Here is a 72089-nt window from a genome sequence, read left to right on the forward strand (position 1 = left end):
GAGAGAAGTGAAAATTCTATAAGGATTGTCTCCTAAGCCCGTCAAAAGGAGTGAAACTGTAAAATGGTGGTTGGCCTTCGCCTATTGAAGGAAGGCCTCTAGTGGATGTCAGTGACCTCATCGAAGAAGGAAGCCAAAAGTGGATGTAGGTCAAGATTGACTGAACCACTCTAAATCTCGGTTTGCATTTACATTCTGTTCTCTATCTTAACTTCAAACTGCCTCCATAGCTTTACTTTAACTGCACTTCACCTAATCTTAAGTTAAAGTAATTTTCGAATCGGCTTTCTTACCGAAATCATTTTTATCGTTTGAATGTAATTTTAATCATCGAAAGTTTTCTGCTACACTAATTGAACACCCCCCCCCCCTCCCTTTAGTGCTCTTGATCATAACAATTGGTATCAGAGCCTCGTTATTTCTCACTTGGATTAACACCCAAGAGAAATGGCTCTTTTTGGCAACCAAGAGGGTCACTCTCTCATTCGTCCTCCCTTCTTCAATGGGACGGACTACACTTATTGGAAAACTTGAATGAGAGTTTTCTTGCTTTCATTGAATCTTGATTAATCGCATATAGTCGAAAATAGATTTGAAATGTCTTCTCTTCCAATGAACCATTGGAATGATTTGGAGAAGAAGATGTTTTCTCTAAATGCAAAGGCTATGAATGCCTTGTTTTGCGCCTTAAATAAAAATGAATTCAATCGGGTTTCTTTGTGCGAAACAGCTTTCGATATATGACACACTCTTGAAATCACACACGAAGCCACTTCTAGAGTTAAAGATTCGAAAATTAACTTTTTACTGCATGATTTCGAGCTTTTTTGAATGAAGCCGAGCGAAACCATTGTTGACATGTACACCTGTTTTACAGATGTCATCAATTGTTTAAAAGCTCTTGGCAAATGTTTCTCGAATTTTGAACTTGTTAGTAAAGTTTTATAATTACTTTCTAAACTTGGGAATCAAAAGTAACGGCAATACAAGAAACAAAAGATTTAAATATTTTTTCACTTGAAGAACTTATCAGTTCATTGATTGTTGAATCTCAGATTTTGATGATGAAACAAATTGATTGTGTTTAGATGTTTAACTACATTTTGAGTGATGCAGGTCTACTCGATCAGGATTAGACAGTTGACGCAGGAGGAATTGACGTTGCGCCGGAGGAGATCACGTCAGGATATTGGACGGTAGAAGGCTTCGGACGTCGGGCATCGGGCCAAGGAGAGCGGAACTGCGCCAAGGATATCGGGGTTGTGGAGGTCAACCACCGATTGGGCAACAAGCCGCAAGAGAGGATGATGCGCTGAAGAATCGGACGAAGTGCCAACCAATGACGTGCCGGGCAACGGAATGTCGATTCGCGTTGTAACAATTGTCTAGATCAGAGTAGAGTTTTGGATTGTGTGTGCAGGATTAACTACGATAACGATGAAGACATAAAGTGAAATAAAGTGCGGAGTCAAGCGCGAAGGATTCGTTGGGAGTTCAAGAGTTTGACGGAAGTCCGAAGGTTCGTCGGGAACGCTGCCAGAACTCGCCAAGAGAGATCGGAGCTTGCCGAAGAAGCTCGTTGGAACTCGCCAAGATCAAATCGTGAAGTCTAGGAACTTGCCGGGAGTCCGTAGAATGGTTTCCGAGAGTTTATCGGAAGACCATCGGAAGTTCGCCGGAAGCTCGCCGGAAGAAGTCTTGACTTACGGACTTTGTAATAGCTTAGAAAATGTCTTTAAATTCGTAGTTAGCATGTTAATTAGGGTTAGGATTAGATGTTAATCCTATAACCCAAGTAGGGGCCAATTGGGCCCAAGTTCGGACTAATTTGGGGCAAGATTGAAGCCCAACTAGTGGGCCGAAAACACTGTAGTTGGGCTGAAAACACTGTAGGCGGTAGCACCGCCTGGGCTGGACGGTGGCACCGCCCAGTGCCCAAGAGCAGGGCGGTGGCACCGCCTAGTGCCCGAGAGCAGGGCGGTGGCACCGCCCAATGCCCGAGAGTTGGGCGGTAGCACCGCTTGGGCTGGGCGGTGGCACTGCCCAGCACTGTCAACGTTTGACAGTTACAGGCGGTGGCACCGCCATTGACAGGCGGTGGCACCGCTAGCATCGGGAACTCCACGATAATTCAAATTTGGAGCCCAAATTTGAATCCTCTTGAGGCCTATAAATACCCCTCAAATCTCAGCTGAGATAACAACTTTTGAGAAGCATTTTGATTGAGAGAAAAGTCTTAGAAAGTCTTAGCAAGTCTTGTTTTCAATTTGCTAGAGAGTTCTCCTCCTTCTTTCTTATTGAAAATTTGTAAGTGGTTGAACTGCTTGTAAAAGGTTGTAAGAGGGGTATTTACCCTTCCATTTCAAGAGATTTGCTAGTGGAAGGTGGGAGCCTCATCGAAGAGGGGCCTCGCAAGTGGATGTAGGTCATTTGACCGAACCACTCTAAAATCAGCGTAATCTCTGGTTTGCTTTTCATTGTCGCTGTTTACATTACTGCAAACCTTCTTACATGCTTTAGTTACTTATTACCTTTGCTGTGCAACTCTAAGAATACGCATTCAAGTTAAGCTTTTCAAGTTCCGTTCTTATCGTACGAAAGATTTTCTAAAACCGAAGTTTTAATCCGCTGCACTAATTCACCCCCCCCCTCTCAGTGCCGCTCCTATCCTAACATTGATAACATATGAAATGGTGCACAATGCATATGATGAACATGATGAACAAAATCACCTTCCAAAGAACATGAAGGATTTGGGATATAGAACATTTGAAGACCACTCGAGCATAAGCTCAAGTGATGGTGAACAAGAAGAACTCACTAAGAAATTTAAAAAATTAATGAAACAAGAATTAAAGAACAAAAATAAACTTAAAACGAATGAACCTACTTACTTTGAATGCAAGAAGAACACAAAGTGGGATGAATCGAGCTCCTCCGAAGATGAGGAGAAAATCAACAAAGGCGAGGTGGCAAGCTACGCCTTAACGGCCTTCGACGTTGAGGTAATAAAAAATCCTTTAGTTTGTTTTGAAATTACATAATGCTTCTCCTGACTTATTTTTAATTTAGTTTAATTTAGTCTAAGAAAATTAAATAATTTGTTATGACCCCTTTTTTGAGCTTTTGAATAATGTTTATTGAGTCTATTTAGTCCAGTTGTTTATTGAGTCTATTTAGTTTAGTTAGAGTCGAATAGAAGTTTATTTAATATTTATTTATTATTAAGAATCCAAGTCTCGGTAGACTCTAGGTGGAACTCTATAAATAGTGATGTAATTCTTTCTTTAAATCGATTAATCAATCAATAAAATGTTATTCCACTCTGTAGACAAACCCTAGAAGGCCGATCCCCTCAAAGTGATCAAGAGCCGATCCCCTTAAAGCGATTAAGGAGGGCTGATCCCCTCGAAGTGATCAAGGAGGGTCGATCCCCTCGAAGCGATCAAAGAGGCTGATCCCCTCGAAGCGATCATTATCATTCCCTTTTCTCCCTTTTCTTCCACGATAAGATCGTAGGGTCTTATCAATTGGTATTAGAGCGACGATAAGACTTTAGGGTCTTATCATATTTTTCTTGATTGCATTTTTTATGATGTAATGAAGATGCAAAAAAAAAATTATATCATGCTTACCTTTCTAGTGATTTTAAAAATAATCATGAAAATTGCATGTCTTATGAAAATACAACAAAACGATAGATTTAAATATAATGATAATCCTATGTATGTTTTTGAAAAATTTCTTCTTGATGATTTCTAATTTTGATTGAAAAATGATTAAAAATACCTTATGAAATCATGCTATATATGGTTAAGAAGTAATAATGTGTATCATTGTTATTTATCGATTTTGATTAAATGAAATCATGTTTGATTTGAAGTAATGCATAATGATGTAATGAAAATATTAAATGTTTTGATACCATGATTGACGATTTTATGTATGAAATTTTAAAAGTTATACATGATGATTTGGTCTTGATGGATTTTATGAGTAAATTAATTTTTCGATCCTAAACGTTGACGTATGTTTTTATTTGGCAAAAAAGAAAAGAACATGCATGTATGAAATAAATCACATGAATTAAAACAACTAAAAAGTGGAAAGGTTTCTTCTTGAAAAAATTATTTTTTCGACTTTACTGAATTTTCAAAAAGGGAAATTAATGAATCTATTTGTATTACTTTTGTGTATCTCTTGAAAATGATTTTGATTTGATGATTTAAATGAGCTTTATCTTGATTTTTTGAAATTTATAAATTGGGATTTCTTATGCTTAAATCAAGATTTTATATGCATGAATTAATATCTTGTTCTCTTACAAGATTGAATGAATTCTATCTTTTTCATGATCTCCTAAGAATTTTTTATGTTATTTATTTAAGAGGAGATTTGTTAAAATGAATCACGGGTTCTCTTGATTTTTTGAAATTATAACTTGAGTACCCATTTTATAAATCAAGGTTGTTTATGTGTTCTCTAATGACATCTTTTAAGGCTTATGACTTGAATTTTGTTATGTAAAATTCTTTGAATATATGAAATACATCTCATCACCTAATAATTCTTCTTGATATTCCTTATGTGATGATATGAATGCATGAAACACTCATGATATGATTTTTATATAATTCCGTATATTCATGAAATATTTATCCGATCATACAATTAATTATTATTGATATTCCTAATGTGATAAAATGAAATTATGCATGAAATACAAATGAGATGTTAATGATCATGCATGATAGGATGTAATGAACTTTGACATTTAGATACCATCATTTAAAAAGCTATGATCATGTTGTCAAAATTATGTATCTTGAATGCTTGAATATCATATATGATATACTCATAATGATGATTGATTTATTTGTATCATGCATGAAAAATGAAATATATGGTTTTGAAATTTGCATGTTTTAATTTGAAAATATAATGATGCACAAATAAGATTGATACTTACCTTTGTCATAATTGATGTAAAGAGTCTTCCCTTCTTTTTGCCAATGACAAAGGGGGAGAAAGAGTTGCTAATGTGCTATCTTGAATTGATGTAAAGGGTCATCTTAAAGAGAAATTAACTAGCTTCCACAAGTCAAGAAAATGCAAAAACTTTTACTTTCTTATAGAAGATGCAAATGTAACACTTGCCAAATTGTTTGCTTGCCTCATGTAAAATATTATCTTTTGCTAGTTTGGCATTTTGCTAGCTTGCACTTTGCAAAAAAAGCAAAAAATGGAACTTCTCGAAAGAGAAGAAAGAGCTTGTTATCTTGAACATCATAAGCTTGCATATCTTAAGAAACAAAAATTGCAAAAGTGCTATCTTGCCTATCTCAAGAAGCAAAACTTGCAAACTATAATAGGAAGCAAGAATCATGAGCTTACACAAGAAAGCTATCTTGCATTTGCTTTCGAAATTTTTGCTAGCTTGTATGTAGTAAAACTTGCATATCGTAAAAATTGCTAGCATGTAGTCTAAAGAGAAGCAAACAGTTGCTATCTCAAGAAAAGCAAACATGCTAAACTTGCACATCTTTAATTGCTAGATTGCATAATGATAAAATTTGATACTATGTTTTTCATGCAATGAGTTGAACTTATATTACAAACACATTAGAGTTGGAACTTCTCCTTTTTGTTGATGACAAAGGGGGAGAAGTATAATGTTATGCACAAGTTTATGCATAAGTTCATAATGACGTGTTGCAAATATTTATGATGAATATTGTAATGACTTGAATTCAGTTTGAATTCAAGGTTCTATCAGTATGGCATATTGATAGTGATATGGCAAAAAATGGCAATGTGACACGTCATCCCCCTGACCAACGCACTGCCCGAGGCTCGCCATACCCTGCAGCAGCTCGGCCTCACACGCAACCAAAGGCACAGTCCTGCCCTGCAGACAGCTACATCAGGTAACATCAAACCCCCTCTATAAATACCCCCGAGCCCTTAGAAAAAGGGGGATCACACACTCAACAGACGGAGGTTTCTCCTCCTCCTAAACCCCCTCCACATCTTTCTCTAACTTGATCGTCGGAGGGGTCGGGTCGAGCACCCCGGCCCGACCTGTGTGCAGGTGCGAGACGGTGTCGCCTCTTCCTGGCGCTGTGGCGGAGCTTCTTCCCGACCGGGACGACCCGACCTCCCGACCCGAACCACCGAGCTCGGCTGCTGGGAGACCCCGAGGAGCGCCCCCAAGGAGATCACCGCCTTCCGGACCCGAACCAAGCCGCGACGGCCCCGAGGCCCCGGCTAAAAAAGTTACTTACACTAACATAATGGCGCTAGAAGGAGGGCCCGAAATGACGGTACGTTAGCTTTCTCCTTGGTTGCTCCGCTGCAGCCGACCTACGCCAGCAGTAGCAGCAACTTCTGGGGCCGGTCTCGGCTCCTCGGCCTCTCGGCCACTCGGCCCCACGCGCGCGGCCGAACCGCCCGCGTCCCACGCGCGCGGCCGAACCGTCCGCGTCCCACGCGCGCGGCCGAACCGCCCGCGTCCCACGCGCGCTGCCGGCCCGACCGCGCCGAGCGTCTCGGCCACTCGGCCCCACGCGCACGGCCAATCCGCGCGTCTCAGCCACTCGGCCCCACACGCGCGGCCAACCCGTCCGCGTCAGCCTCACGCGCGCGACCAGCCCACGCGCCTCGGACCCCTCGGTCCCACGCGCGCGACCAGCCGACCTGCACCACGACTTCTGGGGTCGGCCTCGGCTTCCTGGCCAAACCCCCCTCGGTCCCGCGCGCGCGCGGCCAACCCGCGCGCCTCACGCACCGGCCAAACCGCCCGCGTCCCATGCGCGCGGCCAGCCTGCCCGCGCCGAACACCTCGGCCATAGCGTGCCCGAGACTTCCTCTACGCGGCCTAAGTAGCTCCTCGGCCAAGGTATGCCCGAGAGCTCCACGGCCACGGCTTACCCGAGACTTCCTCTACGCGGCCTAAGTAGCTCCTCGGCCAAGGTATGCCCGAGAGCTCCACGGCCACGGCTTGCCCGAGACTTCCTCTATGCACGCGCAAGTAGCTCCTCGGCCGCGGCATGCATGAGGAGAGATATGGCGTCGCCTGAGAGACTTGGCTCATGCACGGCCAACACGCTACCTCGCTGCCTCGGCCCCTCGGCCTCATGCGCGGCCAACACGCTGCCTCGCTGCCTCGGCCACTCGGCCTCGGGCGCAGCCGGCACGCAGCCTCGCTGCCTCGGCCTCATGCGCAGCCAACATGCTGCCTCGCTACCTCGGCCCCTCGGCCTCGTTCGCAGCCAGCGAGCGGCCTCATGCAAACACGCTGCCTTGCTGCCTCGCTGCCTCGGCCACTCGGCCACATGTGCAGCCGGCAAGCAGCATCGCTGCCTCGGCCCCTCGGCCTCATGCGCGGCCAACACGCTGCCTCGCTGCCTCGGCCACTCGGCCTCGGGCGCAGCCAGCACGCTGCCTCGCTGCCTCGGCCACTCGGCCACATGCGCAGCCGGCAAGCAGCATCGCTGCCTCGGCCGCTCGGCCACATGCGCAGCCAACACGCTGCCTCACTGCCTCGGCCACTCGGCCACATGCGCAGCCAACATGCTGCCACGCTGCCTTGGCCACTCGGCCCCACGCGCAGCCAACACGCTGCCTCGCTGCCTCGGCCACTCGGCCTCGTGCGCAGCCAGCACGCTGCCTCGGCCGCTCGGCCTCATGCGCGGCCGGCAAGCAGCGTCGTTGCCTCGGCCACTCGGCCACATGCGCAGCCAACATGCTGCCACGCTGCCTCGGCCACTCGGCCTCATGCGTAGCCAGCACGCAGCCTCGCTGCCTCGGCCACTCGGCCACATGCGCAGCCAACATGCTGCCACGCTGCCTTGGCCACTCGGCCCCACGCGCAGCCAACACACTGCCTCACTGCCTCGGCCACTCGGCCTCGTGCGCAGCCAGCACGCTGCCTCGGCCGCTCGGCCTCATGCGCGGCCGGCAAGCAGCGTCGCTGCCTCGGCCACTCGGCCACATGCGCAGCCAACATGCTACCACGCTGCCTCGGCCACTCGGCCTCATGCGTAGCCAGCACGCAGCCTCGCTGCCTCGGCCACTCGGCCACATGCGCAGCCAACACGCTGCCTCACTGCCTCGGCCACTCGGCCACATGCGCAGCCAACACGCTGCCTCACTGCCTCGGCCACATGCGCAGCCAACATGCTGCCACGCTGCCTCGGCCACTCGGCCTCATGCGTAGCCAGCACGCAGCCTCGCTGCCTCGGCCACTCGGCCACATGCGCAGCCAACACGCTGCCTCACTGCCCCGGCCACTCGGCCACATGCGCAGCCAACACGCTGCCTCACTGCCTCGGCCACTCGGCCACATGCGCAGCCAACATGCTGCACGCTGCCTCGGCCCCATGCGCGGTCTATCCGCCTACACCGAGCACCTCGGCCAATCACTACCGAGATCCACCTCGGCGCGGCCCGACCGCCTGTCGTGTTCCTCGGCCGCGTGGTGCCCGAGGCCACGTCCTCGCGTCCTGCCCGCCTGATCGTGCTACTCGGTCGCGTAATGCCCGAGACCACACCTGCGCCGCCAGCCGCCTGCGTCGTGCTCCTTGGCTCTATGTTCCCGAGACAGACCAGTGCCGCCAGTACGCCCGCGTCGTGCCCCTCGGCTGCATAAACCCCGAGACACGTCTGCACGGCCAGCCTGCCCGCGCCGACCTCCACGGCCATATCCACCTGGTTCACGCCCCTCGGCCGCGGCTTGCCTGCGCCGAACCCCGCAGCTCCATGCTTGCCAAGCCCGCCTAAGCGGCGTCCCTCGGTCGCAGCCTGCCTGCACCGAGCACCTCGGCCAATCTCTGCCGAGACCCACCTCGGCGCGGCCCGACCGCCTGTCGTGTTCCTCGGCCGCGTGGTGCCCAAGGCCACGTCCTCGCGTCCTACCCGCCTGATCGTGCTACTCGGTCGCATGGCCCTTGCGATCACGCCTGCGCGGTCTGCCCGCCTGCGTCGTGCTCCTCGGTCGCGTAATGCCCGAGACCACACCTGCGCCGCCAGCCGCCTGCGTCGTGCTCCTTGGCTCTATGTTCCCGAGACAGACCAGTGCCGCCAGTACGCCCGCGTCGTGCCCCTCGGCTCCATAAACCCCGAGACACGTCTGCACGGCCAGCCTGCCCGCGCCGAACTCCTCGGCCCTCTAGCTTTACACCACCCGGGCCACGCCTGCGCGGCCTGCCCGCCTGCGTCGTGCTCCTCGGCTCTTCGGCTCTATGCCACCCGAGACCACGCCTGCGCGGCCTGCCCGCCTGCATCGTGCTCCTCGGCTCTTCGGCTCTACGCCACCCGAGACCATGCCTGTGCGGCCTGCCCGCCTGCGTCGTGCTCCTCGGCTCTTCGGCTCTACGCCACCCGAGACCACGCCTGCGCGGCCTGCCCGCCTGCGTCGTGCTCCTCGGCTCTTCGGCTCTACGCCACCCGAGACCACGCCTGCGCGGCCTGCCCGCCTGCGTCGTGCTCCTCGGCTCTTCGGCTCTACGCCACCCGAGACCACGCTTGCGCGGCCTGCCCGCCTGCGCCGTGCCCCTCGGCTCTTCGGCTTTACGCCACCCGAGACCACGCCTGCGCGGCCTGCCCGCCTGCGTCGTGCTCCTCGGCTATTCGGCTCTACGCCACCCGAGACCACGCCTGCGCGGCCTGCCCGCCTGCGTCGTGCTCCTCGGCTCTTCGGCTCTACGCCACCCGAGACCACGCCTGCGCGGCCTGCCCGCCTGCGTCGTGCTCCTCGGCTCTTCGGCTCTACGCCACCCGAGACCACGCCTGCGCGGCCTGCCCGCCTGCGTCGTGCTCCTCGGCTCTTCGGCGTTACGCCACCCGAGACCACGCCTGCGCGGCCTGCCCGCCTGCGCCGTGCTCCTCGGCTCTTCGGCTTTACGCCACCCGAGACCACGCCTGCGCGGCCTGCCCGCCTGCGTCGTGCTCCTCGGCTCTTCGGCTTTGCGCCACCCGAGACCACGCCTGCGCGGCCTGCCCGCCTGTGTCGTGCTCCTCGGCTCTTCGGCTCTACGCCACCCGAGACCACGCCTGCGCGGCCTGCCCGCCTGCGTCGTGCTCCTCGGCTCTTCGGCTCTACGCCACCCGAGACCACGCCTGCGCGGCCTGCCCGCCTGCGTCGTGCTCCTCGGCTCTTCGGCTCTACGCCACCCGAGACCACGCCTGCGCGGCCTGCCCGCCTGCGTCGTGCTCCTCGGCTCTTCGGCGTTACGCCACCCGAGACCACGCCTGCGCGGCCTGCCCGCCTGCGCCGTGCTCCTCGGCTCTTCGGCTTTACGCCACCCGAGACCACGCCTGCGCGGCCTGCCCGCCTGCGTCGTGCTCCTCGGCTCTTCGGCTTTGCGCCACCCGAGACCACGCCTGCGCGGCCTGCCCGCCTGTGTCGTGCTCCTCGGCTCTTCGGCTCTACGCCACCCGAGACCACGCCTGCGCGGCCTGCCCGCCTGCGTCGTGCTCCTCGGCTCTTCGGCTCTACGCCACCCGAGACCACGCTTGCGCGGCCTGCCCGCCTGCGTCGTGCTCCTCGGCTCTTCGGCTTTACGCCACCCGAGACCACGCCTGCGCGGCCTGCCCGCCTGCGCCGTGCTCCTCGGCTCTTCGGCTTTGCGCCACCCGAGACCACGCCTGTGCGGCCTGCCCGCCTGCGTCGTGCTCCTCGGCTCTTCGGCTCTACGCCACCCGAGACCACGCCTGCGCGGCCTGCCCGCCTGCGCCGTGCTCCTCGGCTCTTCGGCTCTACGCCATCCCGAGATCACACCTGCGCGTTCACCCCGCCTGCGTTGTGCTCCTCGGCCCTCGGCTCTACGCCTCCCGAGATCACACCTGCGCGGTCACCCCGCCTGCGTTGTGCTCCTCAGCCCTCATCGGCTCCATCGGCCCCGAATCTAACCCTGCTCGGCTTCCTGACTGAGTTGCGCACTTCGGCCCCATGTTGCACGAGACACGTCCGCGCGGCTAGCCCGCCTACGTCATACGCCTCGGATATGCATGACCAGCCCACCTGAAGTAAAAAGCCATGCATCGGACCCTCTGCATGCAAGAACCGACGCATAGCTCCTTTCGGGGGAGCATATGATATGGCAAAAAATGGCAATGTGACACGTCATCCCCCTGACCAACGCACTGCCCGAGGCTCGCCATACCCTGCAGCAGCTCGGCCTCACACGCAACCAAAGGCACAGTCCTGCCCTGCAGACAGCTACATCAGGTAACATCAAACCCCCTCTATAAATACCCCCGAGCCCTTAGAAAAAGGGGGATCACACACTCAACAGACGGAGGTTTCTCCTCCTCCTAAACCCCCTCCACATCTTTCTCTAACTTGATCGTCGGAGGGGTCGGGTCGAGCACCCCGGCCCGACCTGTGTGCAGGTGCGAGACGGTGTCGCCTCTTCCTGGCGCTGTGGCGGAGCTTCTTCCCGACCGGGACGACCCGACCTCCCGACCCGAACCACCGAGCTCGGCTGCTGGGAGACCCCGAGGAGCGCCCCCAAGGAGATCACCGCCTTCCGGACCCGAACCAAGCCGCGACGGCCCTGAGGCCCCGGCTAAAAAAGTTACTTACACTAACAGATAGGGGGAGTTTGTTTAAACTCCGAGAGTTAAATTTAACTCCGTCAGCAATTGGTTATCATCATCAAAGGGGGAGATTATTGAATCTCATATTTTGATGATGAAACCAATTGATAATTGTGTTTATGTTTTCATCTGCATTTTGAATGACGTAGGATGCTTTGATTAGGATGAGACAATTAAAGTATGAAAAATCATGTTAGGCCGGAGGAACCTGTCAGAAGATTGGACGTGGGGCCGGTGGATTGGTTGACATATCAACAGAAGGCTTCGGGTCGTAGATTCAGGCATCGGGCTAAGAAGAGCGGGTATTTTGCTATGGATATTGAAGTTGCAGAGTCAACTGGCCGATTGGGCAATAGGCCGTAGGAGAGGACGATGCGCCGATGAATCGGACGAAGCATCGAGGGACCAATGACATGCCAGACAACTTGATTAATGCTTAGTATTAATTGTCTAGATCGAAGTTTGCTTTACATGTGCAGGATTAACTACGATGGAAGTAAGAAATGCAGTAGGAGTTGCGTCGGATTCAAGACAATGATCACATAGGGGGTTCGAGAGTTCGACGGAAGTCCAGACGGTCGTCGGAGGTTCTGCGAGAATAAATCCGAGAAGTCCAGGAGCTTACCAAAGAAGCTCATCGGAACTCGCCAAGTGGATCGTCACAAGTCCAGGAGTTTGCCAAAAGTCCGCGGTAGCATCGCTGAAGGTTCGTCGGATATTCGCCGGAAGCTTACCGGAAGAAGCAATTGATACACAGGAGCAAGTTGTAGTAAATGTCTTGAGAAATATCGTAGTTAGCATATAGATTAAGTTAGGAATAGGAGGTAATCCCATTAACTTAATCTGGGGGCAATTGAGCCCTAGATAGACCCAAATTGGGCCAAATGGATCAGCCCATTCGGACCTTGATTTCTTGGTCGGCGGTGGCACTGCCTAGGTCGGCGGTAGCACCACCCAGGAGCTCAGTCTTCTAGGAAAGCTGGGCAGTACAACCACCCAGGTTAGGTAGTGGTACCGCCTAGGCTTAGTCTCCGAGTGAGACTAGGCGGTGGTACCGCCCCTGTCAGGCGATGGTACCACCTGAGCTCGATCTCCGAGCGAAGCCAGGTGGTCGTACCGCCCCTATCAAGTGATGGTACTACATGAGCTCAGTCTCCGAAGGGTAGTACCACCCAGTTATGGCGGTAGTACCGCCAGGACCTCAGAAATCCGGGAGATGACATTTTTTAGCTCCAAATTTAAATTAGTTTGGGGCCTATATAAATCTCACCCTTTCCTGCATGAAAGTGGACCAAAAGCTTGATCTTACTCTTTGATTTTAGAGCTCAAAAGTGTTATAAAGGCTAATAGTTCTCTTCCCTCTTTTCTTCCAAGTTCTGATCATTCAAGAGAGGAGTGAAAATTCTGTAAGGGTTGTCTCCTAAGCCCGTCAAAATGAGTGAAACTGTAAAAGGGGGGTTGGCCTTCGCCTATTGAAGGAAGGCGTCTAGTGGACGTCGGTGACCTTATCAGAGGAGGAAGCCAAAAGTGGATGTAGGCCAAGATTGACTGAACCACTCTGAATCTCGGTTTGCATTTACATTATGTTCTCTATCTTAATTGCAAATTACCTCCATAGTTTTACTTTAACTACACTTTGCGTAATCTTAAGTTAAAGTAATTTTCGAATCAACTTTCTTTCCGAAATCATTTTTATCGTACGAACGTAATTTTAATCATCGAAAGTTTTCTGCTACACTAATTCACCCCTCCCCTCTTAGTGCTCTTGATCCTAACATAAATCACCTATGATAGCACCACACACCAATGTGAGCAGTGCTCACTGCCTGTAAGCGGTGGCACCGCCCAGCTGGCGGTAGCACCGCCAGCTATCATAGGTGGCAAGTGGTAGCACCGCCCAACTAGCGGTGCCACCGCCCGCAACCTCTACCTTATAAAAAGGCACTTAGAGCCGGTGGTAGAACCAACCCCAAGCCCTCCTACATTCCTCCAAACACCTCTAAACACCTCTCAACCCCTCATTCTCCTTGATCCTCCTCTACAAACTCAAGGAAACCCTACTCTTCTTCAAATTCAATGATCAATCTCAACCTTTTAAGAAGATTACTAAAAGGGTAATTCTCAAACCTCTTCTCTCAATTTATTAATAGACCTTGCCTCTTATATGTAGTTCTTGGTATCATTTATGTGTTTAGTCTCATGGCTTCTAGACGATCTTCTAGGGACAAAGGGAAGAGGAGATTAGATGAAAATTATGACTCCCTACTTTTCGATTCTAATCAACATGTCCTAAAATTTCCATCAATAGAGTCTAGACATGTTCATAAGAGTAAATATGTTGATTTAGATGAATTAATTGATTTGGAACCTATTCAATGGTTTGCTAATCTAGACATTCTCCTAATCCTTCAAACGAGTGAACCTATCTACCATAGACTTGTTAGGCTATTTTACAAAAATTTACATATAGATGAAGATGAAAAGGTATCGACCTATATAATAGGACATTATATACCTGTTACAGATAGATCAATTTGCAACATCATAGGAATTCTGGTAAAAGAAAGAGGGTGTTATTTTAGAGGATAATGGGATGATGAAACAGTTGAGACTACTTACGTTGATGCCTTAGGAACAATTTTTGGCAATCCTAACTTAGCGATTCTTCCAAAAAGTTATGAACATTTACTACCTTTAAGCACCAAAATACTTCATCACATCTTGATAAGTATAATTCTCCCTAAGCAATATCATCATGATGAAGTAAGTCAAACGGAACTAGGCACCATGTATTGGATTATGAAAGGACAAAACAATTATTTTGGTTACCTAATCCAATAAAACATGATTGAACTATCAAAAAAGGACATGATCCTTCCATATGGTGGCTTAATCACAAGACTACTCCATGCCTATGATATTGCCATTCTACCCGACGAAGAAGTTATAAAACTAGATAGATTTAGTATCATAAATAGAAGTCTACTTCAACGGATGAGATGTACATTTAGAAATGGTAAATAGACTAGACTACCTAGAAGGAATGATCCCCTCCTATTAGGATCGGGGTCGACACTAAGAGGGGGGTGAATTTGTGCAGTGGATAAAAACGTCAGTTTCGAAAAATCTTTCAAACCATAAAACCCGAATTCAAAAATGTTTAACTTGAAACACGTGTTCGTAAATGTATTGAAGGCAGTGAGCTATTAAAGAAGTTTGCAGTAAAGATGAATTGCTCAAAGTAAAATGCAAACCAGATTCTTAGATTAGTTCAGTCAACATAACCTACATCCACTTCCGGCTTCCTCCTCCGACGAGGTCACCGACGTCCACTAGAGGCCTTCCTTCAATAGGTAAAGGTCAATCAACTTTTACACCCCTCTTCTCCTTTTCACGGGTTTAGGAGATAATCCATATAAGCACTCACTCTCCTCTCTAAATATAATTCTAACACTTAGACTAGAGGAGGATTCTCACAAGAGATTTCTATAGCGATTCTTTACTTTTAAACTCTATGTGCTTGTGTGCTTTAACCAGGGATGAGAGGGGTATTTATAGGCTTCAAGTTGATTCAAACTTGGAGCCTAAAACTTTCTCTTCCGAGTTCCCCGGGCATGGGCGATACTACTGCCTACGTTGGGCGGTACCACCATCCAGTGTCAGTTGACACTAACACTGTCCTAGGCGGTACCACCGCTTGGGGGGCAGTGCTGGGTGGTACCACTGCCCAAACTAATGGTACCACCACTTAGCACCTTGCTAGGTGCAGTACAACCGCCTAGACTGGCAGTACCTACCTGACACAGCCTCGAAGACTTTGCCACGATGCTGAGACTTCTTGAGACATTGTTTGGGCCTCTTATTGGGACCAACATAGTTCTAAAATGGGCCTAGCTGGCCCCTAATTGGGTTGGCCCAAATCCAAGCCCAATTATGTGCTAACTTTGAAATCCTAAGACATTTGCTAAGCTAAACAAGTCCCTATGTCTATTCTTCCAGTGAGCTTCTAGCGATCTTCTGGCGAACTTCCGATGATCTCTCGGTAATGTTCAATTTAGCAAGATAGTAATTTTGGTGATGTTCAATTTAGCAAGTTCTTTCTTCTCTTTCGAGAAGTGTGATTTTTGCTTTCTTTGCAATGCGCAAGTAGTAATTTTTACTTTCTTCTTGTATTGTGCAAGCTAGCATCTTTTATCTCCCCCTTTTTCATTGTCAAAAAGAAGGGAAGACCCTGTACATCAATTTTCAAATTATGACAAAGATAAGGTAACAAAGATGAAAAATCAAGTCATGAATATGAAAACAATTTTTCATCATGAATATTTCATCATTGCATGCATCAAAATAATATCATGAGTGTTTTATGCATTCATATAAGAATAACAAAAAAAATTAGAGATGAGATATATAAGTCATGAAGACAAATTGTGAATATCAAAAGATATATTATGATTCTTTTTAGATAACTTAAATAGTGAAAAGAAAGAATCATAGCAAACAATTTTCATTTATAAAAAGAATTTTCAAGTTATAAATCATGAGAAATCAAGATCATGAATTTGATAAAATCCATTAAATTTAAATTATTTTCATAATCCATGAGATTCACAAAAGCATAATATACATGGATTCATTAATGAAAAATGAAAATCAATTTCATGGTTCAAATATTCATAACATAGGAACTGAGAAATTTTCAAGAAATGTATTCCCCTTTTATTTTGTACAAGCATACCTTTGCTAAATAAAAACATTCATCATCGTATCAAAAACAAAAAAAAAAAAATTTCATCATGACAAGGATCAACAAGTCATAAATCATAAAAATCATCATGCATAATTTCAAAATATAAGCATGATATCAAATCTCTTAACATTTTCATTAAGACATTAAGTATGGCTTTATTGAACATAATGTTGAATAATTCTTAAAGATATCTAATCTTCTTTAGTTTAAATTTATATGATTGACTTTATATTAGCATGGCCAAATATTTATTCTTATATCAAAACCATGCATCATGTTTAAAATTGAAAACCCAGGACAAGATTCATTACAAAAATCATTAAGCCTTCCATACAAAAGCTATCATGCATAACTTCAAAATCTCATGCATAGAATAAAATCGTCAATCATGGTATCAAAACTTTTAATGTTTTTATCATTATGCATCATTAAATCATTAAGTATGGTTTCATTAAACATGAAGTATCTTAAATCAAAATCAAGAAATAATACATAAACCAACATGAAACACATTAATATTTCTTAAAAAATTCATAGGATTTATCTTAAGCAAAATATTTAAGTCTAACATTTTGTTCCTTTATCATGCAATTTTCATAATCCTTTTAAAACAAATTACTAGAAGGATAAGCATGATTCCTAATTTTTTATATTTTCATTACATTTTTAAACTTGTAATTTTCAAGAAAAATAATTATTCTAAAAAAAATGCATAATGAAAAGCATTATGTAATTTCGAAATAAATTAAGGGAGTTTCGATTACCTCATCGTTAGAAGCTTCAGGTACATTCATGATTAGTCTTCATTTGTTATAATCTTATGATAACATATGGGTATTAGATACTTGTATTACTTATCACATCTGCAATTTGTTATAAGTTCTAACATAGCCTAAGAGATTGGCAAGATGCGAGATTGACCTCAAGATGGACAATTGAGCAAAAGTTACTATTGTTGCTATTGGGGAGGTCTCTTTATATCTACCTGATGGAGCTACTATTGCGTTAGATGCATGCTACTTTGTTCATTTGATTATCAAAAATATTATTTTATTTCATGTTGGACAATGAATGGTTATAAAGTAGTTTTTAAGAATAATGGTTATTCAATATTATTATATAATAAGATCATCATGAAAGGAACATTGTGTTAGGATCGAGTCGGCACTAAAAGGGGAGGGTGAATTAGTGCCACGGTAAAAACGTCGATTCAAAATTTTATTTTAATTAAATCTGATATCCGACAAAGCCCATATATGTAATACGTTGAACTTGAAAGCTTACGGAAGTATAGTGAAAGTAAAGTAGTTTGTAGTAAATGTAAATTGCATAAAAGAAATGGAAACCAGATTTTTATAGTGGTTCGGTTGTCGTGACCTACATCTACTCCACTGATTCCTTTTCCATCGATGCCACTGGCATCCACTAATGATCTTCCTTCAGTGGGTGAAGATTAACTACCCTTACAACTCAATTCTCCATTTGATAGGTTTAAGAGAGAAACCTTTACAACCCCCTTCACTCATCTCTTAAACAAGACTAACACTTAGAGCTTTTATAGGAGTTCTCATAAGATTACAATAGTATTTTTCATCTTTTTTGCTCTCAAATCTTATGTTTCTTAACTAAGGATGAGAGAGGTATTCATAGGCCTCAAGTGGATTAAAACTTAGAGCTTAAAAGAGTCTCATCCCAGATTTCCCGAGTCTTGGCGGTACCATCGCCTAGAATACTATGTTTGGGCAACGGTTCTCATCCCGGGTTTCCTGGGTCCTAGCGGTACCACCACCTAGAAGACTACGTATGAGTGGTACCATCGCCTAAACAGGTAGTACCATCGCCCAAACTGGACTAACGGTACCACCGCCTGGCATAGTCTTGAAGATTATGCCACGACGATTCTATAACACCCCTCATTTTTTAAAATTTTGTAAGGTCTTATTTGTAATATAAGAACCTAAATTTAAATATTAAAAATTTAGATATGAGTTGTGAAAGATTCATATTAGGTTTAGAAAGAAAAAAAAGAAAAAAAAGGTAGACATGTATCACTAGCCAAACTAAGGTTGGTACCACCTAAGTTTATTCTATAGATGACACATATGTCTCTTTCATGCATGCTTGCCACCTTGCAATCCTTTTATTAGCCAAATCAAATACATTAGAGGAGAAACTAAATGAAAACTTAAGAGCTACAGTGTAAGTTTGAGAAGAGAAGGAAGAGGAATTGAAGTAGAAGAAGAAAAAGCTTTGTTTTGGCTTGAGATTTTTGCATCAATTCCACACCTTTGGGACTCAAATTTGTTTAAGGCAAGTGTTCTAATGTTAGAACCCTTGCAGATTCTAAACTTGGGGTTGATCTCTTTAGGGGATCGGCCTCCTTGGAACTCTATAGGGGTTCCTCCCTCCAAGTTGCTGCTCAAAGGCTGTAGAAAAGATTCATCTATTGCTTATCAAAAGAGGAGGAATATATGACTATTTATAGGGCTTCTAAACCCTAACTCCTAATAGGACTCCTACTCAAGACTCCTACTTCTAACAAACTCCTAATATGACTCATACTCAAGACTCCTATTCCTTTACAACTCCTTATTCTTCTCTAAAAAACAACCTCCTAACCCTAGCCGGCCTCTTCACCTCTTTAATAGGGGTTGACTTAGGTAGGTTTTTCATGAATGTCCCTCTCAATTAGGACTCTCCAAGCTAGAGTCTTAACAGACCCACCCTCTTTAAATCAGCCTTGTCCTCGAGGCTGACGATTCATGAATTTTGGGAATTTAATCTTCAAGTCGTCATAGTTCTCCCAAGTGGCATCTTCTGTTAGTAGGTTTACCCACTATATTAGCACTTTAGTAGTAGATCGTCATCATCGAGTCACGATCCGTCGATCAATAATGGCACTTGGCTGGGTCTGAAGTTCTCCTTGGGTAGTCATATTTGGTGGGCGACTTTTGATTATCTCCAAGTACATATTTACAACTTTCGTCTAGCCGTCGGTTTGTGGGTGATATGTCGTACTCCTTTTCAATTTAGTACCCTGCATATGGAATAACTTTGTCCAAAATCTGCTCATGAAGATACAAGTAGAATATTTCATAAGCACAATGCATCCCTTATAGTGTAATTCTTTTGAGTCCCAATTGTAATGAGCCACGGAGCTTGGTGCTTCCTCCAATTTTTTTATGATCTTACTAGTCTTCGAATCTTCCTGCCATTCCATCTTAATATCCTCAAGGAAGTCACTAGTCGAAAGTGAAATGGCCAAAAATTCAGCTTGCTTAGGTAGTCGTAAAAGCACATCTATAACAACATTCTCTTTCCAATTTTTGTAAGTTATTTCATAATCATATCCAAGAACCTTTGTTACCCATTTTTGCTGCTAGGGGGAAGATATCTTCTGCTCTAAGAGATATTTTAGGCTTTTATGGTCGGTCTTGATTTGAAAGCATCGCCTGATCAAGTATGATCTCCACCTCGTTGCTGCATGCATAATGGCGAGCATCTCCTTATCATATGTTAATATGTTTTGATAGGGGGGAGACAATGTCTTGCTAATGTATATGAGTGGTCGACCATCTTGCATGAGAACGTCTTCCATTCTATCTCCAGATGCATCGGCCTCAATGATGAAGGGTCGATTGAAATCTGGTAGCGCTAGCACCGGCGTCGTTGTTTTGGCTGCCTTAAGTTTGTCGAAGGCAGTGGAGGCTCTGTCCGACCAATGGAAGACATCTTTTTCTAGTAAGGAAGTAAGTGGTACACTGATCTTTCCATAGTTTTTCACGAACTTATGGTAGTAGTCTGTTAAACCCAGAAAGCCATGTAGCAATTTTATGTTTCTCGGGGTAGGCCAGTTTTGCATTGCTTCAATTTTGAAGGGGTCCACCATCACACCTTCCTCTGATATGATATGCCCAAGATATTTCACCTTTTGTGGAAGAAAGTAAAAATTCGTAGTGGTCGTTGTGTGTTCGAAAGGCGGTTTTCGGTATGACTTCTTCATACACTCGTATTTGATAATACCCGGATCGAATGTCCAGCTTTATGAAGATTTGTGCACGCTTTCATCTAGCAATTCATCTACTATTGGAATAGGGTATTTATCTTTGATGGTTATGCCGAATAACTCCTATTTCGAGCATCTCTTTTACAATCCTTTCTATTTCATCCATCTGGAGATGTAGATACTGATATGGCTGAGTATTTGCTGGAGGTTTGCCTGAAAGAATCATTATATAATGATCATGCCGACGGGTAAGTGGTAGGTTGTGCGGTTCGTCAAATATATCTAAAAATTCAGCAAGCAAAGGAAGTAAGTTTAAATCTTCAAATTCTATTGGCTCTCCCTTAGTTTGCTGCTCAAGTTTACCAAAAATCTGCTGCATGCTTTATACAAAACCTTCTCCATTTGTTGTGTGCAAATCGTCATTACGTCGCCCTCATTTCCCGTTCAATATCACTTGTTTCTCCTTACTGTAAAATTTCATAATTAGTTGCATAAAATTTCAAGAAATATCACCTAATGTCGTCAACCATTTAATTATGAGCATGGCCTCATGATCATCAAGAGGGAGAAGGAAGAAATATGCAATTATCTCTTGGTAAGGCCTCATGATCAGCAACAGTTTCACTTGCGGGCACTTACGATCATCTTCAAAATCCATCCATCGACGACGTTAAAGTCAAACCTGGTGCAATTCTCGATAGGTAAGGCCATCTGGATAGTAACCTCACTGTTTAGAAAGTTATTAGTACTGCCCGTGTTGATGAGAACAATGATCGGTTGTTGTTTGAGAAGGCCTCCAACTTTCATCGTTTGCGGGTTTGAGTAGCCGGCTAGTGCATGTATCATAACTTCGGTCGGTTGTGGTTCTTCTTCTGTATCTTCTTCTTCATGTTTATGGCTCTCTTCTAGATGTCCAATGACCTTTTCTTCTACTGGTTCAATCATAAGAAGTCTCCTTTTACTACAGCGATGCTCACGGCTCCACGGCTCGTCACAATGCCAAAATAACCCCTTCGCATATCGCTCCCGAAGCTCTTCTCTTATTAACCTCTTTGGTGTAGGGACTTGGTCGATAGTAGGGGGGACTGAGGGATTCAATATTACTAGTTGAGGAATGACCCTAGTCCTCCGAGCTTCATGGTTCAATTGCTCCTCTTGATGTCGTGCGAAAGAGATGGCTGCCATAAGCGTATACGGTTGTCGCGCTTTAACTTCTCCTCGGATCTCCGGCTTCAAGCCCCCAATGAAGGTCCTCAATAGCTATTTTTTAGACCAATCATGGTATTGATTAGATAACCTTTCAAACCTGGTTTGGTACTGTCACGCCCCTCAAATTATCGATAATATTAAAAAAAATTTAACACAAATCCATCTAGGATCCAATCACACATTTGAGGTCACTGAGAAAATATTCAGATCAAAATTTCACCTCTGTAATCTACAAATTTATAAACCCTGTGCAGTTCATAAACATACAACACATCGCTCGATGATATATAAAATCTGAACCCAACTCACCAAAATAATAACTACAACATAAATTCACAAGTATGGGAGTCTATACAGTCACAAAACCAACATTTACCATAAGTTCATATCATTACACGAATTAAACTTAACATTCCAGAATCCTAAACACGAGAGGTCTTTTAAACTTATACAAAATCCACAAGTTTAGATTCATCGTCAACATTTCATTAGATGCAGAGTGTGCTTATATACCAAAAACATATATACTAATAAAGATCTGCCAAAAATCTTTTAGCTTTCCACTGCCTCAGCCCAACCTTAACATTTAAGCGAGCGATAAGCTATCCTGAAAAATTTATACAACAATGGGGTGAGCATATAAAGCTCCGCAAGTGACTAACATATCCATGGTAAAAGAGGGCAATTTCCAAACAAATAAGGTTTCAAAACGCAAGATAGAATATAATAATTCATAGACGTAATCTCATTAGGGCAGAATCATAAATGTCATCTCAATCAAACATATTTGGTTCATAACAGGTGGAGCATAGAGTAATTGGAGCATATCAATAGCATATGAAATGTTCCGGAGCATATCAACAACCTATGGAACATTTCGAAGTATATCAATAACAAACATTTTGGAGCATATCAAAGGCGTACGAAATGTTTCGAAGCATATCAATGATAAATGAAACATTTCGAAACATATCCATGGCGTATGGACCATTTCAGAGCATTTCAAAGATGAAAATGAAACAGAAGCTCAAATGTCGAATTTGACGTTGCATTCATATCATTCATATCTAAAGCATGTACAGAAACACATAACTAAAGCTCTGGATACCATAACAAACATACAGAAGGTGAAGTTGGACCAGAACATTATATGGTACATCTATTTCTGAATGACCACTAAACATAAGTCTCCCACGTCTGGGAGGTCTCCTACGTTTGGGAGCTCCATCCACCCACGTTTGAGTGAAGTCATAAGGGCCGGCAGAGCATCTAAGGCTCTATGTATATCTCCCTTCACCATTTCTGGCAAAAGTTCACAATTTCCCACAAACACCAGAGTACAAAAGGATAGTATGAACAATGAATAGAACATATCGGAAGCATACGCGGAACAACCAAACGTACATGTGTCTTTACGAGTCAATACGAAGTAAGCAATAATCTTTCACCATTGTAATCAGACTTGAAAGGAAATGAAAACAAGGGAACACACGGAATCCAAGCAATCACATACAACTCAATTCAAATAAGAAGGTTAGATAAATTCGATATCCAAAGGAATGAAACTAGAATAGGCACATATCGAAAGCACATGCTGAACAATGGGATATACATGTGCCTATATAAGTCAATGTGATATAGCATAAACGCTACACAATATATTCAGGAATGGAAATAATTTATAGATAAGAGCAATCGAGAATTTAAGCATTAATATAAGCCATAATTGAGTGAAGGGAACTGAATAAAATCTATTTCCAAATGAATGAAAACAAAAGATGCGAAATTGATCAAAGCTCGATTTCTAACAGAATTCGAGAGGCACATTGGATAAATCTTCAGATTGTCAATTATGCTCCAATACCCTCAAGAAGGCTATTATTGAAAGATATATCAATCTATTTTATGATGAAACAAACTTCGTACGAATCATGGTTTCCAACAAGGAGTTACCTTGATTTAGTAACACAAGGTCAAAAACAAAATCATTGTTTTGCAGAATTCATAGGGTCAGATTCAACAGATAATAGGATAGGCATTTGAATTCCAAATTTTCAGTCTATGTGTCAAAAGAAAGGTCTACAAGTCTAGTTTCGAATTAAGTTAGTTTGGTCCAAATCAGAATTTCCAACAGGGACTTATAGGTATTTTAGTATCGAAAGTTCAGAAATTTTGATCCATGTTCTGCAGCGTATATAGGCTCATTTAAAACAGACGTTTGGGTAAGTATTCGGTGTCCAAATTCTACAAAATCAGTGTCAAAAGAAAGATATAAGAGCCTAATTTCAAACAAGCTAAGTCCTGCCTAAATCCACATTTGGTGCTAAAAAATTCTAGCTGAAAAAGTGTATAGGGGTCAGTTTACCAAAAAAATTTCAGATCCTTGGTTTTATGTCCAAAGAGAGAAATATTAGGTTCTAAGCAGAAATCTTTCAGAATCAATATAAGAACAAAGACTAATACTTCTATAGGATAGGGTTAGAAAACTTACCTTTGAGAATTATGACCCTAAATGAGAAGATTTGAGCAAGAAACCTTAAAGCCCCAAATTTTTTCTTCTTCTTCCCCCTTTTTTTTCCTCTTCTTCTTTCTTTCTTTCTCTGTTCATCCACGCAGCTGCCTTCTCTGGTTTCTTAAGAATGAAGGCAGAGAGGCTTAAATGGTGGGATTTGTAGTTTTGTATATTTTGCAGTTTAGTCCTTGTATTATTATATTTACGATTAGGTCCTCAGGGTTTTCATATAGGTCCTCAGATTTTTTTTTTTTTTTACAAATCCTCCAAATCTTATGAATAAGTTCTCAGATTCATACTTTGGCTCTTTTATTAAATTTAAAATAGATACTTACATTACAACTAGAAACTTATACGAAAATTCAGAAATGAGGGATGTTACAGGTACTCCTGAATGGTGGAGGTTTGTCGGATCTTTGCTAGTTGTCCATCAATATTCTCGTAATCGATTGGTCTGAAGCAGATCAGTAGTCCTTCTTTGAATTGTTGCCATGAAAGGACTCCATAAGTATGTTCAAACCAGTTAAACTACTATATAGCATCCCTTTCAAAATGTATAGCTGCAATTTTCACCATAGATGCATACGCGGTTTTGTGGTACCGAAAATATCGCTCCGCGCGTGACATCTAACCAATCGGGTCTCCTTCTTCCCATCTAAGGAAGTCCATTCTCATGCATGGATAGATGGGGTTGGTCATAGAGCTTCCCCTCTCTTGAAAGTCATATCTTCAGGCTTGGTGCGATTGGGCAAAGCTCTCTCCTTGATGTGATTTCTTCGAGCTTAGTGGTCGGCCTAATCTGAGTTCGGTAAAGAGCGTCCAAATCTTATTATCCATTCGTGCCTCAAAGGCTTTGAATTTAGCATTGATTACCTCCTCAGATGCCATAGTATATGCCGCCAAATCTCTGATGTTAAGATCTCTCTTTTGTTGTCGGGTTAAAGGCATGTATTGGTTGAGATTGGTGATGGTCGAAAGAGTTAGTGGACTGGTTGATGTAGGCTACGGTTTAGGCTTGTTTTGTGGCTATTTTGGGTGCAATTAGAGGGTGTGGTTTGATGGAGTTTTAGGGCTATGGATGAAAGTTTTGGATCTGTGGTAGATGGTAGCAAAGGTTTGATAGAAATTAGTGGAAGTTGCAACAAGTATGTTCTGTCTTGTAAGAGTAGAATTGTCATCGAAGAAACAACGGTTTCTCGACGTAATTTCCACCAAAAACTTGAGTGAATTGAGGAGGAAATTGATAGAAAAATCACAGTTTATATAACAGCAAGGATGTCTAATTTAATCAAGAAAATTTCGATAGTATAGCAGCAAGGAAATTGGTGCAAGTTGCGATTGCATAATTCTCATCGAAAAATTTCAACAGTTTACAACGAAAATTTGCATCAACACAAAATCATTTTTAGAGATGAATTCCTTAATAGATCAATCTTAGATGGAAGCCAAGATGATCTATGAAGTGTATAAGAAATTTCATTAAAAAAAGATTGCAAATAGATGGGTTAAGGCAACAATATGCGGCTGAAATTTTCTACAGCACAGATTTTTAAGTATAGCAGATTGGACGTAAAAGATCAGTGGTTTATATTGAGAATTTTTTTATGAAACCAAAGGAAAATATACTGTTAGGAAGTGTCAAAGCTATCATAAAAATTTTGTAGAGATTTGGATAGAAACAATGTAGTATCAAGATCAAACAAACAGTGCTATGCGGCTGAAATTTTACAGTGCAGATTTTCAATTAAAGCAGATTAGACGTAAAATATCAATGGTTTATATTGAGAATTTTTTGACAAAACCAAAGGAAATTTGCTGTCAGGAAATGTCAAAGATGTCATAAAAATTTTGTAGAGATTTGGATAGAAAAAACACAATAGCAAGATCAAACAGACGGTGCTATGCGGTTGAAATTCTGCAATGTATCTTTCATCATAGAGATGAAAACTTTATGACAAAAAGTTTATGCAGCAATATAGGAATAATTTTTTTGAGATTTTCAAATAAGGATAATTAAATTGCAGTAGTAGTAAGGTGGAAAACCATAACCTGTTGCAATTCACGGGGAGATCAAAGGATGATCCGTGGTGGTGGAGATGACGACGGAATTTGACAATGATCTCTTAAGAAATTATGGGAATTATTTTGGGCAGTTATGGAGGGTTGATGGATGGCTGTAAAAGGGCAGCGAGACGCCAAGAACGCTGCCTTGATACCAGGTGTTAGAACCCTTGCAGATTCTAAACTTGGGGTTAATCTCTTTAGGGGATCGGCCTCCTTGGAACTCTATAGGGGCTCCTCCCTCCAAGTTGCTGCTCAAAAGCTGCAGAAAAGATTCATCTATTGCTTATCAAAAGAGGAGGAATGTATGACTATTTATAGGACTTGTAAACCCTAACTCCTAATAGGACTCCTACGCAAGACTCCTACTTCTAACCAACTCCAAATAGGACTCATACTCAAGACTCATATTCCTTTACAACTCCTTATTCTTCTCTAAGAAACAGCCTCCTAACCCTAGCCAGCCTCTTCCCCTCTTTAATAGGGGTCAGCTTAGGTAGGTTTTACATGAATGTTCCTCTCAATTAGGACTCTCCAAGCTAGAGTCATAACATCTAACCCATTCTTATATAACTCTAGATCTCTGATTTCATCTTAATCCTAAAAAGTTTGAAAGACTTTAACTTCATACATGATATTTCTTTCGTTTGGGAACAAAACTGTGAATCTAAAATTTTTTATTGATTTAACCTTTTTGTATTATTCTAACCATAACGTTCTGTACCAATTTTGGATTCAGTCAAAATCAAATATATCCGAAAATAGACTCGCATCTCTTTCTTTTGATATCAAGATTGATAAATTTGGATCCTATTTGCCTATCCAAACTGTTATTTTAACTAACCCTATGAAATTTGTAAAACAGAGACTATTAGTTTTGACCTTTTAGTACTATCTTGCTTATAACTCTTTGTTGGAAACTCTGGTTTATGAAAAGCTTAATTTATCAGAATATAGACTCATAGATCATTTTGTATTTATTGATTTGAATGATTTGGAGTATAAATGATTATTGAATCATCTATTCAAATCAACTATATAAATTCTGCAAAATGGAGATAATGTTCTCTAACCTTTGGTAACTAAATTGTTGATAACTTAATGTTGAAATCTCTAATTCATACAAAACTTAATTTATCTAAATCTAGATTGATACATCTTTCGAATGACCCCTATTTTGTGCAAATTGCAATATAACTGGTTATCCAAACAATTCATGAAATGTGCCTCTTAAATACTGTCAGAATTGAGCTTTGGTCGATTTCACCTATTCTCGTTTCATCTCTTTGGAATTTGATTTCAGCCAACAACCTTACTTTAGTTGAGCTTTATATTGTTACTTTGAATTTCTGTGTACTCTTGTCCTTCAATTATTTATATACCTGAATCTATTATGTGAAGTTCATATTTGTATCGAAATGTTACGTGTAGGCACATGCATTCCGTTGTTCCGCATGTGTTTCTGATATGTCCCTATTTATTATTTACAATACCTTTTTATACTCTGGTGATTGTGAGATTATTTGGACCTTTGCTAGAAATACTAAAGTGATTATTTTGACCTTTGCCAGAAATGGTAAAGGGATTATCTGGACCGTTATCAGAAATGGTTAAGGGTATGTGCTTAGAGCCCGCGATGCTCTAGATTATGTTTGGTGGTCATTCAGAAATGGATGGACCATATTATGTTTAGGATCCCACATCAATTCTATTTGTTTGATATGATATCTAGAGCTTTGGTTATATCCTTCTATATGTTCTTTAGATAAGAATAAAATGTATGCAACGTCATATGCGACGTTTGAGCTTCTGTTTCATATTTGTTATTTGATATGCTCCGAAATGCTTCATATGTCATTGATATGTTCTGAAGCATTTCATCCGTCATTGATATATTCCAAAATATTTCATTTTTTATTGATATACTTTGAAACATTTCATACGTCCTTGATATGCTCTGAAATGCTTCATATGCCATTGATATACTCCGAAACATTTCATACATCCTTGATATGCTCCGAAAAGCTTCCTATGGTATTAATATACTCCAAAATGCTACATATGCCATTGATATGTTCCGAAGTATTTCATTTGCCATTGATATATTCTAAAATGTTTCATTACGTCAATAATTTTCTCCAACTAATCTTCACTCCCTTGTTATGAACAAAACATACTTCGAATGAAATGATATTGTAATTCTGCATTCGTTGAGTGGCTATCTATGAACTGTTGTATCCCTGCCTTGTACTTAGTACCTTATCTACTTTGAAACTACCCTTTTTCATCATTGATAATTTAGTCATTTGCTGAGCTCTATGTGTTCACCCCGTTGCTATATAAATTTTTCAGGATAGCTTGTCACTCGCTAGAATATTTAAATTGAGCTATGATAGTGGAAAACTAGACGACTTTGGGCAAACTTTTAGTGAATGATATATTTTTGTTGTATAAGTACACTTAGTGTCTAATAGAATATTGATGGTAAGTATGAACTTACGAGATTTGTATAAGCTTAATGGACCTCTCATGTTAGGATTTTAGAGTATTAAGTTAATTTGTGTATTGATATGAACATATGGTAAATATTGGTTTTGTGATTGTATAGAATCCCACGCTTATGGATTTATGAGGTAGTTATTGTTTTGATGAGTTGGTTTCAGATTTTATAGTTCATCAAGTGATGTGGTATATGAATTTAAAATGCACAGGTTTTATAAATTAGAGAATTATGGTTATGAATGATTGTGAATGTTTTCTCAGTATCCTCAAATATGTGATTGGATCTTGGAATGAAATTTATTGTTGAATTATAATATTATGATTCTTTATTGGGGGCATGATAAGTTCCACCTATTGGGTCATTGTTTGGGCCTTTTCACTTAGCCCAACATAGCACAAACTTGGGCCCCATTGGCCCATAATTGAGTTGGCCCAATTCCAACCCAATTATGCCTTAATCGCTATCATAGTTAATACTGCATACTTAAAACCTCCTTCAATCTAGGCAATTATTACAAAGCTTGAATCAAATGTTGTTCGACATATCATTGGTTCATCGATGCTTCATTCGATTCTTCAATGCATCATCATCTCTTGCGGCCTATTACCCAATCGGCTAGTTGACCTCTATAACTCAGATTTCCTAGGAGCAATTTCTACTCTTCTTAGCCCGATGCCCGATCCAATGGCCTGAAGCCTTCTACAGATACATTGACCGATCTTCCAGCTCAACATCCAATTTTCTAACATGTTCTACTCCGGCCCAACATGTTTTTTCCTATTTAATTATCTTTCCATATCGAAGCTAGTCATGCATCACTTAAATCACAAATTAGATCACAAAAAATATCAATTGTTTTCATCATCAAAATCTAAGATTTAACAATCTCTCCCTTTTTTATGATGATAACCAATTGATAACGGAGTTAACCTTAACTTCCCTTATCAATATGTCGTATTAATAGAACTCTTGGATTCAACAATCCAAGCAACATGTAATCACAAAATCATGCATAACATCATCATACTTCTCCCCCATTGTCATCAACAAAAAAGAGAAGTGTAACTTTCAATATTTAGAGATATAAGCTTAAGAATTTAACAAATTTCTCATCACTTTAGAACATGCAATCTAGTGAGTTTTGTTAGGAACGAATTGGCACTAAGAGGGGGGGGGGGGTGAATTAGTGCAGCGGATAAAAACATTGGTTTGAAATTTCTTCATACGATAAAATCTGATATAGGAAAAGCTTAACTTGAAAGCATGCGGAAGTATAGTGAAAGTAAGAATTCTTTTTCAATAAAGGTAAATAGCAAGAAATAAATGTAAACTAGATTTTTATAGTGGTTCGGTCATTGTGACCTACATCCACTCTGCCGATTCCTCTTTCGTCGAGGCCACCGGCATCCACTAATGATCTTCCTTCAATGAGTGAAGATCAACTACCCTTACAATTTGATTCTCCTTTTGACAAGTTCAGGAGAGAACATTTACAACCCCTTTTTATAAAGCTTCCCTCACACTCTCCCTTATAATAGCTCTAAACTTTAGGAGGAGGAATTCTACACTTTACAAGGGTTTTCAACTTTAGAAACACAGAGTTTTTTATCACCTTTCTTACTGGTCCATGTAGGAATAGTTGGGGTGTTTATAGATCCCAAATGGCTTCAAAACTTAGAGCCAAAATTCAAATCTCCGAGATTTCGGGGTACGGGCGATACCACCACCTGCACTTGGCGGTACCACCGCTTGTAGCCCGACACTAGGTGGTACCACCGCCTGATAGCCTCGGAGATTGAGCTTTTAGAGTTTTCCAACTCACAGGCAGTTCTACCGACTATTCTGGCGGTGCCACTAGCTGACCCAACTTTTGGGTCACTGAATGAGCCTCTCAATGAGCCCAAATCAGTCTCAATTAAGTCCCAATTAGCCCCTAATTGAGTCAGTATTATTACACCAAAAGCTAACTCAATTAGCCCCTTAAACTACTTTGATCTTAGACAAAGCATGAATCCTTTGTCCGACATATCATTGGTTTATCCGGCGCTTATTTGATCCTACGGCGCATCATCCTCTCCTTTGATGTATTGCCTAATCAGCATGTTAACTCCCGCAACTTCTGATCTCCATGCTGCAATGTTCGATCCTTCAGCCCGATGCCCAAATTCATGGTACGAAGCCTTCTGCCAACACGTCAACCGATCTTCTGACCCGACGTCCAATCTTCTAACATGTTCACTCTGTCTCAATGTGATTCTTCCTACTTTAATTGTCTCTTCATGATCGAAGTTTTCTATATTATTTAAAATGCAGATCAAATCATAAATAGTATCAATTTGTTTCATCATCAAAATATGAGATTCAACCAGTTCTCTCTACTCTTTTGAGAAGTTTAATTTTTGCTTCCTTTGCAATATTCAAGCTAGCAATTCTAGCAAGTTTTACATCATGCAAGCTAGTAAATTTTTACATCATTTTCGAAAATGTAAGCTAGTGAGTTCTTTCTCCCCCTTTGTTATTCTAAAAAAAAAGGAAGAATATAATTTTATAATTTATTTTCCTTTACATCAATTTTCACATAATGACAAAGATAAATTTAAATCAAATGTGATAAGGTATACAATTTATAAATATAAGGGAGTCTCATAAATAAATCATGGCATGAAAGATATAATACCAAAGATTATTTGAATACCAAAAGACATGATTCATACGAGAATAAAGAGCAAGAGATCTTGATTCATAAAAGAAAATCTTAAGTTAAGAAATCAAGAGAAGATTCATGATTTGATTGGAAAAAAAAATCTTATTTAGATTCAAATAATCAAATTATCAAAATCATTTTCAAGAGATTCAAAATGACATAAATTAATTTATCAATCTCTTGAGATGCTAGCGATTTTCTTTCTCCCCTTTTTCATTGTAAACAAGAAAGAAGAAGAGGGGAATTTTTTAATGGTGCAATTCATTAATGCTCTAAGCATCACATAAATATAAAGGTTATCATATGAAAATCATGACATGAAAGATGAAAGATCAAGAAAGATCAATTCGTAAATAATTGATCTTGACAAGTCTCCTTTTTAGTAAATAACAAAAAGAAATCTTAGGAGATTAAATAGTCAATAATCTTCAAAGGTAATCTTATGTTAAAAATTTTGAGAAATCAATAGAAAAACCATGATTCATTTAGATAAATCTAAATAAGAAGATACAAGAATACATAATAAGAGATCTTGATTCATAAACGATTTCAATTTATAAATCTCGAGAAATCTAGATCATGATTTTGAGAAAACCCATTAAATTGAAATCATCAAAATCAATTTTATAGTTGACAAAATTTAATACATGAATAGATTCATTAATAAGGATCTCTAAGATGAAAACTCGATAAGATAGAGATTGAGAAATTTTCAAGAGATGTATTTCCTTTTTATTTCATACAAGCATGCCTTTGCTAAATAAAAACATACATCATCGTTTAACACCGAAAAATCAAATTTCATCATGACAAGGATCTATAAGCCATAAATCACTAAAGAAAATCATCTTTACCTTAGGCATTATGCCAAAATAATAAAATTTTTAAAATGTCATTACTTGGGTATGCATGATACCAAAATATGGTTTCAAGTTTTCATGGTATAACATGCACAATTTCAAACTATAAACTCATTAAGCATGGTTTCGTAGAACAAAAAGCATTTTCAATCAAAATTAAAAATCAATATGGAAATCATCAAGATATAGATTATTACTCCATTATATCATTGAAACATCAAGCATGATTTCATTAAAAATAATGTATTTTTCTTTTTTAAATGAATCTAACTTTTCACGCTTAGTGCTAGGAGTTGACACAGAATCGTCATACTTTAATTTTTAATTTTTTTATAAAATCACTAGAAAAAGTAGCATGATAATTTATATAGATTTTTTATTTTTTACTAACTAATTAAAAATAAACTAGGTGTATATGCCTCCAATGGTCTCTCTTAGTTCCATTTGAAACAATTCAAAATCATGCATCAAAAAATTGATTTTTGAATCTTTCTCTTTACTAGTGCTTTTGTATGTGATTTCAAGTATATGTCAAATGTCAAAACCCGTTTCGCAAATAGAAACTCGATTGAATTCATTTTTATTTAAAGCACAAAACAAGGCATTCAAAGCCTTGGCATTTAAAGAGAAAGTCTTCTTCTCCAACCCATTCCAATCGTTCATTGGAAGAGAAGAATTTTGAAAACCAAATTTAACTATATTCCATAAATCAAGATTCAACGAAAGCAAGAAAACTCTCATTCGAGTTTTCAATATATGTAGTATATCCCATTGAACATGGGAGGACGAATGATAGAGTGATCTTCTTCAAAGCCGTAAAGTACAATTTCTCTTATATGTTAAACCAAACGAGAAAAAAATGTGGCTTTGATACCAACTATTAGGATCGAGTCGACACTAGGGGAGGTGAATTAGCGTAGCGATAAAAACGACGGTTCAAAATTTCATTTCGATTAAATCCAATATCCGACAAAGCCCCTATAGGTAATAGGTTTAACTTAAAAGTGTTTAGAAGCATAGTGAAAGTAAAGTAGTTTGTAGTAAAGGTAAATTGCATAGAAGAAATACAAACCATATTTTTATAGTGGTTCGATCATCATGACTTACATCCACTCTACTGATTTTTCTTCCATCGAGGCCACCGACATCCACTAACGATCTTCCTTCAATGGGCGAAGATCAACTACCCTTAATACTGTATTCTCCTTTTGATAGGTTTAGGAGAGAACCTTTACAACCCCCTACACTCCTCTCTTAAACAAGACTAACACTTGGAGCTTTTAGAGGAGTTCTCACAAGATTACAACAGCGTTTTTCTTTTTTTTTGCTCTCAAATCTTATATTTCTTAACTAAGGATGAGAGAGGTATTTATAGGCCTCATGTGGATTCAAGCTTGGAGCCTAAAAGAGTCTCATCACAGGTTTCTCGGGTCTTGGTGGCACCACTGCTTGCATTGACACTAGGCGATACCACCGCCTAGTCTGGTGGTACCACTGCCTAGAAGACTATGTTTGGGTGGTACCACCACCTGACAATCTCTTGGAGATTGTGTTTGGGTGGTATCACTGCCCAAACTGGTAGTACCACTGCCTGATATAGTCTCAAAGACTATGCCACGATAGTTCTACTTATTAGGTCACTATTTGGGCCTTTCACTTAGCCCAACATAGCCCAAACTTCGGCCCAATTGGCCCCTAATTGCATTCTCTTAATCAAACCATCAAAATCTCTTATTCAAAATTTGATAAGATAGAGAAATTTTTTTTTCAAGAAAACTGCTTTCCTCTTTATATTTGTTTCAATTCATATGATTTATTTCATACAAGCATGCATTTGTCATTTATACAAAAAAAGAGCATCATCATTTAAAACAAAAAAAAGTAACTTTCATTATGATAAAGATCAATAAGTCATAAATCACAAAAATCATCATACATAATTTCGAAATATAAACTCATTAAGCATAACTTCAAATCATCATTATATTATTTCATCAAGAATGACTTCATTAAACATAAAGCATTTTTAATCAAAATCGAAAAGCAATATGGAAATCATCAAGACACACATTATTGCTTCTTAAAAACATACATAGAATTCATCTTATTATGTGAACAAGCATTAGATTTAAATCTAACATTTTGTTCCTTTATTATAAAAGCATTCAATTTTCATGATAAAATTTTTTTTACTAACTAATTTAAAAACAACTCATGAAAAAGCATCAAGTAATTTTAAAATGAAGTAAAGGAGTTTCATTTGAGTTATTTACCTCATTGTCGAGAGTCACCAAAATGAAGTTCGCCACTTCGTCTTCATCGGTTTGCTCCTCGTCTTCGGATGTACTCGTTTTATCCCAAGTCACATTGAGTGCTTTTTTGTTCTTTGGAAACTTTTTCTTTTTAAGTATATTTTTATTCTTAGTTTCATGTTTTATAAATTTTATAAATTTACTTGTAAGGAGTTCTATGTCATCTTCACTTGAGCTTTCACTCGAGTGATCTACTTGAGTTTTAAGTGTCAAATCCTTCATGTTCTTTGGATTATTCTTATGTTCATCGAGTTCATCATGTGCTTTGCACATCATTTTATCAGTCATTAATGACCCGATAAGCTCTTAAAGAATAAGGTTGTTAAGGTCCTTTGCTTCTTGTATTGCCATCACTTTTGGATCCCAACTTTTTCGAAGGGGCCTTAGTATTTTGTTAACAAATTCAAAATTAGAAAAATATTTACTAAGAATTTTTAAACTATTGATTGTTAGGATCGAATCGGCACTAAGAGGGGAGGTGAATTAGTGTAGCGGATTAAAACTTATAAATTTAAAAATGATTTCGTAAATGCGTAGAGGTTTCAATTCGTCAATGACTTGAGAAAGTAGCTCGAGTAAAGTGAGAAGACGAAAACCGAAAGTTTACTACTATGTAAATAACGGTTTCAGAAAAGTAAATACTCACACATTCAAGGAACACACCAAGTTAAAATGGTTCGGTCAAAATAACCTACATCCACTTGTGAAGCCTTCTTCAATGAGGCTCCCAACTTCCACTAGCAAATCAATTTGAAGGGGAAGGACAAATATTCCTCTTACAACCTTTTACAAGTGGTTCACACACTTACAAATTTTCAAAGAGAAAGAGGGAGGTGAACACTCAAGCTATTGAAAACAAAACTTGCTAAAGACTTTGCTAAGGCTTTTATCTCTTGCTTTTCAAAAATTATGTTCTCTACTGAGAATTGAGAGATACTTATAAACTCCAAGAGGATTCAAATTTGGGCTCCAAATTTGAATTGCTTTTGGGTTTCCCGGTGCTAGCGGTGCCACCGCCTATTAGTGGCGGTGCCATCGCCTGTCAGTTTTTGACACTAACAGTGTATTGGCGGTGCCACCGCCCAATTCGGCGGTACCACCGTCGGACCTCTCGGGTGTTGGGCGATGCCACTACCCAATCTAGCAATTTGCTAACGATGCCACTGTCGGAACTCTCGGGTTCTGGGTGGTGCCACCGCCTAGACTATTTTCGCTCATTGGTTGTGCTCCAAACTTGTCCGAAACCAATCCGAACTTGAGCCCAATTGGATCCTAATTGGGTTATAGAATTAACCCTTAATCCTAACCCTAATTACATGTAAACTATAAAATTAAGACATGGTCCTAAGCAAGTTTTTAACCGGCAATGTCGAGTTTCCTTTCGGCAAGCTTTTCGGTGAACTTTCGGTGGACTTCCGATACACCCTCAGATTTCTTCCGGCGGACTCCCAGCAGGCTACCGATCTTGTGGTGAGTTCAGCAAGTAGTCGAGCATTTTCAGTGATCTCCTCGAACTTCCAACGATCTCTTCGGTGGACTTCCAAAAACTTCAACAAGTCCCCAATTTCTTCTCGGTTGGTTCCGGCAACATCTCCGACGAATCTTCGGACACTCGAACACCCATCAAACTTGACTTATGTAGGCTTACTTTATGTTTTCAAGCTATCGTAGTTAATCCTTCACACATAACTCAATAATATAGATTAGATCAATTAACCCATCAATTGATTTCATCATCAAAATTTGAGATTCAATAATCTCCCCTTTTTTTATGAGACAATCAATTGATAATGGAGTTAAACATAACTCCCCCTATCTATATGTTATATTATGAGAAGATAAAAACACTTGAATTCAATCTCTTTGAATTCAAGCCTAAGTCGATAAGTTCTATCCGTTGAACTTATCGTTATTCTCAATAAGCATGAGCAAATACGAAACTTCATATTTCTCATAATTTTAAGCTATGAAGATTATTTTCAAGTCGAATGATAAAATATAATTATCATTTCAACAAGAGATATGAACTTTCAATATAAATATCATGATATAAATGTAAGGCATGATCAAGCAATCTAAAAACTTGTAATATTCTCAAGGAGTTTTGTGATGTATTTAGGACATTTACACCGGCTCTTGCAATTTAGATAAGTCATGCTATCGATGCATATAATTCATATAAGACCTTTGCAATATACAAGCTTTTGCAATTTATATTAGTCATGCTTTCACATTGGCATACAATTCATCAATCTTTTACTCATTCTTCTCGCATTAATACAGGCTCTTGCAATTGATATAAGTCATGCTATCGATGCATACAAGACATTTGCATTAACACAAGCTTTTGTAAGTCATATAAGTCATGCTATCACATTGGCATACAATTCATCAATATTTTACTCATTCTTCTCCCCCTTTGTCATCAACAAAAAGGAGATGAGACTTTTAAGTATATAATTTATGATTGAAAATTCACCATGAAGATTGATCATTTGGCATTCATAAGATTATACAAAATTCAGCTTATTAAACAGAATCCAAAATTTATCTTAGTAAAAGAAATCAGCATTCATTCAAAATTTATCATATTTAAAAAATTCAGCATTTGTTTAAAACAGTATGGCTTTCATACAAAAGAAGGAAGATGGCAAACTTTAACTTAGCATTAAGAGTAATTATACAAGGATCGCATGTCAAGGTAATAGAAAAAAAAGGCATATCGATTAATCCTTAGGAGGAAATCCATAGTTCTTATACATGACATCTATTTTTTGATTCATTTGTCGTAGTTATTTCAAAATTTCAATTTGCTAAATTTGAATTTGCTCTTGCTGTGATTTAAGTAGTTCTTGTTGTGATTTGATCTGATGTAATTCTACCATAATAAGTTCTTAAGAGGATGAAGTAGGAGCAGATTCTGAAGGTGCTACACCAAAGGGACTAGGAGGAGGAGATTCATTTCCCCTAAAAATTGATGTTTCGAAGTATTCGACTAGTGGGGGAACTGGATTAGTCCTTCTAGGTTGCATAACCCAAACACCATTGCTAAAGGTGCACCTAAGTCTTTTGAGCAGGTTTCTATTGATAGTGGTAAATCGATCAACTTGAATTATTTCTTCATCGGGTGAGATACAAATATTATGGGCAAGTATTAATCGAGTGACTAACCCCCCATATGGTAACATTGTGTCTTTAGCTATTATGTCCTACATATTTTGCCAAATTAAGTATTCAAAATAATTATGTTAGCCTATCATTATCCAATACATAGTACTTAACTCTAGTTGACTAATTTCATCATGATGAAATTGTTTGGGAAGTAGTATGCTAGTCATGATGTGATGAAGAAATTTAGAGTTAAAGGGCAATAAGTGCTCATAACTTTTGGGAATCATGCCTAGGTTTGGATTTGCAAAAATAGTTTCTAAGGCTTCGGAGTAGGTTGCTCTTATTGCATTGATATCCCATTTATTTCTAAAGTAACAGCCCCTATCCTTTTCAGTAATTCTAATTAGTTCACAAATAGTACTATCAAATATTTAAATTTGTGTTCCTAAAAGGTAGGTACTTAGGCTATCGTTGTCCACACATAAGTTTGCATAAAATAGTCTAACTAAACTAAGATAAATTAGTTTATTGATTTGTAGGAGAGGTAAGCCATCTAAATATGCAAACCATCTAATGGGTTCTAGGTTTCCAAGTTCATCTAGATCAACATGTTTGCCTTTATGTATAGTTCTTATTTCGAAATTTGAAAATCTAAGAGCTACTTCATTAGATCTAAAAAGGTTTTGGTCATATGAATCTCCTTCCACCCTATTTCCTTTTGTTCTTGTTGATCTCGTAAGTGCCATTATCTAAACAAGATGATAGATCAATAATATGAAACTGTGAAGAGTAGGCAAAATAATGAGAAGACGAAGGAAAGATTTTAGATTTTACCTTATGGAGAATTCCTTAGAAGATAGAGAGCTTGAACCAATAAGAATCCCTCTCTTAGGCTTCTAAAGGTTAGAATGAGGGTTAGAGAGGTTTAAAGAGTATTGTGGGAGTTCTAGGGAGAGTTCTCACGGGTTGGGGGCATTTCCACCGCCAGCCCTAACCCCTTCTCTTATAAGGGAGTTCTCGGGTGGTGCCACCGCCAATCCGAGTGGTGCCACCGCCTAGCGACCGAGCGCTCAGGTAGTGCTACCACCGGTTCTGGTGGTGCCACCGCTAGCATGCCAAAGAAGAGAAAGAAAAAATTTCTTTCCTCCCCCTTTTTGTTTTTCAGAGATGTTTGGTTCAAGATAGGATAGGATCTTGGATTGCGCTTTAAGATGTCATTTGGAATCGAAAGAAAAGGAAGAAATCAAATCCATGAAAAAACGGAAAGAGGATGAAAAACTCTTCGGAAAATACATTCAATCAAGCTTATTCTCAGGGACAATTTAACATGCTTAGTTCCCTTCTAATGAGGTCAAATTGGTCTTCATCTAAGGCTATTGTAAAAATGTCTGCTAATTGATGCTTTGTGTCAATAAACTCTAGAATGACATTATTGTTAAAGACATGATCACATATGAAATTATGTCTAACGTCGATATGCTTAGTTCTAGAGTGTTGAATTAGATTTTTGGTAAGACAAATGACACTTGTATTATCACATTTTATGGGTATGTTTTTCAAGTAAATTACATAGTCTTCAAATGTATTTTTCATTCAAACAACTTGTGCACAATATGCACTTGCAGCAATGTATTCAGCTTCCGCTGTAGATGGTGCAACTGAATTTTATTTCTTGGAAGTCCAAGAAACAAGTGTATGTCCTAGAAATTGGCATGTTCTAGAAGTACTTTTTCTATCTATCTTGCATCCGCTAAAATCAACATCTGCATAAGCTATTAAATAAAATTTATCGGATTTCGGATACCACAATCCTAAATTGGGAGTTCCTTTAAGATATCTAAAAATTATTTTAACACTCTTAAGATGAGATAATTTAGGATTAGATTGAAACCTAGCACAAAGTCCTATACTAAATATGATATTCGGTCTAGTCGCGATGAGGTAAAGTAGACTTCCTATCATTCTCCTATATATTTTTTTATCAAAGGTGGAAGTACTCATAGGGGTGTTTATTGCTTTTGAACCATTCATGTTAAATCGTTTTAACAATTCTAATGTATATTTAGATTGATTAAGAAATATACCATTACTAAGTTGTTTAATTTACAATTCTAAAAAGAAGGTTAATTCTCCCATTAGGCTCATTTCAAATTCATGACTCATACATTTGGCAAATGATTCACATAGTGATTCATCCGAAGACAAAAAATAATATCGTCAACATAAATTTAGACAATAAGAAAATTATTTGCAAAATGTTTGATAAACAATGTAGTATAAACTTTATCTTTTGTAAAATTATTTAAAATAAAAAAGGAACTAAGCCTTTCATACCACGCTCTAGGAGCTTGTTTTAAGCCATAGAGAGTCTTAGTCAATCAAAATACATGATTAGGAAGAAGAGAATTTTCAAATCCGGGAGGTTATTCAACATACACTTCTTTGGAAATAATACCATTCAAGAAAGTACTTTTGACATCCATTTGAAATAGTTTAAAATCATTACTACTAGCATAGGCAAGGAGTATCCTAATGGCTTCTAATCTAGCCACAGGAGCAAAGGTCTCTTCGTAGTCGATACCTTCTTCTTGGTTGAAACCTTTGGCCACTAGTCTAGCCTTGTTTCTAACCACGATACCACATTCATCTTGCTTGTTTCTAAAGACTCAGTTAGTACCTATGACTAAATGGTCACTAGGTCTAGGAACAAGCTTCCATACCTCATTCCTCTTAAATTGGTTCAATTCCTCTTGCATTGCAATAACCAATGAATCATCTTTCAAGGCTTCGTCAATGCATTTAGTTTCAATTTGAGAAAGGAAGGCAGCGTTAGCATAAAAATTCTTGAAGGAAGAACGAGTTTGAACCCCTTTTGATGTATCTCCTATAATTAGCTCCTTTGGATGAGCATCTACATACTTTAATTCCTTGGGTAAGGAAATTTCAGAAGAAGATATATCCAAGTTGTTATTTTGAGGAGGGGATTCATTTAAATTTAAATTATCAAAACTAAGATCATCATCAAAATTATTTTTTTTTAACTTAAAAATTTCATTAAAAACTACATAAATAGACTATTCTATAACTAAGGTTCTTTTGTTAAAAACATGAAAAGCCTTAAAAACGGAAGAGTAACCAAGAAAGATGCCTTCATCAGATTTAGCATCAAATTTTCCTAAGGCATCCTTTTCATTCAAAATAAATCATTTGCAACTGAAAACTTTAAAATAAGAAACATTTAGTTTTTTGTTATTCCATAATTCACAGAGAGTTTTTGATAGAGATGATCTTATTAGAACCCTATTCATGACATAGCAAGTTGTATTAACAGCTTCGACCCAAAAATACTTAGGTAGACTATGTTCATTTAACATGGTTGTTACCATTTCTTGTAAATTTTTATTTTTTCTTTCAATTACCTCATTTTATTGAGGATTTCTCAGAGTGGAAAAGTTATGATTATATCCATTTGATTCACAAAAACTTTGGAAGTCACGGTTTTGAAATTCGCCACCGTGATCACTCCGAATTGATAAAATCATAAAGCCTTTTTTTGTTTTGAGTAAGTTTATAAAATTTAGAGAAATATTTGAAACAATCACTTTTGTGAGCCAAGAAATAGGTCCAAGTGTATCTACTATAGTCATCTACAATTATGAAGGCATATTTACTTCCTCCTAGGCTCGTTGTGTCAATTAGTCTAAATAAGTCCAAATGAATCAATTGCAATGGTCTAGTGGTGCTAATTTGATTTTTTGGTTTGAAACTAGTTTTATTTGTTTTCCTATTTGACAAGCATCACACATTTTGTCCTTAACAAACTTCGTATTGGGAATCCCTCGTACTAACTCTCTAGATGAAATCTTAGATATTAGTTTCATACTTGCATGGTCTAATCTCCTATACCAAAGCCAAGCATCATCATTTAAAACGGAAAAACACATTTCATTATTAAGTTCATCAAGGTTGATGGTATATACATTATTTTGCTTTAAGGCAATCATTGATATGTTATTGTTTGGTTTTTCAATAATGCACACTTTAGATTCAAATCTAACGATGTAACCTTTATCGCATAATTGACTAATGCTAATGAGATTATGTTTCAATCCATCAACTAGCAACACATCATTAATTGAAAAACTTGATTTCTTACCTATGGTTCCCTTGCCAATGATTTTACCTTTGTTGTTATCTCCGAAGGTGGCATACCCTTCATCTTTACTAGTGAGCATAGAGAAATGAGATGGATCTCTGGTTATGTGCCTTGAGCATCCACTATCAAGATACCATCTCTTGCTCCTAGCTTGTTAGTTTGTCTACAAAAGAGATGGTTTTTAGGTACCCATTTGATTTTGGGTGCCTAAAAAATTGATCTACTAATTTTGTCATTTATCATTGAATTATTTATAGTTCCTTTAGGAACCCATATCAACTTATGTGGACTAATTTTCTTAAATGGACATTTGTAAACAACATGTCCAGATTTACAACAAAAGTTGCATTTCAAATGAGGTGAAATATGTAATGTGGGTCCTTTAATGAAGATGGTAGGATTTTGGTGAGATCCTCTCACAAAACCAATTCCACTTCTATTTCCGATGTGACCCTTGTTTGCAAGGATCATGTCCAAGCCTTTGCTACCGACCTTAAACTTGTTTAAGGTCTCTTTAAGTAGCAAATTCTCATATTTTATTGCTTCTAAGTGTTCACACTTAGTGCATGGAGGAGTTTGAAGATTATCAAGCTTATTTTGTAGTAAGGCATGCTCTTTCTTTAATAGATTGAACTTCTCAGTAATAGTTCTACACTCATCAAATAATTCATGAAAAGTGATAGAAAGTTCATCAAAAGATAAATCTTTATTAATTAAATCACATACCTCTCCTCCTAAAGTCATTAGCGCAAAGTTTGCCTCCTCTTTGTTCCTAACTTCTTTATTCTTGGAATCACTTGAGTTATCCCAAGTCACTTTTAAAGCTTTCTTCTTCTTCGGTTGCTTCTTCTTGGTTTAGGGGCATTCATTTTTAAAGTGCCCCGGCTTCTTGCATTCGTAGCATATTTCTTGGTCCTTTTTATGTTCAAGTTTGTTTTTGGTGTCATTTTTAAATTTGTTCTTTCTTATAAATTTTTAAAATTTTTGAGTTAAAAGTGCAATGTCATCGTTACTGTCCTCATCACTTGATGTTCCTTTCAAGTGGTCTTCTTGTGTTCTAAGTATCATATCATTCCTATTATTTGGAAGGGGGTTCTCGAGCTCTTCATGAGCATGACACGTCATTTTTTAGGTCATAAGAGACTCAATAAATTCTTCGAGAGGAAATATTTGAAGGTCCTTGGCCTCTTGAATGGTCATAACTTTTGGATCCCAACTCTTTGGAAGGGATCTTAAAATTTTAGTTACTAGTTCAAAGTTAGAAAAACATTTACCAAGAGCTTTGAGTCCATTGACGACATCCGTGAAATGGGTGTACATGTCTCCAATGGACTCACTTGGTTTCATCCAGAAAAGTTCATAAGAATGCACAAGAATATTAATTTTGGACTCCTTCACTCGGCTAGTGCCTTCATGAGTGACCTTAAGAGTTCTCCAAATATCAGAAGCCGAATCACAAATCGAAACGCGATTAAATTCATTTTTGTCAAGTGCACAAAACAAGGCATTCGTAGCCTTTGCATTTAAAGCAAAAGCCTTCTTCTCCAATTCATCTCATTCGCTCATCGGAAGAGAAGATTTTTGAAATCCATTTTCGATAATATTCCAAAACTCAAAATCCATGAAAATAAGGAAGATCCAAATACGAGTCTTCCAATACGTGTAATTCGACCCATTAAACTTAGGCGGACATGTAATAGAGTGACCCTCTTGCATGCCAGAGTAAGCCATCTCTCTTAGGTATTAAACGAAATATGAGAGTGAGCCTTGCTCCGATACTAATTGTTAGGATCGGAGTGGCACTAAGAGGGGGGGGGGGGGGTGGGGGGGTGAATTAGTGCAGCGGATTAAAACTTGTAAATTTGAAAATGATTTCGTAAATGCATAGAGATTTCAATTCGTCAATGACTTGGAGAAAGTAGCTTGAGTAAAGTGAGAAGATGAAAACTGAAAGCTTGCTGCTATGTAAATAGTGGTTTCAGAAAAGTAAATACTCACACATTCAAGGAACACACCAATTTAAAGTGGTTCGGTCAAAATGACCTACATCCACTTACGAAGCCTTCTTCAATGAGGCTCCCAACTTCTACTAGCAAATCACTTTGAAGGGGAAGGACAAATACCCCTCTTACAACCTTTTACAAGTGGTTCATACTCTTACAAATTTTCAAAGAGAAAGAGGGAGGTGAACACTCAAGCTATTGAAAACAAAACTTGCTAAAGACTTGTTGAATCTCGGATTTTGATGATAAATTCAATTGATGGGTTATTTAATCTAATCCATATTATTGAGTTAAGTGTGTAGGATTAACTACGATAAACAGAAAACACAAAGCAAGAATACTGGAGTCAAGTTCGATGAACGTTTAAGAGTCCGAAGAATCGTTGGAGATGCTGATGGAACCAACCGAGAAAGAATCGGGAACCTGTTGGAACCAACCGAGATGTTTTACTAGTTGATGGATTGAAACACAATCTCTTAAGTATTAGTCAACTATGCGATAAAGGTTATATCGTTAGGTTTGAATCAAATATGTGCATTATTGAAAAACCAAATCATAACATGACTATGATTACGTTAAAACAAAATAATGTCTATACCATCAATCTTGATGAACTAAGTAATGAAATGTGTTTTTCCGCCATAAATGATGATGCTTGGCTTTGGCATAGGAGATTAGGTCATGCAAGCATGAAAACAATATCTAAAATCTCATCTCAAAAACTAGTACGAGGGATTCCGAATATGAAGTTTATTAAGGATAAGGTATGCGATGCATGTCAACTAGGGAAACAAATAAAAACAAGCTTCAAACCAAAAAATCAAATTAGCACCACTAGACCATTACAATTGATCCATTTGGACTTATTTGGACCAATTGATACAACAAGTCTAGGTGGAAGCAAATATGCTTTTGTGATTGTGGATGACTACTCTAGATACACTTGGACCTATTTCTTAACTCACAAAAGTGATTGTTTCAAGTGTTTCTCTAAATTTTGTAAACTCACTCAAAACGAAAAAGGTTTCATGATTTCATCAATACGAAGTGATCATGGTGGCGAATTTCAAAACCATGACTTTCAAAATTTTTGTGAAGTTAATGGATACAATCATAACTTCTCCACTCCGAGAAATCCCCAACAAAATGGAGTAGTTGAAAGAAAAAATAGAAACCTACAAGAAATTGCAAGAACTATGTTAAATGAACATAGTTTACCTAAGTATTTTTGGGCCGAAGCCGTAAATACGGCTTGCTACATCATGAATAGAGTCCTAATAAGACCTTCCTTATCAAAAACTCCCTATGAATTATGGAATAACAAAAAACCAAATATTTCTTATTTTAAAGTTTTCGGTTGTAAATGCTTTATTTTAAATGAAAGGGATGCCTTAGGAAAATTTGATGCTAAATCCGATGAAGGCATCTTTCTTGGTTACTCTTCCGTTTCGAAAGCTTTTCGGGTTTTTAATAAAAGAACTTTAGTAATTGAAGAGTCTATTCATGTAGTCTTTAATGAAGTCTCAAATTTTAAGAAAAATGATTTTGACGATGATCTTGGTTTTGATAATTTGAATTTAAATGAACCCCTTCCTCAAAATAGCAACTTGGATGCACCTTCTTCCGAAATTTCCTTACCTAAGGAATGGAAGTATATAGATGCTCATCCAAAGGAGCTAATTATAGGGGATACATCTAAAGGGATTCAAACTCGTTCCTCTTTCAAGAATTTTTGTGCTAATGCCGCCTTCCTCACTCAAATCGAACCTAAGTGCATTGACGAGGCCATAAAAGATGATTTTTGGGTTATTGCAATGCAAGAGGAATTAAATCAATTTGAGAGAAATAAGGTGTGGTAGCTTGTTCGTAGACCTAGTGACCATTTAGTCATTGGTACTAAGTGGGTCTTTAGAAACAAGCAAGACGAAAATGGTATCGTGGTTAGAAACAAGGCTAGATTAGTGGCCAAAGGTTTCAACCAAGAAGAAGGTATCGATTACGAAGAAACCTTCGCTCCCGTGGCTCGATTAGAAGCCATAAGGATGCTCCTTGCCTATGCTAGTAGTTATAATTTTAAACTATTTCAAATGGATGTCAAAAGTGCCTTCTTGAATGGTTTTATTTTCGAAGAAGTATATGTCGAACAACCTCCCGGATTTGAAAATACTCTTTTTCCTAATCATGTATTCAAATTGACTAAGGCTCTCTATGGCTTGAAACAAGCTCCTAGAGCTTGGTATGAAAGGCTTAGTTCCTTTCTTATTTTAAATAATTTTACCAAAGGCAAGGTTGATACTACATTGTTTATTAAACATTTTGAAAATAATTTTCTTATTGTGCAAATTTATGTTGACGATATTATTTTTGGCTCTTCGGATGAATCACTATGTGAATCATTTGCCAAATCTATGAGTCATGAATTCGAAATGAGTTTAATGGGGGAATTAACTTTCTTTTTAGGATTACAAATCAAACAACTTAAGGATGGTATATTTCTTAACCAATCTAAATATACGTTAGAATTGTTAAAACGATTTAACATGGATAATTCAAAAGCAATAAACACCCCTATGAGTACTGCGACTAAGTTAGATATGGATGAAATTAGTGAAAATTTCGATCAAAAAACATATAGGGGTATGATAGGTAGTCTACTCTACCTTACCGCGACTAGACCAGATATCATGTTTAGTGTAGGACTTTGTGCTAGGTTTCAATCAAATCCTAAACTATCTCATCTTAAAAGTGTTAAAAGAATATTTAGGTATCTTAAAGGAACTCCAAATTTAGGTTTATGGTATCCAAAATCTGAAAATTTTGATTTAATGGCTTATGCGGATGCCGATTTTGGCGGATGTAGAATAGATAGAAAAAGTACATCCGGAACATGCCAATTTTTAGGACATGCACTTGTTTCTTGGACTTCCAAGAAACAAAATTCAGTAGCACTATCTACGGCGGAAGCCGAATACATTGCTGCAAGTGCATGCTGTGCACAAGTTGTTTGGATGAAAAACACATTAGAAGACTATGGAATTCACTTTAAAAATATTCCCATAAAATGTGATAATACTAGTGCCATATGTCTTATTAAAAATCCAATTCAACATTCTAGAACTAAGCACATCGACGTTAGGCATCATTTCATACGCGATCATGTCCTTAACAATGATGTTGTTCTAGAATTCATTGACACAAAGCATCAATTAGCAGATATATTCACAAAAGCCTTGAATGAAGACCAATTTGAATTCATTAGAAGGGAATTAGGCATGTTAAATTGTCCCTAAAATAAGCTTCACGAAAAATGACTTGTCCTTTTCCTTTCTTTTGTGGATTTAATTTCTTCTTCAATTCAAAATGATCCATTAAAGTATAACTTATTATCTTGAGGGAAGCAAACAAAAAAAAAAAAAAAGGGACGGGGAGGAAGAAATTTTTTTTTTCTTTCCTCCACGGGATGCCAGCGGTGACACCGCTCGGTTTGGCGGTGGCACCGACCGAGCGACCCTTATTAACCCGAGGGGTTAGGGCCAGCGGTGACACCGCCCCCAACCCGAAGAGAGAGCTCTCAAAACCCTCTCCCATTTCCTCTAACCCTCATTCTACCTCTTAGAAGCATTGGAGAAGGATTCTTGGTGGTCCAAGCCTTCCATCTCTCAACATAATCTCCATAAGGTAACACTTGAAATCCCTCTTTTTGGTATCTCATTCCCTCTTTTCCTTACACTTTCCCTTGCTTATTTTTCACAATTTCATCATCATCTTGTCTAGATAATGGCTCCCAAGAAATCAAAAGGAAAAAGGATTGAAGGAGATTCATTTGACCATGATCTTTTTAGATCAAAAGAGGTAGCCCTTAGTTTTCCAAAATTTGAAAAACGAGTTATCCATAAGGGAAAATATGTTGATTTGGATGAACTAGAAGACTTAGATCCCATTAGGTGTTTTGCATACCTAGAAGCTCTACCTCTACTACAACTAGATGAACCAATCTATCCGCGATTAGATAGATTGTTCTATGCCAACCTATATGAGGACGATGATAGCCTAAGCACTTACCTTCTAGGAACACCCATTAGAATATTTGACAGCACCATTTGTGAGCTAATTGGCATAATTGAAAAAAATAGAGGATGCTATTTTAAAGGTAAATGGGACATCAACTCAATAGGAGCAACCTATACCGAAGCCGTATAAACAATTTTTGAAAATCCAAACCTTAACTTCCTACCCAAGAGCTGTGAACACTTACTGCCTTTCAACTCTAAAATTCTTCATCACATTATCACAAGCATCATATTCCCCAAACAATTTCATCTTGACGAAATAAGTCAAATAGAGCTAAGTACCATGTATTGGATAATGACCGGTCAGCATAATTGTTTTGGGTACTCAATTCGGCAACACATGCAGGATATTATGGGCAAGGATACTATGTTGCCATATGGGAGGTTAATCACTAGATTTCTTCATGCCTATGACATTTGCATCCCACCTAATGAAGAATCTATTCAAAATGATAGATATAGCATAATAAATAAAAACCTGCTGAAAAGACTTAGGTGCACCTTTAGCAATGGCATATGGGTTAGGCAGCCTAGAAGGACGGATCCAATTCCTCCACAAATAGAACAGCCCGAAACACCAATTCTTGTGGGAAATGAATCTCCTCCTCCTAGTCCTTTTGGCGCAGCACCTTTAGCTCCTATTTCCTTTTCTGAAAATCGCATAATGGCGGAACTGTCTCAGATCAAATCACAGCAAGAACAAATTCAAAATCAACAAGTTGAAATTTTGAAGACACTACGACAAATTAATTAAAAATTAGATATCATGTATCAGCACTGTGGATTACCTCCTAAGGATTAAATTGATGTATCTTTTTATTCTGTTCTGTTTGCTTTTAGATATCAGCACTATAGATTACCTACAACAAGTTTGTCATCTATTAAACGATACTTGATAACTACTGTTTTGATCTACATGATTTCTCTTGGATAAACTATTTCTAGCAAATTTGAATGATGAACCTTGTTTACTATTAAATGCTAAATTTTTTTTTGATCATAAATTCGCTGGCTTGTCTCTTTTTGTTGATGACAAAGGGGGAGAAGTGATGACTAAGTGATCACCTACACCATAATGATAGCATAATGATAGCATGACACTTATATGGATCACAAAAACTTATGTGATATGAATGACTTATATGCCTTGCAAAATCCTTGAAAATATCACAAGAATGATTGATCTTATTGAAAGCATGCCTTACATCTACATTATAAAATTTATATTGAAAATCTTTATCTTCTGTCGTAGTAAAATTCGTCCATCTTCATTTAAATTATGATTTTCATAGAAGTTTCGTACTTACTATTGTTTATTAAGGATCACGATAAGCTCTATGGTTAGAACTTATCGGGTTATGCTTGAATCCAATGGGATGGAATTCAAGTATTGTTTATCTTCTCATAATATGGCATATAGATAGGGGGAGTTATGTTTAACTCCGTCATCAATTGATTGTCATCATCAAAAAGGGGGAGATTGTTGAATCTCGGATTTTGATGATAAAATCAATTGATGGGTTATTTAATCTAATCCATATTATTGAGTTAAGTGTGCAGGATTAACTACGAAAAACAGAAAACACAAAGCAAGAATACCGGAGTCAAGTTCGATGAACGTTTAAGGGTCTGAAGAATCGTCGGAGATGCTGATGGAACCAACCGAGAAAGAATCGGGAACCTGTTGGAAGTTCGCCGAAGAGATCGTCAGAGGTTCGCAGAGATCACCGAGAAGTCTCAGCTACTCATTAAAGTCATCACAAGTTCAGGAGCGTGCTTGGACCCCGTCGGAAGAAGTTCGTCGGAAAGCTCGCCGGAACAAGACTTGACGTTCGCGGTTGATAAAATTGCTTAGGATGTGTTTTGTTATGTAGTTCACTTGTAATTAGGATTAGGATTAAGAAGATAATCCTATATCCTGGTTAGGAGCCAATTGGGCCCGAGTTCGGACTAGTTTAGGCCAAGATTGAAGCCCAACTAGTGGCTGAAAACACTGTAGTCGGGCTGAAAACACTATGGGCGGTGGCACCGCCCAGCACCCGAGAGCTGGGCGGTTGCACCGCCCAGCACCCGAGCGCTAGGCGGTGGCACCGCTTGGCTGGGCGGTGCCACCGCCAGCATCGGGAAACCAAAGAGAATTCAAATTTGGAGCCCAAATTTGAATCCTCTTGAGGCCTATAAATACCCCTCAAAACTCAGCTGAGAATACAACTTTTGAGCAGCAATTGATTGAGAGAAAGCTCTTAGAAAAGGTCTTAGAAAGTCTAGCTTTCAATTTGCTAGTGTTCACCTCATTCCTTCTCGAAAATCTGTAAGAGAGTGAACCGCTTGTAAAGAGTTGTAAGAGGGGTATTTGCCCTTCCATTTCAAGAGAGTTGCTAGTGGAAGGTGAGAGCCTCATCGAAGAGGGGCCTCGCAAGTGGAGTAGGTCATTTGACCGAACCACTCTAAAATCAGCGTGATCTCTGGTTTGCATTTCATTACTGCATTTATCTTTCTACAAACCTTTACTTTGCTAAGTTCACTGCCCTCATCTTATTACGTACGCTTTCAACGCAATTAAGACGATTTCATATAAAACATTATTTTTATCATACGAAAGAATTTCTATAACCGAAGTTTTAATCTGCTGCACTAATTCACCCCCCCCTCTTAGTGCCGTTCCGATCCTAACAATTGGTATCAGAGCAAGGTTATCTCTCATATTTGGTTTAATACCCAAGAGAGATGGCTTACTCCGGCATGCAAGAGGGCCATTCTATTGCACGACCACATTTCTTTAATGGGTCGGATTACACATATTGGAAGACTCGCATGAGGATCTTCCTCATTTCTATGGACTTTGAGCTTTGGTCTATTGTCGAGAATGGATTTCAAAAATCTTCTCTTCCGATGAGCGAATGGAATGAATCGGAGAAGAAGGTTTTTGCTTTAAATGCAAAGACTATGAATGCCTTGTTTTGTGCACTAGACAAAAACGAATTTAATCATGTTTCAATTTGTGATTCGGCTTTTGATATTTGGAGAACTCTTGAGGTCACTCATGAAGGCACTAGCCGAGTGAAAGAGTCCAAAATCAACATCCTTGTGCACTCTTATGAACTTTTCCGAATGAAACCAAGTGAGTCCATCGGAGACATGTACACCCGGTTTACGGATGTCATCAATGGACTCAAAGCTCTTGGTAAAGATTTTACTAACTTTGAACTAGTAACTAAAATCTTAAGATCCCTCCCTAAAAGTTGGGATCCAAAAGTCACGGCCATTCAAGAGGCCAAAGACCTTAAAGTATTCCCTCTTGAAGAACTCATTGGGTCTCTAATGACCTATGAAATTACATGTCAAGCTCATGACGAGCTCGAGAACCCCCTTCCAAAGAACAGGAAGGATATGGCACTCAAATCACAAGAAGACCACTTGAAAGGAACATCAAGTGATGAGGACAGTGACAATGACATTGCACTTTTGACTGAAAAATTCAAAAAATATTTAAGGAAGAACAAATTTAAAAATAATACAAAAAATAAATTTGAACAAAAGATGGACTAAGTGATTTGCTATGAATGCAAAAAAACCGGGACACTACAAGAACGATTGCCCTCAAGCCAAAAAGAGAACATCAAAGAAGAAGGCGCTAAAGGCAACGTGGGATGATTCAAGTGCATCCGAAGAAGAGGAGTCCACCACCGAGCAAGTTGCTCATTACGCGCTAATGGCTTTAGGAGAAGAGGTATGCGATTTATTTAATGAAGATTTATCTTTTGAAGAACTCTCTATCGCTTTTCATGAATTATTTGATGAATGTAGAACTGTTAGCAAGAAGTTAAGTATCTTAAAGAAATAGCATGCTTTGCTACAAGATAAGTTTGATAATATTCAACCTCCTCCATGCTCTAAGTGTGAGCATTTAGAAGCAATAAAAAATGAAAATTTACTTCTTAAAGAAACCTTAAACAAGTTTAAGGTTGGTAGCAAAGGATTAGATATGCTCCTTGCACACAAGGGTCACATCGCAAATAGAAATGGAATTGGATTTGTAAAAGGATTACATCAAAATCCTACCACTTTCATAAAAGGACCTACATTACATGTTTCCTCTTATATGCAATGCAACTTCTGTTGCAAATCCGGACATATTGCCTACAAATGTCCATTTAGGAAAATGAGTTCACAAAAATTAATATGGGTTCCTAAAGGAACTATAAAGGATTCGATAATAAATAACAAAGTTAGTTGGTCAATTTTTGAGGCACCCAAAATCAAATGGGTACCTACAAATCATCCTCTTTTGTAGACAAACCCACAAGCTAGGAGCAAGAGATGGTATCTCGATAGTCGATGCTCAAGACATATGACTGGAGATCCATCTCATTTCTCTATGCTCACTAGCAAAGAAGAAGGGTACGTCACCTTCGGAGACAACAACAAAGGCAAAATCATTGACAAGGGAACTATTGGTAATAAATTTAGTTTTTCCATTGATGATGTTTTACTAGTTGATGGATTGAAACACAATCTCTTAAGTATTAGTCAACTATGCGATAAAGGTTATATTGTTAGGTTTGAATCAAATATGTGCATTATTGAAAAACCAAATCATAACATGACTATGATTGCGTTAAAACAAAATAATGTCTATACCATCAATCTTGATGAACTAAGTAATGAAATGTGTTTTTCCGCCGTAAATGATGATGCTTGGCTTTGGCATAGGAGATTAGGTCATGCAAGCATGAAAACAATATCTAAAATCTCATCTCAAAAACTAGTACGAGGGATTCCGAATATGAAGTTTATTAAGGATAAGGTATGCGATGCATGTCAACTAGGGAAACAAATAAAAACAAGCTTCAAACCAAAAAATCAAATTAGCACCACTAGACCATTACAATTGATCCATTTGGACTTATTTGGACCAATTGATACAACAAGTCTAGGTGGAAGCAAATATGCTTTTGTGATTGTGGATGACTACTCTAGATACACTTGGACCTATTTCTTAACTCACAAAAGTGATTGTTTCATGTGTTTCTCTAAATTTTGTAAACTCACTCAAAACGAAAAAGGTTTCATGATTTCATCAATACGAAGTGATCATGGTGGCGAATTTCAAAACCATGACTTTCAAAAATTTTGTGAAGTTAATGGATACAATCATAACTTCTCCACTTCGAGAAATCCCCAACAAAATGGAGTAGTTGAAAGAAAAAATAGAAACCTACAAGAAATAGCAAGAACTATGTTAAATGAACATAGTTTACCTAAGTATTTTTGGGCCGAAGCCGTAAATACGGCTTGCTACATCATGAATAGAGTCCTAATAAGACCTTCCTTATCAAAAACTCCCTATAAATTATGGAATAACAAAAAACCAAATATTTCCTATTTTAAAGTTTTCGATTGTAAATGCTTTATTTTAAATGAAAGGGATGCCTTAGGAAAATTTGATGCTAAATCCGATGAAGGCATCTTTCTTGGTTACTCTTCCGTTTCGAAAGCTTTTCGGGTGTTTAATAAAAGAACTTTAGTAATTGAAGAGTCTATTCACGTAGTCTTTAATGAAGTCTCAAATTTTAAGAAAAATGATTTTGACGATGATCTTGGTTTTGATAATTTGAATTTAAATGAACCCCTTCCTCAAAATAGCAACTTGGATGCACCTTCTTCCGAAATTTCCTTACCTAAGGAATGGAAGTATATAGATGCTCATCCAAAGGAGCTAATTATAGGGGATACATCTAAAGGGATTCAAACTCGTTCCTCTTTCAAGAATTTTTGTGCTAATGCCGCCTTCCTCTCTCAAATCGAACCTAAGTGCATTGATGAGGCCATAAAAGATGATTTTTGGGTTATTGCAATGCAAGCGGAATTAAATCAATTTGAGAGAAATAAGGTGTGGGAGCTTGTTCCTAGACATAGTGACCATTTAGTCATTGGTACTAAGTGGGTCTTTAGAAACAAGCAAGACGAAAATGGTATCGTGGTTAGAAACAAGGCTAGATTAGTGGCCAAAGATTTCAACCAAGAAGAAGGTATCGATTACGAAGACACCTTCGCTCCCGTGGCTCGATTAGAAGCCATAAGGATGCTCCTTGCCTATGCTAGTAGTTATAATTTTAAACTATTTCAAATGGATGTCAAAAGTGCCTTCTTGAATGGTTTTATTTCCGAAGAAGTATATGTCGAACAACCTCCCGGATTTGAAAATACTCTTTTTCCTAATCATGTATTCAAATTGACTAAGGCTCTCTATGGCTTGAAACAAGCTCCTAGAGCTTGGTATGAAAGGCTTAGTTCCTTTCTTATTTTAAATAATTTTACCAAAGGCAAGGTTGATACGACATTGTTTATTAAACATTTTGAAAATAATTTTCTTATTGTGCAAATTTATGTTGATGATATTATTTTTGGCTCTTCGGATGAATCACTATGTGAATCATTTGCCAAATCTATGAGTCATGAATTCGAAATGAGTTTAATGGGGGAATTAACTTTCTTTTTAGGATTACAAATCAAACAACTTAAGGATGGTATATTTCTTAACCAATCTAAATATACGTTAGAATTGTTAAAACGATTTAACATGGATAATTCAAAAGCAATAAACACCCCTATGAGTACTGCGACTAAGTTAGAGATGGATGAAATTAGTGAAAATTTCGATCAAAAAACATATAGGGGTATGATAGGTAGTCTACTCTACCTTACCGCGACTAGACCAGATATCATGTTTAGTGTAGGACTTTGTGCTAGGTTTCAATCAAATCCTAAACTATCTCATCTTAAAAGTGTTAAAAGAATATTTAGGTATCTTAAAGGAACTCTAAATTTAGGTTTATGGTATCCAAAATCTGAAAATTTTGATTTAATGGCTTATGCGGATGCCGATTTTGGCGGATGTAGAATAGATAGAAAAAGTACATCCGGAACATGCCAATTTTTAGGACATGCACTTGTTTCTTGGACTTCCAATAAACAAAATTCAGTAGCACTATCTACGGCGGAAGCCGAATACATTGCTGCAAGTGCATGCTGTGCACAAGTTGTTTGGATGAAAAACACATTAGAAGACTATGGAATTCACTTTAAAAATATTCCCATAAAATGTGATAATACTAGTGCCATATGTCTTACTAAAAATCCAATTCAACATTCTAGAACTAAGCACATCGACGTTAGGCATCATTTCATACGCGATCATGTCCTTAACAATGATGTTGTTCTAGAATTCATTGACACAAAGTATCAATTAGCAGATATATTCACAAAAGCCTTGAATGAAGACCAATTTGAATTCATTAGAAGGGAATTAGGCATGTTAAATTGTCCCTAAAATAAGCTTCACGAAAAATGACTTGTCATTTTCCTTTCTTTTGTGGATTTAATTTCTTCTTCAATTCAAAATGATCCATTAAAGTATAACTTATTATCTTGAGGGAAGCAAACAAAAAAAAAAAAAAAGGGACGGGGAGGAAGAAATTTTTTTTTTCTTTCCTCCACGGGATGCCAGCGGTGGCACCGCCAGATTTGGCGGTTGCACCGCCTGAGCGCTCGGGCGCCAGGCGGTGGCACCGACCGAGCGACCCTTATTAACCCGAGGGGTTAGGGCCAGCGGTGACACCGCCCCCAACCCGAAGAGAGAGCTCTCAAAACCCTCTCCCATTTCCTCTAACCCTCATTCTACCTCTTAGAAGCATTGGAGAAGGATTCTTGGTGGTCCAAGCCTTCCATCTCTCAACATAATCTCCATAAGGTAACACTTGAAATCCCTCTTTTTGGTATCTCATTCCCTCTTTTCCTCACTCTTTCCCTTGCTTATTTTTCACAATTTCATCATCATCTTGTCTAGATAATGGCTCCCAAGAAATCAAAAGGAAAAAGGATTGAAGGAGATTCATTTGACCATGATCTTTTTAGATCAAAAGAGGTAGCCCTTAGTTTTCCAAAATTTGAAAAACGAGTTATCCATAAGGGAAAATATGTTGATTTGGATGAACTAGAAGACTTAGATCCCATTAGGTGTTTTGCACACCTAGAAGCTCTACCTCTACTACAACTAGATGAACCAATCTATCCGCGATTAGTTAGATTGTTCTATGCCAACCTATATGAGGACGATGATAGCCTAAGCACTTACTGTTGAATCTTGGATTTTGATGATATAATCAATTGGTGGGTTAATTGATCTAATCCATATTATTGAGTTAAGTGCGCAGGATTAACTACGATAACCAGAAAACATAAAGCAAGGATACCGGAGTCGAGCTCGATGGACGTTTAAGAGACCGAAGAATCATCGGAGATGCTGCCGGAACCATCCGAGAAGAAATCGGGAACGTGTCGGAAGTTCGCCGAAGAAATCGTCGGAGGCTCGCGGAGATCACCGAGAAGGCTCGGCTACTCGTTAAAAGTCATCACAAAGATTGGGAGCTTGTAGGGAGTCCGTCGGAAGAAGTTCGTCGGAAAGCTCGCCGGAACAAGACTCGACGTTCGCGGTTGAAAATTTGCTTAGGATGTGTTTTGGTTATGTAGTACACTTGTAATTAGGATTAGGATTAAGAGATAATCCTATATCCTGGTTAGGGGCCAACTGGGCCCAAAGTCATAGTTGGTTTAGGCTAAAAATTAAGCTAAACCAGCGAACTAGAGAGACAAGATTGAAGCCCAACTAGTGGCTGAAAACACTGTAGTTGGGCTGAAATCACTGTAGGCGGTGGCACCGCCTAGTTGGGCGGTGGAACCGCCCAGCACCCGAGTGCTGGGCGGTGACACCTCCTTGGCTGGGCGGTTGTACCGTCCAGTACCCGAGTGCTGGGCGGTGGCACCGCCTGGTTGGGCGGTGGCACCGCCAGCACCGGAAACCCTAAGAAAATTCAAATTTTGGAGCCCAAAATTTGAATCCTCTTGAGGCCTATAAATACCCCTCAAATCTCAACTGAGGTTACAACTTTTGAGAAGCATTTTGATTGAGAGAAAAGTCTTAGAAAGTCTTAGCAAGTCTTGTTTTCAATTTGCTAGAGAGTTCTCCTCCTTCTTTCTTATTGAAAATTTGTAAGAGGTTGAGCTGCTTGTAAAAGGTTGTAAGAGGGGTGTTTACCCTTCCATTTCAAGAGACTTGCTAGTGGAAGGTGGGAGCCTCATCGAAGAGGGGCCTCGCAAGTGGAGTAGGTCATTTGACCGAACCACTCTAAAAATCGGCGTAATCTCTGGTTTGCTTTTTATTGTTGTCATTTACATTACTGCAAATCTTCTTACTGCTTTAGTTTGTATTACTCTTGCTGCGCAACTTTAAGAATACGCCTTCAAGTTAAATTTCTCAAGTTTCGTTCTTAACGTACGAAAGATTTTGATTAAAATCGAAGTTTTAATCCGCTGCACTAATTCACCCCCCCCCTCTTAGTGCCGCTCCGATCCTAACAAGTGGTATCAGAGCAAGGTTATCTCTCATATTTGGTTTAATACCCAAGAGAGATGGCTTACTCCGGCATGCAAGAGGGCCATTCTATTGCACGACCACCTTTGTTTAATGGGTCGGATTACACAAATTGGAAGACTCGCATGAGAATCTTACTCATTTCTATGGACTTTGAGCTTTGGTCTATTGTCGAGAATGGATTTCAAAAATCTTCTCTTCCGATGAGCGAATGGAATGAATCGGAGAAGAAGGTTTTTGCTTTAAATGCAAAGGCTATGAATGCCTTGTTTTGTGCACTAGACAAAAACGAATTTAATCGTGTTTCAATGTGTGATTCGGCTTTTTTTGGAGAACTCTTGAGGTCACTCACGAAGGCACTAGCCGAGTGAAAGAGTCCAAAATCAACATCCTTGTACACTCTTACGAACTTTTCCGAATGAAACCAAGTGAGTCCATCGGAGACATGTACACCCGGTTTACGGATGTCATCAATGGACTCAAAGCTCTTGGTAAAGATTTTACTAACTTTGAACTAGTAACTAAAATCTTAAGATCCCTCCCTAAAAGTTGGGATCCAAAAGTTACGGCCATTCAAGAGGCCAAAGACCTTAAAGCATTCCCTCTTGAAGAACTCATTGGGTCTCTAATGACCTATGAAATGACATGTCAAGCTCATGACGAGCTCGAGAACCCCCTTCCAAAGAACAGGAAGGATATGGCACTCAAATCACAAGAAGACCACTTGAAAGGAACATCAAGTGATGAGGACAGTGACAATGACATTGCACTTTTGACTCAAAAGTTTAAAAAATATTTAAGAAAGAACAGATTTAAAAATAATACAAAAAATAAATTTGAACAAAAGAAAGACCAAGTGATTTGCTATGAATGCAAAAAACCGGGACACTACAAGAACGATTGTCCTCAAGCCAAAAAGAGGACATCAAAGAAGAAGGCGTTCAAGGCAACGTGGGATGATTCAAGTGCATCCGAAGAAGAGGAGTCCAACACCGAGCAAGTTGCTCATTACGCGCTAATGGCGTTAGGAGAAGAGGTATGTGATTTATTTAATGAAGATTTATCTTTTGAAGAACTGTCTATCGCTTTTCATCAATTATTTGATGATTGTAGAACTGTTAGCAAGAAGTTAAGTATCTTAAAGAAAGAGCATGCTTTGCTACAAGATAAGTTTGATAGTCTTCAAACTCCTCCATGCTCTAAGTGTGAGCACTTAGAAGCAATAAATAATGAAAATATGCTTCTTAAGGAAACCTTAAACAAGTTTAAGGTTGGTAGCAAAGGATTAGATATGATCCTTGGAAACAAGGGTCACATCGCAAATAGAAATGGAATTGGATTTGTAAAAGGATTACATCAAAATCCCACCACTTTCGTAAAAGGACCTACATTACATGTTTCCTCTTATGTGAAATGCAACTTTTGTTGCAAATCCGGACATATTGCCTACAAATGCCCATTTAGGAAAATTAGTTCACAAAAATTAATATGGGTTCCTAAAGGAACTATAAAGAATTCAATCATAAATAACAAAGTTAGTGGGTCAATTTTTGAGGCACCCAAAATCAAATGGGTACCTAAAAATCATCCTCTTTTGTAGACAAACCCACAAGCTAGGAGCAAGAGATGGTATCTCGATAGTGGATGCTCAAGACATATGACTGGAGATCCATCTCATTTCTCTATGCTCACTAGCAAAGAAGAAGGGTACGTTACCTTCGGAGACAACAACAAGGGCAAAATCATTGGCAAGGGAACTTTTGGTAACAAATTTAATTTTTCCATTGATGATGTCTTACTAGTTGATGGATTGAAACATAATCTCTTGAGTATTAGTCAACTATGCGATAAAGGTTACATCGTTAGATTTGAATCAAATATGTGCATTATTGAAAAACCAAATCATAACATGACTATGATTGCTTTAAAACAAAATAATGTCTATACCATCAATCTTGATGAACTAAGTAATGAAATGTGCTTCTCCGCCGTAAATGATGATGCTTGGCTTTGACATAGGAGATTAGGCCATGCAAGCATGAAAACAATATCTAAGATCTCATCTCAAGAATTAGTACGAGGAATTCCAAATATAAAGTTTATTAAGGACAAAGTATGCGATGCATGTCAACTAGGCAAACAAATAAAAACAAGCTTCAAACCAAAAAATCAAATTAGCACTACTAGGCCATTACAATTGATCCATTTGGACTTATTTGGACCAATTGATACAACAAGTCTAGGTGGAAGCAAATATGCCTTTGTGATTGTGGATGACTACTCTAGATACACTTGGACCTATTTCTTAGCTCACAAAAGTGATTGCTTCAAGTGTTTCTCTAAATTTTGTAAACTCACTCAAAATTAAAAAGGCTTCATGATTTCATCAATTCGGAGTGATCACGGTGGTGAATTCCAAAACCGTGACTTTCAAAATTTTTGCGAAAGTAATGGGTACAATCACAACTTCTCAACTCCAAGAAATCCTCAACAAAATGGAGTAGTTGAAAGGAAAAATAGAAACCTACAAGAAATGGCAAGAACTATGTTGAATGAACATAGTTTACCTAAGTACTTTTGGGCCGAAGCCGTAAATACGGCTTGCTACATCATGAATAGAGTCCTAATAAGACCATCCTTATCCAAAACTCCCTATGAATTATGTAATAACAAAAAACCAAACATCTCCTATTTTAAAGTTTTTGGTTGTAAATGCTTTATTTTAAATGAAAGGGATGCTTTAGGAAAATTTGATGCTAAATCCGATGAAGGCATCTTTCTTGGTTACTCTTCCGTTTCTAAAGCTTTTCGGGTTTTTAATAAAAGAACTTTAGTAATTGAAGAGTCTATTCATGTAGTTTTTAATGAAATTTTCAATTTAAAGAAAAATGATTTTGATGATGATCTTGGTTTTGATAATTTGAATTTAAATGAACCCTCTCCTCAAAATAGCCTTTTGAATGCATCTTCTTCCGAAATTTCTTTACCAAAAGAATGGAAGTATGTAGATGCTCATCCAAAAGAGCAAATTATAGGAGATACATCAAAAGGGGTTCAAACTCGTTCTTTTTTCAAAAATTTCTGTGCTAACGCCGCTTTCCTTTCTCAAATTGAACCTAAATGCATTGACGAAGCCTTAAAAGATGACTTTTGGATCATTGCAATGCAAGAAGAATTGAACCAATTTGAGAGGAATGAGGTATGGAAGCTTGTTCCTAGACCATGTGACCACTTAGTCATAGGTACTAAGTGGGTCTTTAGAAACAAGCAAGACGAAAATGGTATCGTGGTTAGAAACAAGGCTAGATTAGTGGCCAAAGGTTTCAACCAAGAAGAAGGTATCGATTACGATGAAACCTTCGCTCCCGTGGCTCGATTAGAAGCCATAAGGATGCTCCTTGCCTATGCTAGTAGTAATAATTTTAAACTATTTCAAATGGATGTTAAAAGTGCTTTCTTGAATGGTTTTATTTCCGAAGAAGTATTTGTCGAACAACCTCCCGGATTTGAAAATTCTCTTCTTCCTAATCATGTATTCAAATTGACTAAAGCTCTCTATGGCTTAAAACAAGCTCCTAGAGCTTGGTATGAAAGGCTTAGTTCCTTTCTTATTTTAAATAATTTTACCAAAGGCAAGGTTGATACTACATTGTTTATTAAACATTTTGAAAATAATTTTCTTATTGTGCAAATTTATGTTGACGATATTGTGTTTGGCTCTTCGGATGAATCACTATGTGAATCATTTGCCAAATGTATGAGTCTTGAATTTGAAATGAGTTTAATGGGTGAATTAACTTTCTTTTTGGGATTACAAATCAAACAACTTAGTGATGGTATATTTCTTAACCAATCGAAATATACATTAGAATTGTTAAAACGATTTAACATGGATAATTCAAAAGCAATAAACACCCCTATGAGTACTACGACTAAGTTAGATATGGATGAAAATGGTGAAAGTTTCGATCAAAAAACATATAGGGGAATGATAGGTAGTCTACTCTACCTCACTGCGACTAGACCGGATATTATGTTTAGTGTAGGACTTTGCGCTAGGTTTCAATCTAATCCTAAATTATCTCATCTTAAGAGTGTTAAAAGAATATTTAGATATCTCAAAGGAACTCCAAATTTAGGATTGTGGTATCCAAAATCTGAAAAATTCGATCTAATAGCTTATGCAGATGCCGATTTTGGCGGATGCAGGATAGATAGAAAAAGTACATCCGGAACATGCCAATTTTTAGGACATGCACTTGTTTCTTGGACTTCTAAGAAACAAAATTCAGTCGCACTATCTACGGCGGAAGCCGAATACATTGCTGCAAGTGCATGTTGTGCACAAGTAATTTGGATGAAAAATACATTAGAAGACTATGGAATTCACCTTGAAAATATTCCCATAAAATGCGATAATACTAGTGCCATATGCCTTACTAAAAATCCAATTCAGCATTCTAGAACTAAGCACATCGACGTTAGACATCATTTCATACGCAATCATGTTTTTAACAATAATGTTGTTCTAGAATTCATTGACACAAAGCATCAATTAGCAGATATATTCACAAAAGCCTTGAATGAAGACCAATTTGAATTCATTAGAAGGGAATTAGGTATGTTAAATTGTCCCTAAACAATAAACTTGTTTGATTGGATTTTCCGTAAAGTTTTTCATCTTCTTTCCATCTCTCATTCTCCTTCAAATTCCATATGACATGTTGTGAAATCTCGAAATCGACTTTGATGACTTGATTATGAATTTCAAGTTAGCGATTTGATTTAAATAAGTTTTATCTAAATCATAATCTTGATCTTGCAAAATTGGAATCACAAATAATATCTCTTGGCATTCATGAATTGATACTTACAAATATGAAAGTATTGGCATTCATGACTTGAATTTGATTGAAACATTGTATGCTTAAATTCATCATTCTCCTATGTTTCAAAAATTCTTTAAATGCCTTATGTGATGATTAAAAAGTAATGTTGAGATTTTCATGAATTTGACGATTTGAATGAGTTTGTATTCGAATTATGATCTTGACTTCGTGAAATTACTACTTGAATTTTTTATCCCAATCTCTCTCTTATACATCTACAATTTCTATTATTCATAGAAAGAAGAGATTAGATAATATGAATGCATGCTGAATTTTCCTCTAAAATGAACTCTGCGTAAATATTTTTGCATACTTAATTTTCAATGATAAAATCGTTGTATGACAAAATTTGTGCTTCAAGTCTCATTTTCCTTTTTGTTGATGACAAAGGGGGAGAAGTGATGACTTATATGACATGACTAATATGAATTACAAAAACTTGTGTGATATGAATGTCTTATATGACTTGCAAATCCTTGAAAATATCACAAGATTGATATCATGAAATTTATATTGAAAATCTTTATCTTCTGTGTGATATGAATGTCTTATATGACTTGCAAATCCTTGAAAATATCACAAGATTGATATCATGAAATTTATATTGAAAATCTTTATCTTCTGTCGTAGCAAAATTCGTCCCGTATCATTTAACTTATGATTTTCATCGAAGTTTCGTACTTACTATTGTTTAATGAGGATAACGATAAAGTTCTACGATTAGAACTTATCGGGTTATGCTTGAATCCAATGGGATGGAATTCAAGTGTTTTTTATCTTCTCATAATATGGCATATAGATAGGGGGAGTTATGTTTAACTCCGTCATCAATTGATTGTCATCATCAAAAAGGGGGAGATTGTTGAATCTTGGATTTTGATGATATAATCAATTGGTGGGTTAATTGATCTAATCCATATTATTGAGTTAAGTGCGCAGGATTAACTACGATAACCAGAAAACATAAAGCAAGGATACCGGAGTCGAGCTCGATGGACGTTTAAGAGACCGAAGAATCATCGGAGATGCTGCCGGAACCATCCGAGAAGAAATCGGGAACGTGTCGGAAGTTCGCCGAAGAAATCGTCGGAGGCTCGCGGAGATCACCGAGAAGGCTCGGCTACTCGTTAAAAGTCATCACAAAGATTGGGAGCTTGCAGGGAGTCCGTCGGAAGAAGTTCGTCGGAAAGCTCGCCGGAACAAGACTCGACGTTCGCGGTTGAAAATTTGCTTAGGATGTGTTTTGGTTATGTAGTCCACTTGTAATTAGGATTAGGATTAAGAGATAATCCTATATCCTGGTTAGGGGCCAACTGGGCCCAAAGTCATAGTTGGTTTAGGCTAAAAATTAAGCTAAACCAGCGAACTAGAGAGACAAGATTGAAGCCCAACTAGTGGCTGAAAACACTGTAGTTGGGCTGAAATCACTGTAGGCGGTGGCACCGCCTAGTTGGGCGGTGGAACCGCCCAGCACCCGAGTGCTGGGCGGTGACACCTCCTTGGCTGGGCGGTTGCACCGTCCAGTACCCGAGTGCTGGGCGGTGGCACCGCCTGGTTGGGCGGTGGCACCGCCAGCACCGGAAACCCTAAGAAAATTCAAATTTTGGAGCCCAAAATTTGAATCCTCTTGAGGCCTATAAATACCCCTCAAATCTCAACTGAGGTTACAACTTTTGAGAAGCATTTTGATTGAGAGAAAAGTCTTAGAAAGTCTTAGCAAGTCTTGTTTTCAATTTGCTAGAGAGTTCTCCTCCTTCTTTCTTATTAAAAATTTGTAAGAGGTTGAGCTGCTTGTAAAAGGTTGTAAGAGGGGTGTTTACCCTTCCATTTCAAGAGACTTGCTAGTGGAAGGTGGGAGCCTCATCGAAGAGGGGCCTCGCAAGTGGAGTAGGTCATTTGACCGAACCACTCTAAAAATCGGCGTAATCTCTGGTTTGCTTTTTATTGTTGTCATTTACATTACTGCAAATCTTCTTACTGCTTTAGTTTGTATTACTCTTGCTGCGCAACTTTAAGAATACGCCTTCAAGTTAAATTTCTCAAGTTTCGTTCTTAACGTACGAAAGATTTTGATTAAAATCGAAGTTTTAATCCGCTGCACTAATTCACCCCCCCTCTTAGTGCCGCTCCGATCCTAACACTTACCTTCTAGGAACACCCATTAGAATATTTGACAGCACCATTTGTGAGCTAATTGGCATAACTGAAAAAAATAGAGGATGCTATTTTAAAGGTAAATGGGACATCAACTCAATAGGAGCAACCTATACCGAAGCCGTAGAAACAATTTTTGAAAATCCAAACCTTGACTTCCTACCCAAGAGCTGTGAACACTTACTGCCTTTCAACTCTAAAATTCTTCATCACATTATCACAAGCATCATATTCCCCAAACAATTTCATCTTGACGAAATAAGTCAAATAGAGCTGAGTACCATGTATTGGATAATGACCGGTCAGCATAATTGTTTTGGGTACTCAATTCGGCAACACATGCAGGATATTATGGGCAAGGATACTATGTTGCCATATGGGAGGTTAATCACTAGATTTCTTCATGCCTATGACATTTGCATCCCACCTAATGAAGAATCTATTCAAAATGATAGATATAACATAATAAATAAAAACCTGCCGAAAAGACTTAGGTGCACCTTTAGCAATGGCATATGGGTTAGGCAGCCTAGAAGGACGGATCCAATTCCTCCACAAATCGAACAGCCCGAAACACCAATTCTTGTGGGAAATGAATCTCCTCCTCCTAGTCCTTTTGGCGCAGCACCTTTAGCTCCTATTTCCTTTTCTGAAGATCGCATAATGGCGGAACTGTCTCAGATCAAATCACAGCAAGAACAAATTCAAAATCAACAAGTTGAAATTTTGAAGACACTACGACAAATGAATTAAAAAATAGATATCATGTATCAGCATTGTGGATTACCTCCTAAGGATTAAATTGATGTATCTTTTTATTCTGTTCTGTTTGCTTTTAGATATCAGCACTATGGATTACCTACAACAAGTTTGTCATCTATTAAACGATACCTGATAACTACTGTTTTGATCTACATGATTTCTCTTGGATAAACTATTTCTGGCAAATTTGAATGATGAACCTTGTTTACTATTAAATGCTAAATTTTTTTTTGATCATAAATTCGCTGGCTTGTCTCTTTTTGTTGATGACAAAGGGGGAGAAGTGATGACTAAGTGATCACCTGCAACATAATGATAGCATAATGATAGCATGACTTATATGGATCACAAAAACTTATGTGATATGAATGACTTATATGCCTTGCAAAATCCTTGAAAATATCACAAGAATGATTGATCATATTGAAAGCATGCCTTACATCTACATCATAAAATTTATATTGAAAATCTTTATCTTCTGTCGTAGTAAAATTCGTCCATCTTCATTTAAATTTTGATTTTCATAGAAGTTTCGTACTTACTATTGTTTATTAAGGATCACGATAAGCTCTATGGTTAGAACTTATCGGGTTATGCTTGAATCCAATGGGATGGAATTCAAGTATTGTTTATCTTCTCATAATATGGCATATAGATAGGGGGAGTTATGTTTAACTCCGTCATCAATTGATTGTCATCATCAAAAAGGGGGAGATTATTGAATCTCGGATTTTGATGATAAAATCAATTGATGGGTTATTTAATCTAATCCATATTATTGAGTTAAGTGTGCAGGATTAACTACGATAAGCAGAAAACACAAAGCAAGAATACCGGAGTCAAGTTCGATGAACGTTTAAGAGTCCGAAGAATCGTCGGAGATGCTGATGGAACCAACCGAGAAAGAATCGGGAACCTATTGGAAGTTCGCCGAAGAGATCGTCGGAGGTTCGCAGAGATCACCAAGAAGTCTCGGCTACTCATTAAAGTCATCACAAGTTCACGAGCGTGCTTGGACCCCGTCGGAAGAAGTTCGTCGGAAAGCTCGCCGGAACAAGACTTGACGTTCGCGATTGATAAAATTGCTTAGGATGTGTTTTGTTATGTAGTTCACTTGTAATTAGGATTAGGATTAAGAAGATAATCCTATATCCTGGTTAGGAGCCAATTGGGCCCGAGTTCGGACTAGTTTAGGCCAAGATTGAAGCCCAACTAGTGGCTGAAAACACTGTAGTCGGGCTGAAAACACTGTGGGCGGTGGCACCGCCCAGCACCCGAGAGCTGGGCGGTGACACCTCCTGGGCTGGGCGGTTGCACCGCCCAGCACCCGAGCGCTGGGCGGTGGCACCGCTTGGCTGGGCGGTGGCACCGCCAGCATCGGGAAACCAAAGAGAATTCAAATTTGGAGCCCAAATTTTGGAGCCCAAATTTGAATCCTCTTGAGGCCTATAAATACCCCTCAAAACTCAGCTGAGAATACAACTTTTGAGCAGCAATTGATTGAGAGAAAGCTCTTAGAAAAGGTCTTAGAAAGTCTAGTTTTCAATTTGCTCGTGTTCACCTCATTCCTTCTCGAAAATCTATAAGAGAGTGAACCGCTTGTAAAGAGTTGTAAGAGGGGTATTTGCCCTTCCATTTCAAGAGAGTTGCTAGTGGAAGGTGAGAGCCTCATCGAAGAGGGGCCTCGCAAGTGGAGTAGGTCATTTGACCGAACCACTCTAAAATCAGCGTGATCTCTGGTTTGCATTTCATTACTGCATTTATCTTTCTGCAAACCTTTACTTTGCTAAGTTCACTGCCCTCATCTTATTACGTACGCTTTCAACGCAATTAAGACGATTTCATACGAAACATTATTTTTATCGTACGAAAGATTTTCTAAAACCGAAGTTTTAATCCGCTGCACTAATTCACCCCCCCCTCTTAGTGTCGTTCCGATCCTAACAAGACTTTGCTAAGGCTTTTATCTCAATCTCTTGCTTCTCAAAAGTTGTGTTCTCTACTAAATTGCTTTTGGGTTTCCCGGTGCTAGTAGTGCCACCGCCTGTTAGTGACGGTGCCACCACCTATTAGTGTTTGACACTGATAGTGTACTAGCGGTGCCACCGTCGGACCTCTCGGGTGTTGGGCGATGCCACCGCCCAATCCAACAGTTTGTTGGCGGTGCCATCGCCTAGACTATTTTAACTCACTGGTTGGGCTCCAAATTTGGTCCAAACTAGTCTGAACTTGGGCCCAATTAGCCCCTAAATAGGTTATAGGATTAACCCTTAATCTTAACCCTAATTACATGTAAACTATGAAATGAAGACATAGTCCTAAGTAAGTTTTTAACTGGCAACATCGAGTTTCCTTTCGATGAGCTTTTCGGTGAACTTCCGGCGGACTTCCAATATACCCTCGGATTTCTTCCAAAGGACTCCCAGCAGGCTCCCGATCTTGTGGCGAGTTCAACGAGTAGCCGAGCCTTCTCGGTGATCTCCGTGAACTTCCGACGATCTCTTCAGCGGACTTTCGAAAACTTCGACAAGTCCCCGATTTCTTCTCGATTGGTTCCGGCAACATCTCTAACGAATCTTCGGACTCTCGAACACCCATCAAACTAGTCTCTGGTAGGCTTACTTTATGTTTTTAGGCTATCGTAGTTAGTTCTGCACACTTAACTCAGTAATATGGATTAGATCAATTAACCCATCAATTGATTTCTTGTTTAAAATTCGAGATTCAACATTGATGACATCCGTAAGACGGGTGTACATATCAATGATAGTTTCGCTTGGCTTCATTCGAAACAACTCAAAATCATGCATCAAAAGATTAATTTTAGAGTATTTAACTCTACTAGTACCTTCTTGTGTGATTTCAAGTGTGTGACAAATATCGTGTGCAGTTTCGCAAATAGAAACATGATTAAATTCATTTTTTTTCATTGCACAAAACAAAGCATTCACAGCTTTGGCATTCAAAGAGAAAATCTTCTCCAAATCATTCCAATCATTTTTTGGAAGAGAATACTTTTGAAATCCATTTTCAATAATATTTTATAAATTTAAATCAATAGAAAGCAAGAAAGCTCTTATTCGAGTTTTCCAATATGTGTAGTCCGTCCTATTGAACATAGGAGGACGAATGATAGAAAGTCCCTCTTGAAATCTGAAAAGAGTCATTTCTCTTATTTGTTAAACCAAACAATAAAGAATGTGGCTCTGATGCCAACTATTAGGATTGAGTTGGCACTAAAAGGGGGGGTGAATTAGTGCTGCGGATAAAAATGACATCAGTTTAAAAAATCTTCGTACGATAAAATTTGATTCAGACAAAAATGTATTTAGCTTGAAAGCATTTATAAGAGTGTAATGAGAAAGTAAAGGAAGTGAGGTAGTTTGCAGTAAATGTAAATTGCAAGAAGTAAATGCAAACCGAGTTTTATAGTGGTTCGGTCGTCGTGACTTACATCCACTCCTAATTCCTCTTCCGTCGAGGTCATCGACATCCACTAATGATCTTCCTTCAATAGGCAAAGATCAACTACCCTTTTACACTCGTTCTCCGTTTCACGGGTTTAGGAGACAAACCTTACAAGCCTCTCTTTCTTATACCTCACTTCTCTCTTTAGACGAACTTCTAAATACTAGGAAGAAGTGATCCTAAATCCTAAGAGAGTTTCCCAAATTTTCAAGTATTCTTTCCCCCTCTATTCAATAGGCAAAGATCAACTACCCTTTTACACTCGTGCTCAATTCTTGCTACTACACACAGGAATAGCTAGGGTATTTATAGACCTCGATAACTTTAAAATTAGAGCAAAAAAAAGTCTCATTCAAGGTTTCCTAGGTACTGGCGGTACCACAGCCTATGCTAGGTGATACCACTGTCTACAACACTGACACTAGGTGGTACCACCGCTTAGTTTGGTGGTACTACCACCTGACATAGATTGGGAGACTGTGTTTAGATGGTACCACTGCCCAGTCTAGTGATACTACCGCTTGACACAATCTTGAAGACTATGTCTAGGTGGTACCATCGCCTGACACAATATTGAAGATTATGTCTAGGTAGTACCACTATCAAGTCTCGGTAGTATCACTGTCAGACCCTACTATAGGACCCTGAATGAGCTAAACAATACGCCCAATTCAGTCCTAATTTAGGCCCAATTGGTCCCTAATTGAGTTAGCATTGTTTCACCCCAATACCGACTCAATTAGACCTAAACTAACTCGTTCTAGACAAATTATTACAAGCATGAATCTTATGTTGTCCGGCATGTCATTGGTTCATTCGGTGCTTCGTCCGATCCTTTAGTGCATCGTCCTCTCCTTCAGCATATTGCCCAATCAGCATGATGTCTTCCCACAACATCTGATCTCTTTGGCGTAATGTCCAATCTTCTTGGCCCGATGCCCGAACTCATAGCACAAAGCCATCTGCTGATACGTCGACCGATCCTTTGGCTCAACATCCAATCTTCTGACATGTTTACTTTGGCACAACGTCTGATTACTCCTACTTTAATCAATTTGCCTCTCATTGATTGAAGCTAGTCATGTGTCACTTAAACGCACATTAGATGACTAACATATCAATTGATTTCATCATCAAAATTCGAGATTCAACATACTTAACAAGTTATGCTTTAAACCATCTACTAACAAAATATTTTCAATCAAAAGGTTTGATTTATTACCTATATTTCCTTTTCCAATAATTTTTCCTTTGTTGTTGTCTTCGAAAGTGATAAATCCTTCATCTTGGCTAGTGAGCTTATAGAAGTGTATTGGATCTCCAATCATATGCCTTGAGTATCGACTATCAAGGTACCATCTCTTGCTCCTAACTTAAGATTATAGATATATCTACAAGAAAGGGGGTTTTCTTTTAGCTACCCGTTTTACCTTGGGTTCATCATAAATAGATCTACCTAACTTATCATTTTGCATTATATCATTTAAGGTTCCTTTAAGGATCCAAATTAACTTATGTGGAGTATACCTCTTAAATGGATATTTATGAGCATAATGTCTAAATTTGCAACAAAAGGTGCAATTGTTTCGGGATGAAACATGCAAGGTTGGGCCTTTAACAAAGATGGTTGGCTTTTGGTGAGTGTTACTCACAAAGCCGATTCCATCTCTTCTATGAGCATGATCCCTTTTTGCAAGGATCATGTTTAAGGATTTTCTTCCTATTTTAAATTTTTCTAAGGTTTCATGTAGTAGCAAATTCTCCTTTTTAAGCATCTCTATTTCTTCACATTTTGTACAAGAAAGCAATATTTCATTATCATGCTTAATCTTTAATCTATCAAATTCACTAACAAAAGAAGCATGCTCATTTTTTTATTATTTATACTTTTTACTAACTAATTTACATTCCTCAAACAAATCATTAAAAGCATTATGTAATTCATTATAAGATAAATGAGATTTGTTTAGGTCACTTACCTCGTCAATGAGTGCCATTAGAGTATAATTTGTGACTTCTTTGTTGGTTGGCTCCTCATCTTCGGATGCACTTAAATCGTCCCAAGTAGCTTTTAGCACTTTCTTCTTCTTCGATTGCTTCTTCACTTGGGGACATTCACTTTTGATGTGCCTCAGCTTCTTGTATTCGTAGCACATTATTTAGTCCAGTTTAAGTTCATTTTTATTTTTAATGTCATGTTTAGTTTTCTTCCTTTTTATGAAATTTTTAAAATTTCTAGTTATAAGTGCAGAGTCATCATCATCACTTAGTTTTTTCATAAGTGATCTTCTTGAGTTCCAAGTGTCAAATTCTTAATTTCATAGGTTATCAATGACCCGATAAGTTATTCGAGTGGAAAGTTATTCAAGTCATTGGCTTCTTGAATTTCCATTACTTTATGATCCCAACTCTTTGGAGGGATCTTAATATTTTGTTAACAAATTCAAAATTAGAAAAACTTTTACCAAGTGCTTGTAGACCATTGACGACATCCATAAACTGGGTATATATGTCTCCAATGGTCTCGCTTGATTTCACGCAAAATAATTCATAACTATGAACTAAAAGATTGATTTTTGACTCCTTAACCCTATTTGTGCCTTCGTGTGTGATTTCAAGTGAATGCCAAATGTCATAAGCCATCTCATAAATAGAAACTCAATTGAATTCATTTTTATCCAAGACACAAAACAAAGCATTCATAGCTTTGGCATTCAAAGAAAATGTCTTCTTATCCAGATCAATCTAATTGTTCGTTGGAAGAGAAGACTTTTGAATTCTGTTTTCAACAATGTTCCATAACAAAAAATACATAGAAATAAAAAAATCCTCATTTTAGTTTTTCAATATATGTAATTCGTCCTATTGAACATGGAAAGACATGTAATAGAGAGTAACCTTATTCTGATACTAATTGTTATGATCAATATGACACTAAGAGAGGGGGCGGGGGGGGCGGGGGCAGGGGCGGGGCGGGAGTGAATTTAGTGCAGTAATAAAAAATTTGTTGATTCGAAAAATTTCTTTTGATACAATCGTTTCGACAAAGCCCGTATCAAAAAGTAATGAAAATAATGACTTAGAGTAAATGCAAAGTGTAGAATACCGCTAAGTTGTGAAAGAAAACTGTAACGAAAGAACACCTTGGATTTATAGTAGTTCAGTCGTTGTGACCAACATCTACTTTCAATACCTCCTCCGTTGAGGTCACTAGCATCCATTAATCGTCTTAATTCAATAGACGAAGACCAACCACCTTCTTACAAAGCTTTCTCTTTTTCATAGGTTTAGGAGACAACCCTTACAACCCTCACACCTCTTCTCTAATGATAACAAAGCTGAAGAAAGAGAGGAGGACACTTAGCACTTTTATAATTCTTTCACACCCAAACACTTCAAGATTTTGTTCATAGTTTGATGTCCTTTCATGCTTAAAGGAATGGGGTATTTATAGGCCTCAATTGCTTCAAAATTGGAGCCAAAAAGTATCTCATTCCGGGTTTCCAGGATACTGGCAATATCATGTTA

This window comes from Musa acuminata, chromosome BXJ2-8, assembly GCF_036884655.1.
Source record: "Musa acuminata AAA Group cultivar baxijiao chromosome BXJ2-8, Cavendish_Baxijiao_AAA, whole genome shotgun sequence".
Classification (NCBI taxonomy): domain Eukaryota; kingdom Viridiplantae; phylum Streptophyta; class Magnoliopsida; order Zingiberales; family Musaceae; genus Musa; species Musa acuminata.